At 40.2% G+C, this 59349-nt stretch overlaps 2 protein-coding genes across 3 annotated transcripts; one reads left to right on the top strand and one right to left on the bottom strand.

Moving 5' to 3' along the window:
* Nucleotides 1-574: 574 nt before the first annotated feature.
* LOC129043489 (uncharacterized) lies at nucleotides 575-6441 on the bottom strand. The gene is made up of 4 exons (XM_054500170.1): nucleotides 6363-6441; nucleotides 5980-6266; nucleotides 5602-5865; nucleotides 575-1627 (listed from the first exon to the last, which is right to left on the bottom strand). The coding sequence occupies exons 1-4, from the start codon at nucleotides 6439-6441 to the stop codon at nucleotides 1130-1132; spliced, it is 1128 nt and encodes a 375-aa protein (XP_054356145.1). The 3' UTR covers nucleotides 575-1129.
* On the top strand, nucleotides 4756-57952 carry UBQLN1 (ubiquilin 1). 2 transcript variants are annotated; one of them, XM_054501648.2, is made up of 11 exons: nucleotides 4756-6619; nucleotides 29696-29847; nucleotides 32773-32888; nucleotides 35801-36063; nucleotides 37256-37414; nucleotides 37894-38128; nucleotides 48585-48727; nucleotides 51498-51581; nucleotides 52788-52903; nucleotides 53865-54033; nucleotides 55963-57952. In XM_054501648.2, exons 1-11 carry the CDS (start codon nucleotides 6440-6442, stop codon nucleotides 56113-56115), a joined length of 1770 nt encoding a protein of 589 aa, XP_054357623.1. In that variant the 5' UTR covers nucleotides 4756-6439; the 3' UTR covers nucleotides 56116-57952. The 2 variants fall into 2 exon arrangements, with proteins under 2 accessions (XP_054357623.1, XP_054357624.1); XM_054501649.2 differs by lacking the exon at nucleotides 51498-51581.
* The last annotated feature ends 1397 nt before the right edge of the window (nucleotides 57953-59349 follow it).

Raw genomic sequence — 59349 nt, 5'->3', positions numbered from 1 at the left:
CAAAGACTCAGAAACAACTGGAACACTTCATTCCCTTTGATTTTGAAGTAGCCCTAGAGATATTTATGAAGTGTTCCAATTGTTCCTAGGCTATGGACCCAATTTGAGACTGGTGTTCTAGGAGAGTTTCTATTCCCCATTATGAACTCTTTCTCAAGACATCGTCCCTCTCAACATGCTTAAAATCATATCCATTCCTTAAGGGCTGGCTCAAAATCATTTCTTTCAAAAGCCTCTGACTTTTCCAGCTTCCCCTGCCCCAATGTTTTATTTCTTTGAACTTCTATTGTAAAGCAAATAAGTTCTAAGGCATGTATGTATACATCTATCTTTCTTTGAATTAATCAATCATCTATCTATGTCACTATACTATAAACTTCGGGAAAGACAAGGGAGTATAAAATATGATCTACTGCTCTAAAGGAGTTTCCTCTCTGGTGGAAAACAGGATGGTTCAATAATTCATTTCAACAATAAATGCTCTCATGCCAAGAAATCACACTGGGCATTGTGTGGTTATTAGCTTGGTGCAAAAGTAATTGTGGTTTTGGACTGTGAATTTTAAATCATTATAACTAGGCTCAAACATATTTTATTAATCAAAATAGGAACCATTACAATCAACACATTTTTGCCAACGAGAAATAAGTTTGTTTATTCCTGTAGCATAAAAATCCATGCTTCGGGATTCAACGAACTATCGGAAAGCATGTTCTGCATCCTGCTGGTTGTGGAAGCATTTTCCCTGCAAAAAGTTGTCAAGATGCTTGAAGAAGTGGTAGTCGGTTGGCGAAAGGTCAGGTGAATATGGAGGATGAGGCAAAACTTTGTAGCCCAATTCGTTCAACTTCCCAAGTGCTGGTTGTGCAATGTGCGGTTGGGCACTGTCGTGGGGAAGAATTGGGCCTTTTCTGTTGACCAATGCCAGCGGCAGGCGTTGCAGTTTTTGGCGCATCTCATCGATTTACTGAGCATACTTCTCAGATGTAAGGGTTTCGCCAGGATTCAGAAAGTTGTAGTGGATCAGACCAGCAGCAGACCACCAAACAGTGACCATGACCTTATTCTGGTGCAAGTTTGGCTTTGCGAAATGCTTTGGAGCTTCCTGGTCCAACCACTGAGCTGGTTGTCACCGGCTGTCATATAAAATCCACTTTTCGTGGCACATCACAATCCGATCGAGAAATGGTTCACTGTTGTTGCATAGAATAAGAGAAGATGACACTTCAGAATGACAATTTTTTTGTTTTTCGCTTAGTTCACGAGGCACCCACTTACCAAGCTTTTTCACCTTTCCAATTTGCTTCAAATGCCGAACGACTGTGGAATGGTCAATGTTGAGTTCTTCGGCAACTTCAGGTGTAGTTATAAGAGGATCAGCATCGATGATTGCTCTCAATCGGTCACTGTCAACTTCTGATGGCCGGCCACTATGCTCCTCATCTTCAAGGCTCTCTTCTCCTTTGCGAAACTTCTTGAACCACCACTGCACTGTGCGTTCATTAGCAGTTCCTGAGCCAAATGTGTTGTTGATGTTGTGAGTTGTCTCTGCTGCTTTATGACCCATTTTGAACTTGAATAAGAAAATTGCTCGAATTTGCTTTTTGTCTAACATCATTTCCATAGTCTAAAATAAATATAAAACAAACAGCAATGTCATTAGCAAAAAAAAATAAAAAAGAAACGCACATTAAAATGATGTATAACGTAACCACATTTATTTAAGAATTTATTCCAGTATCAAATAAATACATTTATTTAAGAATGTATTCCAGTATCAAATGACAAATTCCAACAGTGCAAAAACCACAATTACTTTTGTACCGACCAGCAGTTCCCCAACCTTTTTGGCACCAGGGACCGGTTTTGTGGAAGACAATTTTTCCATGGACTGGGGGTCAGGTGGAGATGGTTTTGGGATGAAACTCTTCCATCTCAGATCATCAGGCATTAGATTCTCTTAAGGAGCACACAACCTAGATCCCTCACATGCCCAGTTCACAATAGGGATCACGCTCCTATCAGAATCTAATGCCGCTGCTGCCGCTGATCTGATAGGAGATGGAGCTCAGGCAGTAATGCTTGCTTGCCTGTCACTCACCACCTCCTGCTGTGTAGCCCAGTTCCTAACAGGCCACAGACTGGTACTGGTCCATGGCCCAGGGGTTGGGGACCTCTGGTATAAATGATGATTAAGACTTGATCCCTCTTTTCAAGGCCTTTATCTAATAAACGAGATATGCACAGACGTATGATACAAGACAGAATGTGGTGACATCAAAAAGGTAATAAAGCTATATGGGAATACAGAGGATTTAAAGACTATTTCAAATCCAAAAAGGGTTATTAGGGAATGTCACATTTGAGTCTTGCAGGATGGGTAAAATGATGGGGTCAAAATAAGGGGGAAGAATTTCTACTTGCAGTTGAAGCTGGAAAGTGCAAGACATGCTTGGAGAGCTTAGCTGACCAGTTTGGTTGAGTATATGATATGAGTGAAGAGCAAGGTATTTGGTTTACAGAAGACCCTGGATACCATGCCACAAAGTTTAGACATTACTCTTAACACTTTGGTGACAGTGACTGGAAATTTTCAAGCAGGTGTCATAATCAAAGCTTTGTTCTAGGATAACATATGGCATCACTGGAAAATAAGAGTTGAGGATGGAGACTTTAGATTGAGGCAGAGGAATCTGTAGGAGGTTATTGCTGTAATCTAGGCCAGAGCTAATGAGGGTGTAAACTAGACTGGTAGCAGGAGAAAGTTTCAGATAATAGAAGCTGTGCTACAAGTGATGAATGGTCAAGTGAAATGTGCAGGTAATTATGACGGAAGGTCAGATTCTGTAAGTGTGGGTATTCAAGGAGTTTCAGAAAGCAGGTAGCAATAATGGGTACAAGGAGGTGGGTGTAATGACTTGAAGGAATGATCAGAAGTAAGAAAAGTGTAATGTACAAGTGCTTCTAGAGATGGTAATAAAGGTATCTGACTGGAATGGAGCATATATATTGGGAGCAACAGGAGTCAACACTAGGAGTTAGCTGTGGAAGGCCTAGTTAAGAAGCTCTGGGCTGGGTGCAGTGGCTCACACCTGTAATCCCAGCACTTTGGGAGGCTGAGGTGGGTGGATCACCTGAGGTCAGGAGTTTGAGACCAGCCTGGCCAACATGGTCAAACTCTGTTTCTACTAAAAATATAAAAATTAGCTGGGCCTGGTGGTGCATGCCTGGAATCCCAGATACTCAGGAGGCTGAGGCAGGAGAATTGTTTGAACCCAGGAGGCGGAGGTTGCAGTAGGCTGAGATCATGCCATTGCCCTTCAGCCTGGGTGACAGAAAAAAACTGTCTCCAAAAAAAAAAGAACCTTGGCTTTATTTTCTAGGCAGTGGGAAACTTATGATAGATTTTTCAGTAGCCTAGTAACATGATGAAGCCATGTTATTTATAGCACTTACATGACATATGTACTACCTCGTATTAAAGGTATGTTCCTGGATACAAGATTAGAGGATTAAAGTTTGTCAGAGGATACTCAGTAAATTCTTATTGAGTTGACTGAATCATTTTGTCAAAAAAGAATTATTCTATCATGTGAATAATAACCTTCTATCAATATACTTGAACTCTGAATAATGGATTTTCTCAAAATGGGACTTCTTCAGTTGGAGCTGGCTCATACTGGCTTGTGAGGGCTTACTGGTAAAATTTCACGTGTTTTGTGAGGCAGATGATCTCACGTTGGTAACCATTTGCAAGTATTTACATCAAGGAAATTGGCAAATGTCATAAATCAAAGTTTATTTTCAGGAGGAGTGGTTATTAGTCATTTACCAGGACATCACTGCCAGTCTCCCTCCTATCCCTCACCCCCACCATCCAACTATCACTTCAAGTTTTTTGACGGCAGAAACTGAGTCTCATTATTCTTGTATGCTCAATATAGTATTATACAGTATTAGGATACTGTGATAAAATATGCTCTTAAAATTTTCTCCAGACAGACCATTTAACAAACAAAAACCATTTGGAAGAAAATGCCACAAATAAACATCTAGACCTGGGGTTGGCAAACTATCTTCTGTAGGCCAAATCAGATCCTATGTCTGTTTTTGTTTTGCAAGTAGGGTTTTTAGTAAACACAGCTATGATTATTCATGTATGCATTGTCTATGGTTACTCTGTGATACAAGGGCATAGCTTAGTGTTTTAGACTGAGATCCTGTGGCTCACAAAGCCTAAAATATTAGGTTGATGCATAAATAACTGCGGTTTTTGGAAATTTTTTTTTTGGCACCAACCTAATATTTACTATTTAGTCCTCCCAGAAAGTTCACTAATTTCTGATTTACACCATAGTCCCCCTACCTCCGATTCTCATACAGGTCAGACTTATATCTAAAAAGTGCCATAACAATGGATAACTATACGGTAACTTCTTACAGGTAAATCTTATTACCTTATAGTGTCACACACATCAAACATTTTTAGACAATAATGTAGACACAGATAATTGCAAAGTCCATAAATGCAGGGAGACAGACAGACAGGGTATTTGTTGGAGAATCAAGGGAAAAACCGTATTTGTAAATGGTAGGGAGTGAAGTCTTCCTGGGGCATGTGATACAGGAGGAGGAGAAGTTAGGTGAAGGCAAGGGGAAAGTCATTCTAGGTAGAGGAAGGCAGCCTAGGCAAAGCATGCAGGTAAGACACAGCATGACAGGGAAAAACAGGTAATGAGGAGCTAATGAAGTTGAGGAGAAATTTTATTTAGACATATGGAAGAAATTCCAAATGATTGGTTGTCCAGTTGTGGCACTTTCTAGCTTTAGAAGCAGTGATTACCTCACACCTGGACATAACCAAGTAGTCATCCTTCATCAAGCAGAAGGCCTTGTTATTGAGCCACGCTGCCAGAAATTTAGGTGATATCAAATGATGTCTATACTGAAATCGATACCCTCAGAATTCTCTTAGACCCAGATTCCATAGAGTTCTGCTAAAAAGTCGTGTTTATGTAACAGTATTTATTCTCAGAACAGGGTTGGACGGCTTAGGAGCAGAAACGCAGAATGTATCTTTGCGGATTTGGGTCACAGTGGGCTGTCAGGACTTAAATTGTGCAACATTGATTAATAATGGGCTGGTATGTACATTCCTTGCAAGTCATCTTTAAAAGCAAATGACGTCATTTCAAATTAGGGTTCTCAGAGATAATTTCTCTCTGTATTACACTGAAAATAATTTTGGAACTATCCTTAATGCCACCTAAAGCCTGAAATTGACCAGTAACTTGATAGAATATAAAGTGAACACCTCAACTATATTAAATTGTCCCATTTGGGTGGATACTCCTCGGGCACCCTGTTCCGCCCTACACACAGATAATCTGGGGGCGCTCGCGCACAGCTGTCATCGTAGCAGCAGAGGCCACTGTCAATACAGGTCGCCTGACTGATCGTCTGACCAAACCGGGCTAACCCGAGGGCGGTAAATAAGCTCTGGCCATGAAGCAATGACTCCGCAGGACTGCGCAGGGCAGTCACGGGCGTTTACTCCATTTTCTGTTCGTTGTGCTGAGGCCCTTTCCGCCATTAACTTACCCCAACTCCCCCGCATAGGGCAATACGACCCCTCCAAATATCAAACGCTAAGCATATTAAAATAACAAAATACCTCGCCGCTATTTTATCACCAGACCCTCCTCCCAGCGGGGAACGCAGAGTAGACACGCAAGGGAGGGCAAGGCGATTGTGACAGCGCGGAGGGGTGAACACGGCCCAGCCGCGCATAAGGTAAGGTGGGGAGACTACCTGGACAGCGAGCGCGCAGGCGCATCCGCGGCCGCAGGGCCCACTGGTCCCTTTCTAGTAATTTCGCTAACCGTGACGTCATCTCGGTGCGCCGTTACAGCGCTTAACTGGAAGGTGCGATTTAGTTTTTGGTGAAAGGAGTGGGAAAAAAACCATGAACTGACCTACCCCGCCCCATTTTGCTTTTAGTCCTTCACACTGGCTTCGCCTGCACTTTGGGCAATGGAGCGGGAAAAGAAAAAGCACGTAGGCTGAGCTCAAAGCGGCGCCAGCAGGGGATGACTCGGCGACGCCGCTAAGCGCGTTACCCGGCGTGCTCCGCGCGGCGCCGGCGAAGGGACGTGGGGGAAGGGGCAGGGAGGAGGAAGCGGTGGCTGCTGCGGATGTCGGTGTGAGTGAGCGGCGCCTGAACACACGGCGGCTGCCGAGCGCCTGACCCGGGCCTGCGCCAGAGCCTGCACCGAGCTCCGGGGCCCCACACCCGCTAGGGTGGCCCTGCGCCCGTTGCTACTGAGGCGGCGTGCTCTGCATTCTTCGCTGTCCAGGCCTGCCGGCTCTGGTGTCTGCTGGCTCCTCCTTGCTCGCCTGCTCCCTCCTGCTTGCCTGAGTCACCGCCGCCGCCACAGCCATGGCCGAGAGTGGTGAAAGCGGCGGCCCTCCGGGCTCCCAGGATAGCGCCGCCGGAGCCGAAGGTGCTGGCGCCCCCGCGGCCGCTGCCTCCGCGGAGCCCAAAATCATGAAAGTCACCGTGAAGACCCCGAAGGAAAAGGAGGAATTCGCTGTGCCCGAGAATAGCTCCGTCCAGCAGGTGAGGCCGCCTGGGGCTCGGGCCGGGATGGGGGTGGCGGCAGGACCTCCGCCCGCCGCCCCAGGAGACCTTTTGGAAGGGCCTGGGAGAGGGGTCGTCCTCCCAAGTGCCCTCGGCCATTCTCCCGGGCGTCGTCCCAAATTAGATCACACCCAAGTTCGTGGGTTTGCGCCTTGGGACACCGCAATGGTTTGTGGCGTGGCGGCGCGGCCTGTTTGTGGGACGGGCCGATGCCGCTTTTCTCGGAGCCTGCCTTCTCTGGTATCCGCCGACCCTCAGCCTCCTCCCCCAGTTCCCCGCCCTCCGTCGCCTCCCCTCCAACTCCTCACAAAGGAAAGGGACCCACCGCCAGGCTCCGGGCGGGGTGGAGGCTGGGCGGGGGCGAGGGTTCGCTTTAGCTCAGGCTGCGGTTTTGTTTCATGAATTAAAAAAGGGTGGGTGGGATCCTTGTTTTACGTGCCTGCTTGTTAAAGTAGGTTTTGGGGTGAGGTGCACGTGTATATTTAGTTATGCATTTTAACTCCTGAAATCTTTCCCACCTTGCAACCTTTAAACAAAAATTATGACGTAGAAACTGTTTTTAGCTCCATCTTAAGTAATAATAGTACTAGGTTTAAGGAGAAAAGTGAATGACTTTCTTTCATTGATGACTTGCTCTTTCCCTTTTAGTATGTGTATCATCTCTTAGATGCCAATCATTGGGTAGGTTTTTGTTTGATTTTAGAGGGGCGATAGCGATGTTGGTATTAGCGGTTGCAATCAAGTAAAAGAAAATTGGAGTTAATGCAGAATATTACTTAAACTTGGTTCAGGAATACAAATCTTGCAGCTAATTAAGATTCTTGGTGGAATTTAACAAATAATTTTAGTGTATTGTTGAATACGTCGTATTTTCCATAATTACTGACAATCTCTGAAGATCGCAAACAACGTGAACAGTTTGTGACAGGAAACAACAATTCCTGAAATGTACTTATCAGTTTCCCCAGGGACAGTAGGTGATTGGGGTATTGGTTCAGTGAGTTCCAAAGGTAGTGTATTCTGTGAGGCAGTGAGGTGTGTAACATCAAATGAGAGAAACTTTTACCACTAACGGAATTATCACTTTTTTTTTTTGTCTCCCAGTGCTTGTAAAAATTTTCCTTACCATTTTTGTATTTTCAAGCATGCGGAAAGTTGAAAGAATTGGGCAGTGGATACACATATGTCCATCATCTACAATTAGCATTTTACGGTATTATAATCGATTATCAAGTTCATTTAATTTTGGGGAGCAATTCAGAGTAAGTTGCACGTATCAGTAGATGACACCAGTAAATGTCACTTCAGCATTGTGAACTTATTTGCCTAAGTTCAACTTCATTTTTTACGTTTTTTGACGTAATGTTGGCAGCAGTGAAATGCATATGGTTGCCATTCCGTGAGTTTTCACAAATGCTTACACCTGTGTAGTCCAAGCTCTTATCAAGATATAGAACATTATAACTGGCTAGAAAGTTTTTTCTTGCCTTTTCCCAGTCATTTCAGTCACTCGGCCTTTCCATCAACCACCCACTTTTTTTTTTTTATGCCATAAGTTACAGAGTTGCCTGTTTTAGAACTTAACATTAAGTGGGATCCCATAGAGTCTATAGTACTGTGTGTATTTTTCTGGGTAAGGCTTTTTTTTCCCCCACTCAGCATAATGTTTTTGAGTTTCGTCTTTGTTGCGTGTATCAGTAGTTCCTTTCTTTTTATTGGTGTGTAGTTTTGCACTGTATGTATATACCATAATCTATTCACTGTTGAAGGTCACCTGGGCTGTTTCCAGTTATTTACTAATGAACAGTCTTATACAAGTCTTTTTGTGGTCTTACTCTTTTATCTTTCATGGTTATATACTTAGACTTGGTTTGAGTAGGTCATAGGGCAATTGTATGTTTCAGTTTTGTGAGAAACTATGTTTTAAAAAATACTTCTGGGCCGGGCTCGGTGGCTCACACCTGTAATCCCAGCACTTTGTGAGGCCGAGGCGGGTGGATCACCTGAGATTCGAGACCAGCCTGGCCAACGTGGTGAAACCCCGTCTCTACTAAAAATACAAAAATTAGCTGGGCGTGGTGGCAGACGCTTGTAATCCCAGCTACTGGGGAGGCTGAGGCTGAGGCAGGAGAATCATCGCTTGAACCTGGGAGAGGGAGGTTACAGTGAGCCGAGATTGTGCCATTGCAGTCCAGCCTGGGCAACAAGAGCTAAACTCTGTCTCAAAAAAAAAAAAAAAAAAAAAAAAAAAAGTAGTGCTGGCTTCAGCAGCACATATACTGAAAAATGCATGTATCATTTTACCATCCCACCAACGAAGATGTATGGGAGTTCCTGTTGCTCCATATTCCTGCTAACATTTTGATATTGTCAGTCTCTGTAATTGTAGCTATTTTAGTGGGTGCCTAGCCATATTAAGTTTTAAAGCTCTTGGGTCTCTTTTCTAGGATTCCTAATTCATGCCTCCACCATCCTGGGTGCGTTCAGCATTTTACTGCAAAAGATTAGAAATAATCAGTATTTTATAAATAGAAAAATTCCTTTCAGTCAATATATGATGTTATAGCTGTGAGGATGTTTTTGCTTTTTGTGATGTTAAAATTAAAATTATAAATTCTGTGAACGCTTTTATTTTACTCTGCTGTAACCAAAGTGAGATTTTTTTTTTTTTTTTTTGAGATGGAGTCTCTGGCACCCCCCAAGCTGGAGTGCAGTGGTATGGTGTTGGCTCACTGCAACCTCTGCTTCCTGGGTTCAAGGATTCTCCCGCTCCAGCTTCCCTAGTAGCTGAGACTACAGGCACGTGCCACACCACACCCGGCTAATTTTTGTATTTGTAGTAGAGACAGGGTTTCACCATGTTGGCCAGGCTGGTCTCGAACTCCTGATCTCGTGATCCGCCTGCCTCGGCCTCCCAAAGTGCTAGGATTACAGGCGTGAACCACTGGGCACCCGGCCCAGTATGAATTGTTAATAGATAAAATTAAAGCTTTCTGAAGTAGCCTTTTCTGATGGCAGTTAATTTTTAAATTCTTGATCATTGTTTTATGTTGAAGCAGAAAATGTGATAAAAATTGACGCTTACCACCACACCAGAGAACCTGAAGACAAGTTGGGCTTGTATATGCAAGGGAAACAGATACAGGAAAATATGGAAGAAAAAGAAAAGCAGTTTTCAAATGACCTATTTGTAAAATCTACTTGAAGCACAAAAGATATGCCATTTTATAATTTAAAAACTTTAAAGGGTTTGATTGAAACTGTTTGTTACAAATGAAAATTTGTCATTAAAAAATACTTAATGACATTAAAATTCCACTGAAAATGTCCAGTTAGAAATTGGGAAATATTTAGTCTTTAAAATTTGTACGTAATTTTGGAGGGTCAGAGGGCAAGCTGAAGACCTCCAGAGGATAATATTGAAGGCTTATGCTCTGTATCAGGCAAATTCCGTTTTCTATAAGTTAAAATTTCTTTCAATAAGTATTTCTATGTAATGTAGATTCCTTAACACATTATACCAAAATGCTGTTTATATGAACATGCTGTAATAATTGATTAGATGAAATTATGTTAAACTTCTTGGGTAAATTGTAAGGTGGTAATTTATTTTCCTATTTTTCCATTGGTTTCTGGTCATGAGTACCAACAGGCAGAAACAGGTTGCCTTAATTTTTTACAGTGCTGTATACATTTGGTATTTAATAATGTTACTTGTTCAAGGTTACTAATAAAGCTTAAGCTTTTTTCCAATTTAGAGTGAAATTTATTATTCATGGAGCACTCAGAATCAACTGAGTAACATAAATTTTTACTTACAGGTAGCTAGAATAGGTAGTGAGACTATAAACTGCACTGTGTACATCCCAAGGTGCTGTCATTAATAGAGATTTTTGTAATACAGGTTGAGTATCCGTTATGGGAAATGCTTGGGACCAGAAGTGTTTGGGATTTTGGATTTTCTTTTTTTTTGGATTTTGGAATATTTGTATGTATATAATGAGATATCTTGGGGATGGCACCTAAATATAGACATGAAATTCAGTTATATTTCATGTACATTTTATGCACAGAGCCTAAAGGTAATTTTATACAATATTTTAAATAATTTTGCGAGTGAAACCTGTATACGTTGAACCATCAGAAAGCAAAGGTGTTACATATGGGATTTTTCCACATGTGGTGTCATGGTGTTAAAAAATTTCAGATTTTGGAGCATTTCAGATTTCATATTTTTGGATTGGGGATGCTCAACCTGTATGTAAGTAAATAGATACAAAAGCATAAATGTGTAGTGGCACAAAGTCCCTGTGTATGAGATTTTTTTTTTGGTTAATTATTCATCATCAGCTATTGAAAAGAGCTTTGAGGATTTCCAAGCATCCACGAGCAAGATAACATCTAGAAGAATGGAGAGTTATATATGTGAGACATTAGTGCAGATAATGGAGTGGAGTTTCTGTATAACTTCTAATTAGCTTATTTTGGGATTTCATAGACTGTTAGGTTATGTGTAAAATTTTGAAATATATTTACTTGAAATGTTCAGGCGGTATATACCCTGGTTTTAGAAAGTGCCTTCTGTCAGTGCAAACTTCTGGGAAAATATTAATATACTTAGACATAATTTAAACGTATTGAGTCAAATTGAGCCTTTCTTTGATAAGGGAAATTGCCTTAGGGTCATCATCACACACATCATTTAACATTATACTGTATAGTGTGGATCTAGAACTATACTGCCCGCTTTGATACCATCACCCTCATGTGGTTAAGTACTTAAAATGTGGTTGGACTGAAGTGAGATGTGTTAAGTGTAAAATTTACACCAGATTTTGAAAATTTGGTATGAACAAAATAAATATCTTAATACTTTTGGTATATTATGTGTTGAAATAGTGTTTTGCAGATCGTGAGTTAAGTAAAATATCAAAATTAATTTGACCTTTTATTAAAAACTTTTTTTAAGTATGGCTGCTTAAAATTTTTAAATTACTTGTGGCTTATATATATTTCTGCTGGACGACATCTTATCCAGCAAGTTGGATTGAATCAGTATAGTAAGATACCTGAGAAAAAAAATGTCTGAGATCGTTGTTTTCTTATTTGCTTTATTCTAATACTGGACAGCTGAAAAACTCGTTATTTAATGATTCTGATTAACAGAGATTGCTTAGCTTTTTTTAAGAAACAGCATAATTGAAGTATAATTTGCCTACCGTACAGTTCACAAGTCTATAATTGATGTAATACATTCACAGGGTCGTGTAGTCAATTTTAGAACGTTTAGAACCCTCAAAAAGAAACGCTGTACCCTTTAGCAGTTGCCCTTCGTTTCTCCCTGGGCCCCCCAGCCTTAGGCAACTACTGATCTATTTTTTGTGTATAGATTTGCTTGTTCTGGACGTTTGTTGTAAGTGGAAGCATGTGGTCTTTTGTGATTGGCTTTCACTTAGCATAATGTTTTCAAGGTTCATCCCTGTTGAAGCATGTGCCGGTACTTCCTTCCTTTTTATTGCCGAATAACATTCCATTGTGTTGCCAACAGCATTCCACATTTTATTTTTCTATCATGTGGTGGACATTGGGTTGTTCCTACTTTCTGGCTGTTATGACTAATGCCTCTGAACACTCATGTATAAGTTTTTGTGGGGACATATGTTTTCATTTTTCTTGGGTGTAGATCTTGGAGTGGAAATTGCTGGGTCAAAGCTCTATGTTGAACTTTATGAGGAGCTGCCAAATTATTTTCCAAGGTGTCTGTACCGTTTTACATTTCCACTAGCAATGCATGAGGATTCCAATAACCACATTCTCAGTAACACTTATTACTGTCTTTGTGATTATAGCCATCTTACTGGCTGTGAAATGGTATCTTACTGTGATTATTTTGCTTTTCATTTTCATTATTACTTTTGCTGGGGGCATTCTGAGGAAAACTGGAAAGACTGCTAGACAAATTTGCTTTTTATTATTTGAGCAGTAGTTCTCAGTGTGGTTTGGGGGGGTCCCCGTACCCTGTTAAGGGGACCATGAGATGAAACTATTTTCATAGTAATTCTGAGATGTTATTTTTATTTTTCAGTCTAATTTTCTCAAAACTGGGCAGTGCACTTGGCTAGAGTCTTTAAGGTGTGGGATATGACAATGAGAGGTGACACCGTGCTGGCAGTCCTCACAGCCCTCGCTCGCTCTCGGCGCCTCCTCTGCCTGGGCTACCATTTTGGTGGCACTTGAGGAGGCCTTCAGCCCACCGCTGCACTGTGGGAGCCCCTTTCTGGGCTGGCCAAGGCCGGAGCCCACTCCCTCAGCTTGCAGGGAGGTGTGGAGGGAGAGGCGCGAGCAGGAACCGGGGTTGTGTGCGGCGCTTGCGGGCCAGCTGGAGTTCCGGGTGGGCGTGAGCTTGGCGGGCCCTGCACTTGGAGCAGCCGGCCGGCCCTGCCGGCCCCGGGCAATGAGGGACTTAGCACCCGGGCCAGCAGCTGTGGAGGGTATAGTGGGCCCCCAGCAGTGCCAGCCCACCGGCGCTGCGCTGGATTTCTCGCCGGGCCTTAGCTGCCTTCCCGCGGGGCAGGCCTTGGGACTGCAGCCTGCCATGCCTAGCCTTCCCCCGCCTCCGTGGGTTCCTGTGCAGCCCAAGCCTCCCCGACGAGTGCCACCCCCTGCTCCATGGCGCCCAGTCCCATCGACCGCCCAAGGGCTGAGGAGTGCGAGCGCACGGCGCGGGACTGGCAGGCAGCTCCACCTGCAGCCCCGGTGCGGGATCCACTAGGTGAAGCCAGCTGGGCTCCTGAGTCTGGTGAGGACGTGGAGAGTCTTTATATATAGCTCAGGGATTGTAAACACACCAGTCGGCACTCTGTATCTAGCTCAAGGTTTGTAAACACGCCAATTAACACCCTGTGTTTAGCTCAGAGTTCATGAATGCACCAATCGACACTCTGTAGCTAGCTGCTCTGGTGGGGCCTTGGAGAACCTTTATGTCTAGCTCAGGGATTGTAAATACACCAATCGGCACTCTGTATCTAGCTCAAGGTTTGTAAACACACCAGTCAGCACCCTGTGTTTAGCTCAAGGTTTGTGAGTGCACCAATCGACACTCTGTAGCTAGCTGCTCTGGTGGGGCCTTGGAGAACCTTTACGTCTAGCTCAGGGATTGTAAATACATCAGTCGGCACTCTGTATCTAGCTCAAGGTTTGTAAACACACCAATCAGCACCCTGTGTTTAGCTCAAGGTTTGTGAGTGCACCAATCCATACTCTGTATCTAGCTGCTCTGGTGGGGCCTTAGGCAACCTGTGTGTTGAAACTCTGTATCTAACTAATCTGATGGGGACATGGAGAACCTTTGTATCTAGGTCAGGGATTGTAAACGCACCAATCAGTGCCCTGTCAAAACAGGCCACTTGGCTCTACCAATCAGCAGGATGTGGGTGGGGCCAGATAAGAGAATAAAAGCAGGCTGCCCGAGCCAGCAGTGGCAACTCGCTGGGGTCCCCTTCCACACTGTGGAAGTTTTGTTCTTTCGCTTTTTGCAATAAATCTTGCTACTGCTCACTCGGGTCCACACTGCTTTTATGAGCTGTAACACTCACCGCGAAGATCTGCAGCTTCACTCCTGAACCCAGCGAGACCACAAGCCCACCAGGAGGAACGAACAACTCCAGACGCGCTGCCTTAAGAGCTGTAACACTCACCACAAAGGTCTGCAACTTCACTCCTGAGCCAGCGAGAGTACGAACCCACCAGAAGGAAGAAACTCCGAACACATCCGAACATCAGAAGGAACAAACTGCAGACGCGCCACCTTAAGAGCTGTAACACTCACTGCGAGGGTCCGCGGCTTCATTCTTGAAGTCAGTGAGACCAAGAATCCACCAATTCCGGACACAACAACAGATATGAAAGTCCAGCTGTCTTCTATTATAAGACTAAAGTGATTTCCAAAAATTTAAAATAATGCCACTCTTATCACTGAGAAAATAGTTATTTTTCATAAGGATGTTATTTTTATTAATATATAATGTATTATTTTTAAATGAATTTATTTTTAAAGATTATTCAGTTTTAATTTCTTATATTATAAATATCAACAGCTATAACCTAAATAAGCAAAACTCTTTGGAGTTCTGAAGTTGTAAAATGGTGTCCTGAGAGCAAAAATTTCTATAGTGGCGTATTTAATAGATTACGTACTTAAAATATCGGGTAGTGGCTCCACTAAGTTACCATTACCTCTTGCCTAGAAACTGCAGTAGCCTACTGGTCAGTTGCCTGACTTTTCTATAACTCTCCCGCCAGCCATTCCAAGAGTGATCTCTGAAAAACGTTAATCAGAGCATGCCACCCTCTGTGTAAAGCTAGTGGCTCCCTATTGGTCTTAAAATATATAATGGAGTAGTGAGGCCCTGTGTAATATGGTTCCATGCCCTCTCCATTTTTTGCAGATGCCTTCTTTCTTTGCTTGCTTGGCTGACTGCATTGACCTTCTAGTTCCCTGACCTGTTAATACTTTTTTTTCCTGCCTGAGGACTTTTGTACAGTTTGTTCTTGCTACCTAGAATGCAAGAACAGTCTTTGCCCATTCCTTTTCCATCTTTAAATCTTAATGCAAAGGTCAGTTTCTCCAGGTAGTATCTATTTCTGATTGTCCAGACTGGATTGGGATCCCCTGTTGGATTTCTCACAGTAGCCTGTTTTTAATAATAATTCATCACAACTTAAAATTGTACATTTATGTGATTCTTTCTCTTTAGAGAGGAGCTGTGATTGTTCACCATTGTGTTACCAGAGCCTAGGGCTCAATAAATTATTTACAGATGAATCTAGTCCATTATGTACAATAATACATATTCAGTAATAACTACTTATTGTTAAACCTTTACTGAGTGTAGTATGTACATAATCTCGTAGCTCCCAGCCCTCTTGTGGAAGCTTCGTCTTAAGCTGTTCCCCCCAGGTCACCACTCTCCAGGCACAACTCTTCACTGCTTCATGATGTTCACTCTTGCTTCTCTGCCTGGAACATTACTTTTCTAGAACCACCTTTCTTAGCTGGAGATTCTCATCTGAACCACAGAGCACAGAAAGTGATATGAATAGCTATCCATTTCTTTCAAAGATGGTTCATAATGAATATAATTTTAGATGTATAGGAAAGAAGTTAATTCATTACATAGTGGTTCGCTGGTAAATGCTGGTTTATCAACCTGTTCTTCAGGAAAAACACTGATTTGTAGTGTTTGCTGGATTTCCATGATGTAAATATTCTCACTGTGGCAGATTTCAAGATACTTTTATTAAACAGGCTCACAAAATTTACGAAAATTTAAGAGCCATTGCTTATAATGGATGCCTTAGGGCAGGGGCCAGCAAACTGGTAGTTGAAATCTACTGTGCCCATTTGCTTATGTGTTATCTGTAGCTCCTTTCAGAATAGACCGTGTGGCTGGTAGAGCCAAAAATATTTACTGTCTAGCCCATAACAGAAAGTTTGCTTACCCTGGTATTAGGGCTTCCTGTTACTATATCTTGTTCATCAAAACACTTCTCATTGGAAATTTTTACCATGACTTATTTTTTATAGAAATACAAAGTGAGCTGGGCTCAGTGGTTCATGCTTGTAATCCGAACACTTTGTGGGGCCAAGGTGACAGGATTGCTTGAGCACCATAGCTCAGTGATCATGGCTCACTGCAGCCCCCACCTCATGGAGTTCGAGACCAGCCTGTCTACAAAAAAATAAAAATTTAGCTAGGTGTGGTGGCACACACCTGTAGTCCCAGCTAGTCCAGCAAGGTTGAGCCCAGGAGTTTGGAGGTTACAGTGAGCTATGATTGCACCGCTGTATTCCAGCTGTGGTGACAGAATGAGACTTGGTCTCTTAAAAACAAAAAACAGTATGAGTCACATATGTAATTTTCCTATTAGCCACTTTAATCAAAAGGAAGGACTGAAGTCAATTTTTCGATAGTGGTGACTCACACATAACAAAATTTATCATGTTAACCATTTTTAAGGGTTCACTTCAGTGACATTAAGTACATTCACGTTGTTGTACAATTGTTACCACCATCCCTTTCCAGAACTCATCTTGCAAAACTGAAACCCTGTACCGTTTAAACAGTAACTCCCCATTTTCCCCATTCCCCCACCTCTAGCAACCACCATTCTTCTTTCTGTCTCTGAATTTGACTACTCTAGGTATTTCATATAAGTGGAATAAGACAGTGTTTGGCCTTTTGTGATTAACTGATTTCCCTTAGTATGACGTCCACAAGGTTCATTTATGTTGTAGCATGTGTCAGAATTTACTTTTTTTTTTTTTTTTTTTTGAGACAGGTCTCACTTTGTCACCCAGGCTGGAGTGCAGTGGCACAATAATGGCTTGCTGCAGCCTCCACCTCCTGAAGTTCAAGTGATCCTCCTGCCTTAGCCCCCCAAGTAGCTGGGACTGCAAGCTCACGTCACCATGCTTGGCTACTTTGTATTTTTTTGTAGAGACAGGGTTTCACCATGTTGCCCAGGTTGGTCTCAAACTCCTGAGCTCAAGCGATCTGCCCCCTTGGTCTCCCAGAGTGCTAGGATTATACAGGTGTGAGCTACCGCACCCAGCCAGAATTTACTGTGTATGACTGAATAATATTCCATTATATGTATGTACCACATTTTAAAAACCCATTGATCTGTTGCTGGTCGCTTGGGTTGCTTCCACCTTTTGGCTATTGTAGTTTTAATATGCTTTATTTAACCCAGTATGTCTAAAATATTTTAAGGTGCAATTGATATAAAGACTATAAAATATCTTGCATTTTGAAATACTAAGTCTTTGAAATATATTTTGTAGTTTACACTTAGGCATATCTCAGTTTGAAGTAGCCACATTTCAAGTGCTTAATAGCCATATGTAGCTGGTGACTACTGAATTAGCACAGCTAATAAAGCTTTCAGGATGTGCTTCCACCTGCCTTTTCTCCTGTTTTCATTGCATTTCAGCCAATTTGTAGTGTCTCTTCCCCTACCCTCAAATATCACTGGCTCTTTCTTCCCCTTTTTGAACCTTTGCAAATGCTGCTAATGACAATGACATAATGGCCAATATTTATTGCAGGCATGATTTGTAAGGCATGATGCATTATATTTTTTTACAATGTCACACAACTTTATGCTGAAAGCACTATTATTATCCTTTTTTTAAAAAATGAAGATGCTGGCCAGGCATGGTGGCTCATGCCGCTAATCCCAGCACTGTGGGAGGCTGAGGCGGGTGGATCACATGAGGTCAGGAGTTTTGAGACCAGCCTGACCAACATGGAGAAACCCCGTCTCTAATAAAAATACAAGATTAGCCAGGTGTGGTGGTGCATGCCTGTAATCCCAGCTACTTGGAAGGCTGAGGCAGGAGAATCGCTTGAACCTGGGAGGCAGAGGTTGCAGTGAGCCGAGATTGTGCCATCGCACTCCAGCCTGTGGGATAAGAGTGAGACTTCGTCTCAAAAAAAAAAAAAAAAAAAGGTACAAAAAATAGCCAGGTGTGGTGGTGCACGCCTGTAGTCCCAGCTACTCGGGAAGCTGAGGTGGGAGAATAGCTTGAATCTGCGAGGCAGAGGTTGCAGTGAGCTGAGATCTTGCCACTGCAGTCCAGCCTGGGCGACAGAGGGAAACTTTTTTTTTTTTTTTTGAGACAGTGTCTTGCACTGTCACCCCGGCTGGAGTGCAGTAGTGCAATCTCAGCTCACTGCAACCTCCGCCTCGTGGGTTCATGCAATTCTCTTGCCTCAGCCTCCTGAGTAGCTGGGATTACAGGTGCACACCACCACACCCGGCTAATTTTTTGTATTTTTAGTAGAGACGGGGTTTCATTATGTTGGCCAGACTGGTCTCGAACTCCTGACCTCATGATTCGTCCGCCTTTGCCTCCCAAAGTGCTGGAATTACAGGCGTGAGCCACCACACCTGGCCTAACTCAGTCTTAAAAAAAAAAAAAAAAAATACTGAGACTCATATTAATGTGATCAAATTCATACACATATTAAGTAGTAGACTCTAGATTCACTGAGTACAAACTTGGGAGGCCTCACCGATCCACTGCCCCAAACTGCCTTGACTTTCCTTTGACTGGCTTTTCAGTCTTTAAAAGTTGATTGAAGAGCTAGGTGTGGTGGTGCAAGCCTGTAGTCCCAGCTACTTGGGAGGCTGAGGTGGGAGAATTACTCGAGCCCAAGAGTTCCACGCCAGCCTGGGCAACATAGCAATACTCTGTATCTTTTTTTAAAAAGTTTATTTAAATGTTAGTTCATCAGTGGGTAATTGGACTCATCAGTCTATATCAGATCATTGATTATAATCTCTGATACCATTTTGTGATTATATGGATTGTCTCCTTCACCCACTCCCCCCTGCCCCCGAGTACTGTAAGAACTTCAGGGGCAGGGACTGTTTTGCTTACTTTCTAATCCCATGTTGCCTAGCATTGTGTCCTGGGCACACACTGAGTAGACAAGTATTTATTGAATGACCAAATAGTGTTTTAAATATTTATCTGCAATATTTTGTACCTAGTTGGGATTTTTTTTTTTTTTTTTTCCTTTTTTAGACAGAGTCTTGTTCTATCACCCAACCTGAAGTGCAGTAGTGCGATCACAGCTCACTGCCACCTTGACCTCTTGGGCTCAAGCGATTCTCCCACTTCACCTTCTGGAGAAGCTGGGACTGCAGGCATGCACCACCGTGCCCAGCTATTTTTTGTACTTGTTTTTGTTTTTTATTTTTTTGTTTGTTTTTATAGAGACAGGATTTTGCCGTGTTGTCCAGACAGGCTGGTCTTAGGAATATTTTAACAATGTGATTTTGAAAAAATGTGTTTATTCTTAATCAACTTAATGTCTGATGGCATTATTACAGTTACTTTCCTGTACCAGCAGCTGCTACTACAAAAAAGGTAAGAGAGGTGATAGATATATTAGCTTGATTTAATCACTCCATATTGTTTACATATATCAAAACATCATGCTGTACTTCATAAGTGTATACAATCATGATGGCAGGTGGATTATGAGGTCCAGAGTTCGATACCATCCTGGCCAACATGGTGAAACCCTGTCTCTACTAAGAATACAAAAACTAGCTGGGCGTGGTGGTGTGCACCTGTAGTCCCAGCTACTCGAGAGGCTGAGGCAGGAGAATCGCTTGAACCCGGGAGGTGGAGGTTGCAGTGAGCTGAGATCGTGAGACTGCACTCTGTCCTGGCAACAGAGTGAGACTCCGACTCAAAAAAAAAAAAATTAATTTGAAAAGTGAAGTTAAACTATACAAATACCATTAAATTGAGATTAGGAGCTTTTTTTAGAGACTGAAGTTGATATTTAAATCTGCTGTTTGCAGAGACTATTGGATTAGCATACTTCACAGATTCCATTTATTATAGGCATGAAAATATATGTGTATTTGCAAAATATTGTTGCTAGACCTGAACTCTGGCTTTTCCAGGTAAATTTATACAACTATGAGTTAGTTTGATGTCCTATAGATATGGCAACAGTCTTGCCTGGTTTACTGGTTAAGCAGCTGCTATATAGATGTCTAAAACTTGGGGGTAATTTTTTTTTTTTTTTTTTTTTTACTCTTTAAAGCTCTCTCCAGTTTTCTTAAAGGATATAACTTTTACACTTAAAAAATACCTTATACATATTTTTATTTTAAAATTAAGAAATTCAAATGATGTTGAAAAGTATAAAAAAGGGGACTGGGCACGGTGCCTCATGCCTGTAAGCCCAGCACTTCAGGAGGCTGAGGCGGGCAGATCACAAGGTCAGGAGTTCAAGACCAGCCTGGCATATAGTGAAACCCTACCTCTACTAAAAAAGTAAAAAAATTAGCCAGTGTGGTGGGGCGCACCTGTAGTCCCAGCCACTTGGGAGGCTGAGGCAGGAGAATCACTTGAACCCGGGAGGTGGAGGTTGCAGTGAGCCAAGATGGCGCCACCGTACTCCAGCCTGGGTGACAGAATGAGACTTAGTCTCAAAAAAAAAAAAGGTGGGGGGGCCCATTCAGGATAAAAGGTAAAGTTAACTTTTTTTTTTTTTTTTTTGGTGATTCTGTCCAGAAAGGTATTTATATGTTCATGTATAATTTTTGACTTTTGTTAAGCAAATGGGGTCAACCACCCACAGTTTTCTTTATCTTACTCTTTCTACTTGTATTACCTTGGTAGTCTTTCCATGTAGAACTAACTCGTTAGACTATTACTTATTATTTTTATGATTTATTGTTTTGGTTTGCTTATTAATATTTTGAGAAAGGAGAGCATGAACCTTAGAATTGGAGAAATCTGATGATGGGTAAGGAGCTTTAATCATCTCAGCCTCACTGGCTACATTTTTAATGTGTCATGTAATACCTGCTTCAGTAGATTGTTTGGAGGATTTTGTGACATCGTATGCATAAAGTACCTGACTCAGAGTTTATATGATTTAATTATATTGGTTTCTTTCCCCACAGCCTTTTGTTCACTGGTGAATTGAGTTTTAAGTTTTTGCAATAGAAGGAAGTATATCTATCCTAGCATGTGAATAGTGAAACATTTAGTTTGTTATTCTTGTCAGATTTAAATCAGAGAATCTAAAAAATAAATTTTCTAAACGATACACTAACATTTGTGGCTGTGTACAGTTTTATGAGAGAGTGCCCCTTCTTCATATGTGTTACATATTCAGTGTAGTTGTTTCTCGTACTTGGCATCCTTGTATTAAAGGGTTATGCAGTGTTTTAAATAAGACTACTAACTTTAAGGTTAAACAACAGACTCTTGGAGAATGATAACTGACAGAACCATGTATATGGATGATTTATGGACATTTTTTCAAATATTTTTAGCAATATTGAGTAAGGAGCTAATTCAAAAATAGACTCTTGAAGGATCTCTGCCTTAAAATACTGAAATAGCAAAGATTTGAATACAGTATTCAGATAACTATTTAGAGAATCCTTGCTAAATGCTGTTAATATGTGATTCTGCGGGAAATGAAATTGTGTATGTTTTATCTTCAGAGCTGAAGTAAATTTTACTTTTGGATAGGTTGATTCCCAACCCTCTGGATGTTTAATAGGTGAGATAGAGAATGGTTGTTTAAAAGCAAGTTTGGATGTTTGGATTTTGGACTGTTTGTAAAGGGTGACAATGTTGCTTTTAAAGTCAAATTAACTCCATTTTCAGAGTGTTTACAGTTTAGAGTTTATCCTTGCATAATTAGATTAGCAATATTTGAATGTCTTAGTGAGTGAATTGTGCCCGGGAAATTTCCATATGTCTCTTAATTCTCCCATCAGCCCTGCAGAATAAATATCTCTATTCCTGATGAAGAAACCAAGGCTCAGAGACAGGTAACATCCTCCAGGTCACACAACTAGCATGTAGCAAAACCAAGATTTGAATTCAGGCCTACATGTTTCAAAAATATTCTTTCCTAGCCTTGATTCTCCTCTCTTTCCTCCATATGTGTGTCTTATTTTCTTCTCGAAAACAATCGAGAACAGGGAGTAAGCAAAGTCAGCCCTCAGCAGCTCAGATTGGCACCATAAAAGTTGATACAATAAATCTTGACACATTTTCATTTCAGGACAGCATTTCACATTCTTTGCGCGCTCTATTTGATATGGTTTTCTAACTTGTCTTAATTATTTGCTGCTTCTTCCTCAGATTAAAAATAGAAAATTTAGGGGAGAAAGAAGGTATGCTTTCAAGACAAGAACTTGACAGTCTGGTTAAAAAAAAATAAGAAAAAGAAAAAGGCAGATACAGGATACCTTGAGAGTCTGGAACAGTTATCACTATATTGCAGAACAGCAGTTGATATTCACACCAGTAACTCAGCATTATCAAAAGTTAAAATTACATTCAGTAGAATGGAAAACAATTTTGGTGCTCACACAGCGGTAACCTTCAGTTAGCTGGAGAATCCACTCATGTGCAACACCTGGCTTTTGGATGATGTTGAAAAAAATGAGGGGTTACTGAAAGTTGTTTTGTCTGTGCTGGGTTCATTTTGAAATCATTAAATTGCTTATTCAAGGTGCATTAGAATTTTGATTCTTATGGTTGTTGAGAAAGAGTTTAATAATTCTCAGCTTTCAGTTCTCTGGCCTGTAGTTATTGTAGGTTATCAGTGCAAGACCAGAGTTGGATGTACATTTGTAGGAAATATGGATACTTTGAGGCCCATTCTATCATGTATCTTTCATTTTGGGTTAATAGTGACCACATAGGCTTAAGGATAAAAATAAGTTAATCTAGGTAATCTTTTTAATGGAAATTACAAAAATTCTTCCTTTATGGTTCTGGCTGTTCCCTAGATGAAAATATTTATTAATTATTATTATTATTATTATTATTATTATTTTTAAAATGGAGTTTCGCTCTTGTTGCCCAGGCTGGAGTGCAATGGCGTGATCTCAGCTCACCACAACCTTCACCTCCCGGGTTCAAGCGATTCTCCTGCCCCAGCCTCCCAAGTAGCTGGGATTACAGGCATGTGCCACCATGCCCAGGATAATTTTGTATTTTTAGTAGAGACGGGGTTTCTCCATGTTGGTCAGGCTGGTCTCAAACTGCCAACCTCAGGTGATCCGCCTGCCTCGGCCTACCAAAGTGCTGGGATTACAGATATGAGCCACTGCGCCTGGCCGAAAATATTTTGTATAATTGTAATAAGTTTTATTTTTCTGCAGAGGAATAATGTCAGTGAGCTACCTCTGTCTAAACAGCTTTGGGATTTTCTAAGATGGCTAATTAAGTTTTTCTATATCAATACTATTTAGCTTCTGATTTTTGCTGTTGTATGATAAAAGTGTAGATTAAACAGACAAAGAAGTTACGTTCAAATGTTAGAAAATTTCTAGAAATTTTGAAGACAGTGTAATCTGAAAACTTTCTCTTTATTCTGTAGGAAGCAGAATAGAAGTAAAAGATATTTGAAGTATGTGCAGAATTTTTAGCTGTAGGACAAATTCCATTTAGATAAAAACACTACATTATTTAACTTGATTTAATTTTCTAAAATATGGTTTATTCGGAAAAGTGTACTGTATCTGGCACGGTACAATTAAACTTAAGATTCATTTACCTTTGTTTCAAATAGAATGGCAGACAGCTGAACTTACAAAGTTGCCTATCTCTTGGTTTTTGCTTGCTTGTTCCAAGTTTTGTATATTTTTTTACTCAGAACAAATCAATTTAACAGTAGCCTTCTACTTGGAAGTGGTTCTAATATCTAAATTAGGTGACATTGGTGGTTTGAAATTTAAAATAAGAACTGAATTATAAATGGTAGTCATATGCAGTTGTCTGTAGTTCCCTAGAACTGTACTGTATGCTATCACCATTTTTAACATGTTTTCCAACTTTTAGCATGAAGTGCCATAAATTCATACTTCAAGTCTCATGAGGTTGGAGGATCCCAGTATCTATGACATTAATTGTCAACAGCTCTGTAATTTTGTGAATGAACGTGATTTCTCGCATGTTTGTCAGGACTTTGGTTTGGTTTCTTGAGGTTTTGTTGTAAGGAGTGAATGTGAAAATGTGTGTGTGGTGCTGGGTACAGCATAGCTGTATAATAATGATTAATGGAGGTAATTTTCGAATGTGTACTGTAGTGTCCTACTCTACTGCATCTAGGACATTGTAGAGAAGCCCTTAGTTTGTCCAGAAAGCCCTGATTATCCTTCAGGTACTGATACTGACAACTCATGGTTAGGAGACTCCTGTTTTTAAATGTTATCAGAGGTTCAACTGAGCTATATTCATTGCTGTTCTATTAGATTTTGAGATTACAGCTGTTTTGGATATCAGGTTTTGTCTCTGCCACATACGATGTTAATGGATCATCTTTTAGCCTTCGGTGATTATCTCTGTTGTCATTTTCATGTCTCATATCCAGTCTGGTCTGCTACCTAAAACTAAGTTCTCTTCATTCCATTTCCTTTCAGTTGACCTGCCCAAGATGAGGCATATATATATGTATTATATGTGTGTATATATATATATATATATATAATTTTTTTTTTTTATTTTTATTTTTTTGAGACGAGTCCCTCTCTGTCACCCAGGCTGGAGTGCAGTGGCGTGATTTTGGCTCACTGCAACCTCTGCCTCCTGGGTTCAAGTGATTCTCGTGCCTTAGCCTCCCGAGTAGCTGGGATTACAGGTGTGTGCCACGACGCCTGGCTAATTTTTATATTTTTAGCAGAGACGGGGTTTCGCCATGTTGGCCAGGCTAGTCTCGAATTCCTGACCTCAGGTGATCCACCCGCCTTGGCCTCCCAGAGTGTTGGAATTACAAGCTTGAGCCACTGCGCCTGCTCCCAGTGAGGCATATTTTAGCTTTGGGGAAGGGAATAATTTGGAATTGAAATACTCAGGAGAGCTGGCTGTGTTTCGACTTCGTGATGTTTCTGTTCTTTCTTTTTTTTGAGACAGGGTCTGGTTCTGTTGACCAAGCTGTTGACCAAGCTGGAGTGCAGTGGCACGATCATAGCTCACTGCAGCCTGCAACTCCAGGGCTCAAGCAGTCCTCCCATGTTGGCCTCCCAAAGTGCTGAGGTTACAGTCATGAACCACCACGCCCAGCCCCTGCTGCAGCTTAAAAGTTCACAGTCAACTTTTAAAACTATTTTTATTAAAGTACAGTATAGAAGAATACATGTGTCATAAATGTACAGGTTCGTGTTTTAGCCTAAAGGTCGAGAAAGTAGAACATGATACCAACTCCCAAGAAGTCACTTGCAAACTTAAGGTAACCACTATTCTCACTTTGGACACCATGGATTTTGTCCCCAACCCTTAAAAAAACAAACTCATATAAATGAAATCATACAATTTATATTAATTTGTGATTGGCTTTTTCGCTCTGTGTTGAGGTATCTGTGATGATATGTGGCAGTAGTTCATTTGTGGTCATTGGGGGTAATCTATTAAATGACTGTACTATAGTTTATTTTACAGTTGAGGGACATTTGGTTTGTTTGCAGTTTTTGGCTAATACAAGTAATACTGGTTCGAATGGTGATTGTATTTTTTGTGGACATGTAATTTGTTAAATAGTGGAATTGTTGGGTCACAGGGTAAGCATATGTTCAACTTCTGTTGCAAAATGTTATTCCAAAATGTACTGATTTATACTTGTACCCACAGTGTGTGTGGTTTCCAGTTGCTCTGCATCCTCTGTAACACTCTTTAACAGTCTTTAACTGAACCATTCAGTGCATTTGTCACTGGTTTTAATTTAAAGTTACCTGTGGTATTTGCCATTTAAATGAAAAGGATTTCATTTTTCTGAAATTCCTGTTTCAATTTCTTGGCCATTTTTCAATTGGGTTGTGTTTCTTGGTGATTTGTAGACATTATGAAATCTGGATTTGAGCTGTGCTGGTTGTGTTGCAAATTGTCTCTTTAAGCGCTTATCTTTTTACTCTGCTAATGGTAGTCCAGTATATGGTGCCCCTTTAAAACAGTGGTTAGGTCTTTTTGTATCCCACTTAGGTCATCTTTTCCAATTGATCAACACTTGATTTCTTGTTATCTTTTTGGTAGTTTAATTGCATGTGGTCACAGAGTACAACTTGGTCAGATTTTAATTTTTTGAAATGTGTTGACTTTCTTTATGGCCCAGCATATGTAGTCTAATTTAGTAAAGGCACTTAAAAAGAATGCTTATTCTGTAGTTGTTGGGTTTGGTGGTCTATGTATGCCCAGTTAGGTCATATGTTAATTGTTCGTATCTTTTCTATTTTTACTAATTCATTTTTGCCCATTTAGTCTGTCAATTTCTGAGATAAATGTATCACATTGTATATAATAGCCAAAAGGCAGAAACAACCCAAATGCTCATCACCTGATGAGTGGATAAGCAAAATAGGTGGTATATCCATACAATGGAATACTATTTGGCCATAGAAAGGGATGAAGTATTGACACATGCTGTGACATGGGTGAATCTTGAAAACATGCCAAGTATAAGAAGCTAGTCACAAAGACCATATGTTATAATATTGCATTTATGTGAAATACTCGTATGGAAACAGAAAGTAGAAATTACTGGTTTCTTATGGTTGGAAGTGATGAGCCATAGGTGGGTGATAGCTGTAGGGTATAGATTTTTTTTGAGGTAATGAAAATGTTCTAAAATTGATTGTAACACATATCTGTGAATACTCCAGAAACCATTGAATCGTATACTTTAAATGAGTGAATTACGTGGTCTGAGTTATGTCTCCATAAAGCTTAAAAAATGCTATTTTTTTTGTAGATATTTGAAAGAATGTAAGAATAGATGCATGTCTTTTTTTGTTTTTTTTTTTTTGAGATGGAGTTTTGCTCTCATTGCCCAGGCTGGAGTGCAATGGCGCAATCTCGGCTCACTGCAACCTCTGCCTCCCAGGTTCAAGCGATTCTCCTGCCTCAGCCTCCTGAGTAGCTGGGATTACAGACATGCACCACCATGCCTAGCTAAGTTTTGTATTTTTAGTAGAGACGGGGTTTCACCATGTTGACCAGGATGTTCCCTATCTTCTGACCTTGTGATCCGCCCGCCTCGGCCTCCCAGAGTGCTGGGATTACAGGCGTGAGCCACCGCGCCCTGCCAGATGCATGTGTTTAATCTAGCATCTTACCTTCAAATCCTAAAATACGATAAAATGCTATATAACTGTATGTTCAATAATTAAGTCATTTATTTCAGAATAATGAGGGATATCAAAGATTTTGGGAAGGATTTCTGAGTTTAAGGTTAAGAAACACAAATCTAGTTTTACCCTCTCATTTTGCATATGAAAAATAGTTAATCTGGATAGGTTTGTCTTTGAAGTCAAATCTAGGTTTGAATCCTAACTACCAGTTTATTAGCTGTGTCAGTGTGGGGGGAAGAGAGACATCTGTAACCTCTTTTTCTGTGTCTGAAATAGGATTAAAAACTCTCTTCCTCACAAAATTGTTGAGTATTAAGAGAAGTGACATAGTAGTAGCTACCATTTATTGACTACTGCCTATATACCTGATGTTTGCATTTATATACATTCTCGTTTAATTCTTACAAACCATGTGTTCTGCCCTTCATTATATTACTATTTTGGATAGGTACTAAAGGGAAAAATGAGATGTCTAATAATGGGAGGATAGTTAAATTATGACCTGTTTCTAGATATAGAATATCATGCAAATGGTGTTCTATGAAGATTTTCTGTTACTTGGAAATTGCTTATCTTAGATAAAAGGATTATGTATCATAGGATTTCAAATAAAGGAAAGAAAATGCAGATGGAAAAGCTTCAAAATATTTACTGAAGTATAGTTTTATGTTATCTTTATGCTTTTTTTGGTATTTTTCAAAATGTTAGCAGTGTGTATGGGAGTTGACAAAGGTAAAACAGATTTTTTAAAAACCAGTTGTTTACATTGGCTGTTGTAACTTGATTATGGAAAATTTTATTCATACACAAATGTAGAGTGTTAGGAACTTTCATGCACCTATCTCTGATTTTCAACAATGATATATAGCTTGTCATGTTTTTTATATATGCCTTCCCTTCTTTGTCCCCACAAGATTTTTTAAATCTCAGACATTCTGTCATTTAATGTCTTTCCATTTATTGTGACAACCAGAAAAATGCCCTATATATTTCCAAAACACCTTCTTGGCAGCAGTTTCCTCATCTATTGAGATCCACTGCTGTGGGACAGTGAGGTAGAGTGGTTTGAAGATGTGATTCTTTTCTGAATTTGGACTGATTTCTTGAGCCAGTCTTTTAATGTAGATTCCTGGGCCCACTCTGAAGCTTTCCTGTTTGGACAGTCTGGTAAAGCCTAAGCATACTGGTGATTTTGGTAAAGATATGAGAATAGTATAAGTTAAGTTTTTCTTTATAGCATAATGCTCTTTTCTTTTGTCTGGTTTTATGTGTCTGGTCCCTGGAAAGCCTTTCTTCAGGTTTTATCAGCTACTTTCTTTAGTAGTCTTTCTTTAGTTTTCACTTATGGAAAGCCTTCCCTGACTTCCCTTTATGTTTCCTTTGGACTTCATGGTTTTACTTGACTGTCATTGGACTGTTCACCTTCAGGGAAAGAGTTGTGTCTTTTATCTTTGATTTTCCATAGTACTGCTTGTTAATAAATATTGAATAAAGTAAGTGGGAAGGATGGTCAGTATAATACAGATTAAGTATACTTTATCCAAAAACTTTTTTTTTTTTTTTAAACAGACAGACTTGGGACCAGAAGTGTCTCAGATTTCAGATTTTGGTTTTTTTTTTTTTTGATTTTGGGATATTTGCCTTATATACTTACTGGTTCAGCATTGCTAATTTGAAAATCCAAAGTTTGAAATGCTCCAATGAGCATTTCCTTTTAGTGTCATGGATACTCAAAAGTTTTGGATGTTGGTGCATTTCAGATTTGGGGTATTTGCATTAGAGATACTCCACCCCTAGGCCAAGAATATGAGATTGGCTGTGTATACTGTATTCAACTAGAAAGAAAGGAACAGGACTGAAGATAGAAGTCTGAGGAATGGATTATTTTGGACGTGGTAAGAGCTAATTGTGGCTCAAACTAAATTTGGTCTCATTGACATAAAAAGAATAATGATATTGGGAAGCAATGCATTGTTAGGCCTTAGCAGGGATCGAATATAGGATATGTGCACCTATAGTAGGACCTTTGTGTTAGAGATGAAGGTAATAATTTCTTACTAAGATCAAGATACTGACATAAAAAGGATGCATCTCTGTATTGTTTGAATTGCGTATTTTTTGTTTTGTTTTGTTTTTAGAGGTGGGATATCACTCTGTCACCCAGGCTGGAGTGCAGTGGTGTGATAATAGCTCACTGCAGCCTCGAACTCCTGGACTCAAGCAGTCCTCCTGCCTCAGCCTCCTGGAACATTGGGATTACGGTGTTTGAATTGTAGCGTCTGTAGTAGGGGCCTCTATGAGGTACCTGTAGAAACTAGACTGTATGGTGCTGTGCAAACAACTGTAATACATACTTATTTTATTTTTATTTAGTTTAAGGAAGAAATCTCTAAACGTTTTAAATCACATACTGACCAACTTGTGTTGATATTTGCTGGAAAAATTTTGAAAGATCAAGATACCTTGAGTCAGCATGGAATTCATGATGGACTTACTGTTCACCTTGTCATTAAAACACAAAACAGGTATGGTTTTGGAAGATGTACAGCTTTAAAATCGTGGATAAATGTTCATACTTCTAAAAGAAACTAGTGTTGGCTGTAAATTACTTTCCCTGTCATTAATATTTAAATAGTTAAAATTCTTTCCTTGCTGTCGATAACAGTTTTAAAAAGTGTGATTCCACGTTAATGCTTACACGATTGTCAGATAACCATTTCATATTTTACAAGGTTCATTGGTATTTAGTTATTATATCTAAATTATTTGCATTAGAACAAGCAAGTTTTTAGCTTTTCTTTTAGTAAGGAAATTTTTAGACAAAGATCATGAGTAACTTATCTCCTTAGCAAACCACAAATTGATAATTATATTTCATTAAGTCTAAGGAACTTTTTTTTTTTTTTAAAGAGACAGAGTCATGCCATGTTGCCCAGGCTGGGCTCAGGTGATGCTTCCATGTCAGCCTGGGACTGTAGGTGCGTGCCACAGTGTCCAGCTGGCACCACCAATTTTAAAGAGATGCCTTTGTGTATCACTAAGAAAGAATACTGCTAACTGGATTGATGTTTTCTTGTCACTTAAAATGTTTATTTTATACTTAGTGAAAGAGCTCCTTTAAACTTACATGGGTATGGAATTTTATCATATCACTCTTGCATAACATACAAAGACTTAGTTGTCAGTGTCTGTATTTTTTCATACAGTATCAAACTGTTCTGTCAGGAGTGTTGGTGGTGTAGCATTGCTTAAAAGAGCTCTCCAGTATTTTCTCCAGGATTTTGTTCCAAGCCATTAACACTCATTCTGTAAGTTTTTATGCTGGTATTCACCAACAGCAAATACTTGCTTTACTCATTCAAAATATTCCTTCTATTTTGGTGCTATTCTGAATACATGATAACTTCTGTCAGTGCCAATTAATAGTGTAATTATTTTGAAGACACTTAATGTGGTAATTAAGCCCGTTATGTATGATGCAACAGTGTACCCAGGCATTCAGTTGAAGTCATGTAGACTACATGTGCAGGCATGTAGTTGATGCCTGGCTGTCAGCAATTGTAAGACAGATCCTGATTTCAGAGATGTTAAAATGGAAAAATGTGTGCCTTAGCTAAATTCAGGGAAAGAAGCAATGAGTGGGATTCAAAACTCTTATCTGGTATCATCTGGAAGGGTTTTTTTATTTCCTTACTTTTTTTTTTTTTTTTTTTTGAAACGGAATTTCACTCTTGTCACCCAGGCTGGAGTGCAACGGTGCGATCTCAGCTCACTGCAACGTCTGCCTCCGGGTTCAAGCGATTCTCCCGCCTCAGCCTCCCAAGTAGCTGGAATTACAGGCATGCGCCACCACGCCCAGCTAATTTTGTATTTTTAATAGAGACGGGGTTTCCTCATGTTGGCCAGGCTGGTCACGAACTCCTGAACTCAGGTGATCTGCCAGCCTTGGCCTCCCAAAGTGCTGGGATTACAGGCGTGAGCCACCTTGCCTGGCTTATTTCCTTTTAGGGATAATACTAAGTAATAAGCCAGGCGTGGTGGCTCATGCCTGAAATCTGAGCACTTTGGGAGGGTGAGGTGGGCAGATCACCTGAGGTCAGGAGTTCCAGAGCAGCGTGGTCAACATGGTGAAACCCTGTCTCTACTAAAAATACAAAAAATAGCCCAGCACAGTGGTGTGCACCTGTAGTCCCAGCTACTCGGGAGGCTGAGGCAGGAGAATCGCTTGAACCTGGGAGGCGGAGGTTACAGTGAGCCGAGATCATGGCACTGCACCTCCAGCCTTGGTGACGGAGCAAGACTGTCTTTAAAAAATAAATAAATAAATAAAGTAATAATTACTAATCATATTGATTTGTTGGCTTTCTTTTGATGAAGTCTCTCACTTTTTATTGTTTCAAGAATTTCAAGGGCCAGAGTAAAACTGGTTCATAACCCTCAAGAACTAGAAGGGGATAGATTAAAAAGTTGTGGGTTTTTTGTTTGTTTTTCAAGAGTCTCGCTCTGTCACCCAGGCTGGAGTGCAGTGGCGCAATCTTGGCTCACTACAACCTCTGCCTCCTGGGTTCAAGCAATCCTCCTGCCTCAGCCTCCTGAGTAGCTGGGATTACAGGCATGTGCCACCATGCCCGGCTAATTTTTGTATTTTTAGTAGAGGCAGGGATTTACCATGTTGGCCAGACTGGTCTTGAACTCCTGACCTCAGGTGATCGCCTGCCTCGGCCTCGCAAAGTGCTGGGATTACAGGCGTGAGCCACCGCACCTGGCCAAGATAAAAAAGTTTTTTATATAATCAAGCTTTGTGGGTGTAACTGGTCATTGGCTTCCCTCTTATGAGATAACCTACCTCCCTCTCTTACATAAGCAATATGATTGAAACTAATGAAATATTTGTGTACATTATACTCAAAGAGGAGGGGCAATTGCAGCATATTTTGTATTTTGTAGGGTTTTATTTTATTTTGTATTTTTTGTTCCCAATGCTTAGTTTTCTCAGGCTTTTTACTAAATGATAATTTGATTTGGTCTGAGAGTTTACCCTTTATTTCTAGATGTCAGGATTTCAGTGGTTTTTTTTTTTTTTTTTTTTTTTTTTTTCTGAGACAGAGTCTCGCTGTGTTGCCCAGGCTGGACGGAGTGCAGTGGCACGATCTCGCTCACTTGCAAGCTCCACCTCCCGGATTTACGCCACTCTCCCCGGCCCTCAGCCTCCCGAGTAGTTGGGACTACAGGCACTCGCCATCACGCCCAGCTAATTTTTTGTATGTTTAGTAGAGACGAGGTTTCACTGTGTTAGCCAGGATGGTCTTATCTCTTGACCTCGTGATTGGCCAGCCTCGGCCTCCCAAAGTGCTGGGATTACAGGCGTGAGCTACTGCGCCTGGCCTTCAGTGGTTCTTTTAAAAATAATCAGCTCTACTGCTTACTCTGTGATTGATTATTTTCCCTAGGCCTCAGGACCATTCAGCTCAGCAAACAAATACAGCTGGAAGCAATGTTACTACATCATCAACTCCTAATAGTAACTCCACATCTGGTTCTGCTACTAGCAACCCTTTTGGTTTAGGTAAGTGTCTTTAGTCATTCCAGTAGGGATGGGAAAAAATACTCCTTTCCCTTCCTGGGTAGTTTCAGATAAAATGAGAAAATAAAACATTATGTCACTTTAACAACAAAAATTAAAAAAAATAACATATATTCCTATAATTGTAGATATTAAGGAAGTAGTTAGGGATATGGATATTCTTACATATCAGTTGGCGCCTTTCTTTTTAATAATGAAAGAGACGTAGTTTGTGTATACCTGATCTGACTACCACATAATTTAGCATGAGTAAGATTAGCTGGTTATTAATCGTAAGCCAGCGTCCCTGAATAATAATTTTTTCATTTGTAAAAGGAAGGGATCAGACCGCATTAGTTATTTTGTAACTGTCCTGAACACATGGAAAGGGGGTCTGGGAAGCCAGCCTAGCCTAAAACTGCTTTTGTTTTTCTTATATTAGTTTTTTTGTTTGTTTGTTTTTTTTAAGAGAGGCAGGATCTTGCTCAGTCACTGAGGCTAGAGTGCAATGATGCCATCCATAGCTCACTGCAGCCTCAAACTCCTGGCTTACGGTGTCCTGCTGGCATCCCAAAATGCTGGGGTTACAGATGAGAGCCACTGTGCCTGGCCTATATTAGATTTATATATTGAGGTTCTGTGGAATTTTTTTTTTTTTTTTTTTTTTGAGGCAGAGTCTTGCTCTGTCACCCAGGCTGGAGTGCAGTGGCGCGATCTTGGCTCACTGCAACCTCCGCCTCCCGGGTTCAAGCGATTCTCCTGCCTCAGCCTCCCGAGTAGCTGGGATTATAGGAGTGTGCCACCACGCCTGGCTAATTTTTTTGTATTTTTAGTAGAGACTGGGTTTCACCATGTTAGCCAGGATGGTCTAGATCTCCTGAATTTGTGATCTGCCAAAGTGCTGTTATCCATTTTCTTTTGATAATAGCGAAACTCAGTGGCTTATTACAACAAAGCTTCATTTCTTGCTACATTTTTCTGCATGCTATTTGCTTTTTACCAGTTCGTAAGGTGCCCATCCATATAATCCCTCAGAGACTTAAGCTAATGAAAGTCATTTTTCATTCTGCTGTATTATAGCTCTACCCTTTGGAACATGGCAGAAGAGACAGCTACAGGGTTTTAAGTTGAACCTGCTATACTTTGGCCAGAAGTGGCACATATCATTTCTTGTAGTCCTTTGGCATTTCACATAGTCCTGTCCAAGTGCAAAAGAAATAATAAGGCTGCAAAATGAAATGTTTGGTGAGCACTGCTATCTGCTACTGTAGTTAGTCATACTGAATTTTTTGTGGTTTCAAGAATGCATTAATACGTTTATCTTTGTGCTTTTTGTATATGGTGTTCATTGTGCCTAGTATTCAGTCCCCCTCCTAACCTTCACGTTTCCTTGCCAAAGTATTTATGCTCCAGACTCATTAAGTGTTATCTCTTCTTCTGAAAGTAGCCATTCCACTTGGGTTATATTACCGTAATATCCTGTGAATATTCTTTACTGAAGTACTTAACATCTGTATAGACATTTATTTTCTTGTCTGTCTTTCCCACTAGATTGAGTTCTGAGAATGTCTTTCTTGTTGCCTTATTCTCAATACATATGTAACAGAGTCTCTGGCATATATAAAAAGTGCTCAGTAAGTGAGAAATGAATGCATTTGGTTGGTTATGTAATTTTACAAAGTCAACACTTTGTGATAAGCACTTGGTCATCCTGTTGCTCTGTTAGGTTTCTCCTTGATTTAAGTCCTCCAAAGAGAAATCTATTTCCAGGTATTCCCTGGCTTTCTGTCTCCTTGACTGGCAGTATCAGCCCTCTTGTACCCAGTGTTTATAGGTGAATTCTGCTTCCTGTTAATAAAACTTAAACTAGCCTTTTGGAAAGATTATTAGAAGTATAGTCTGGTGTGTGTATTTATTATTTCTTCCTTTAGCTGGCGTAATCTGGAATATTTTTTCTGACACCAGCCAATTGTCCAATACGAGCTCTGTGTCCAAGATTCAGCTTCATTTCTGATACTACCTACCTACAGTTAGTATCCGATCTCACAAGTTAGCAGACTCAGTCCTGCAAGACTGCCCCTACTTCAGATACCGGTCACAAATTCTAGGCCACCTGTACTTCTGACTGACCAGCTGTAAATTGGGGGTTCCCCTGACCACCTCCTCAGGTTCAATAATTGCTAGAATGGCACCTAGACCTCAAGGAAACACTTATGTTTACCTGTTTATTATAAAGGATACAACTCAGAAACAGACAAATGCTTGGAAGATAATTATTAGGGTACAAGGTATGGGTATGTGGGGGATGGAAGTTGGGCTCAAAGGTTCCATCCAGGTCTCCTCAGCCCACAACCCTCCTAACACTCAGATGAGCTTTTCATTTTGAGTTTTCTTAATCTTATTGTTGAAGAATTTGCATAGAGCTCTATCTCCACCTCCCTACCCTTACTTTCTTGGCGGGTGGGGCTGAAAGTTTTAGCCCTTTAATCACTTTGTCTTTCTGGTGACCAGCTCCTTTCTGAGGCTATCCAGGGGCCTAAGTCACTTCATTAGCATAATGATCAAAAGGGCTTGTAATGAATAATAAAAGATACTCCTGTCACTTAGAAAATTCCAAAGTTTTAGTAACTCAGGATCAAGGAGAAAGACCAAATATATTTATGTATTATACTACACACATGAAAATATATTTTGTTGATTTTATTACTTAAATTTAATAACCAAAGTGTAAATTTTTGGCTAATTTCAATGATAGGAATTAAATATTAGTAATAGGTATTCGATTTGTTTTTAAATGATTTCTTGTAATAGACGATTGGGTCAACTAATACTTTTTTGCATCTTCATATTTTATGTCATGTTAATGATAAATTTTCTGACTTTGATTTGTATGTTTTTGCCCTTTATCCTCTTAGGTGGCCTTGGGGGACTTGCAGGTCTGAGTAGCTTGGGTTTGAATACTACCAACTTCTCTGAACTACAGAGTCAGATGCAGCGACAACTTTTGTCTAACCCTGAAATGATGGTCCAGATCATGGAAAATCCCTTTGTTCAGAGCATGCTCTCAAATCCTGACCTGATGAGACAATTAATTATGGCCAATCCACAAATGCAGCAGTTGATACAGAGAAATCCAGAAATTAGTCATATGTTGAATAATCCAGATATAATGAGACAAGTATGTGGAAAGTTCTTTCAGTTCGTTTAGCTAAAAAATGATATATTTGTTATTTAATTTTCTATGGTTAACGAGATTGTCCTATATGTATGGTTAAGCTAAAGAGAGAAATCCCAATCTTGGTTTAAGAAAACTCAACAAAGCACTAATTTGGCTATTTGAACTCTGAATTTTCTGTTAAATTGAAGGATCTTTGTAAATAGTTTATTTTGAAGGCTTAAGAATCAAAAAGTCCAATGCTGGAGATGGGAAATTCACTCATAACAAAGTGCTTCCTTCTTTATGTTATTTGAATACTAAGTTGCTTTTTTGAGGTGAAATACACCAGGGATTATTTAAAATAATCTCCTGCCTTATATATTGAATACAAAATTGCCACAACTTTAAAGCTTTAATTGGTTTTTATTTGTGATTCTAGAATCAGACAACACCTCATTTTATAAAATAGAGTGTTCTCATGAGCTGAGCAGAAGAGGTTGGCTTTATAGGCATAAAAGGGCTGAAGAAAGCAAAAACGAACAAAAAGCAGATGGATCTTTTCAAAGTTACTTTCCTAATAGGGTTAAAATGGAGGGAACTCTTTCTTGTTACAGTGACTCACGTTGACTGCAGCTTACTGTGGTTTTGAGGGAGAAACTGGCCCTTTTCATAGTTCACTTTGATTACATGGCACTTGGCACAAGTGGCTCTATTTTGGTTTGGTGTGGTCTGCTGGGGCATAGTGCAGGAGGCTGGTCCAAAACAGTGGCCTCCTGGCCGGGCGCGGTGGCTCACGCCTGTAATCCCAGCACTTTGGGAAGCTGAGGCAAGCGGATCACGAGGTCAGGAGATAAAGACCATCCTGGCTAACACGGTGAAACCCTGTCTCTACTAAAAAATACAAAAAAAATTAGCCGGGCGTGGTGGTGGGCACCTGTAGTCCCAGCTACTTGGGGGGCTGAGGCAGGATAATGGGTGTGAACCCGGGAGGCGGAGCTTGCAGTGAACCAAGATCATGCCACTGCACTCCAGGCTGGGTGACAAAGCAAAGACTTCGTCTCAAAAAAATTAAAAAAAAAACAAAACAAAACAAAACAGTGGCCTCCCATAAACTTTGGTTTAATGGCAGTTAATAAAGTAATTAATGTAATTCATGTGTATTTCAATGCCTTTTTTTTCTCTTTTTTTATTTTTTCGGAAATCTTTTTCTTAGACGTTGGAACTTGCCAGGAATCCAGCAATGATGCAGGAGATGATGAGGAACCAGGACCGAGCCTTGAGCAACCTAGAAAGCATCCCAGGGGGATATAATGCTTTAAGGCGCATGTACACAGATATTCAGGAACCAATGCTGAGTGCTGCACAAGAGCAGGTGATCCACTGGCTCCAAGGTTCAGGCCAAGGAGTAACTTCTGTTTTAACACAAATATGTGTATGATTGAGGCTAGCTTTTATATGAGGAATGTGGTTTTCAATTTTTAAAAAGTTCAGTGGCCGGGTGCAGTGGCTCACGCCTGTAATCCCAGCACTTTGGGAGGCTGAGGCGGGTGGACCCCAAGGTCAGATGATCGAGACCATCCTGGCCAACATGGTGAAACCCTGTCTCTACTAAAAATACAAAAAATTAGCTGGGCATGGTGGTGGGCGCCTGTAGTCCCAGCTACTCGGGAGGCTGAGGCAGGAGAATGGTGTGAACCCAGGAGGCGGAGCTTGCAGTGAGCCGAGATCAAGCCACTGCACTCCAGCCTGGGTGACAGAGCGAGACTCCGTCTCAAAAAAAAAAAAAAAAAGTTTCCTATCTTATTTAAAACAAAAGCTTATTTTTTGTGATTTTTATGTCTTTTATTACAGTTTGGTGGTAATCCATTTGCTTCCTTGGTGAGCAATACATCCTCTGGTGAAGGTAGTCAACCTTCCCGTACAGAAAATAGAGATCCACTACCCAATCCATGGGCTCCACAGACTTCCCAGAGTTCATCAGCTTCCAGCGGCACTGCCAGCACTGTGGGTGGCACTACTGGTAGTACTGCCAGTGGCACTTCTGGGCAGAGTACTACTGCGCCAAATTTGGTGCCTGGAGTAGGAGGTATGCTTTTAACAACTCAGGCTTTTTTCTTTGTTGTCCTCATTTACATAATTAAAACATTGTTTATACTCTTATTCTTTGTGCTTTTGTGTGTATGTATGGTGAGTATCTTTTATAAACTGTCTTTTTCATGTTGGTTTTGTTTTGTTCCGTTTTGTTTTTTTGAGATAGAGCTTTGCTCTTGTTTCCCAGGCTGGAGTACAATGGCACAATCTCAGCTCACCGCAACCTCCACCTCCTGGGTTCAAGTGATTCTTCTGCCTCAGCCTCCCGAGTAGCTGGGATTACAGGCGCCTGCCACCATGCCCGGCTAATTTTGTATTTTTAGTAGAGACAGGGTTTCTCCATGTTGGTCAGGCTGGTCTTGAACTCCTGACCTCAGGCGATCCGCCTGCCTCGGCCTCCCAAATTGCTGGGATTATAGGTGTGAGCCACTGCACCTGGTCACATTTTGTTTTTTAAAGGAAGCTTTAAATGTAGAGAGAACACTTATTTACCTGTGTAGTTGTTACTAGAGCACATGTTTGCTGTCTTTAGCCTGGTTTTGTATTTTAGATCAGTAGATTGTCAGGCACCCGTCTTGAGATCAAGGCTATACTGGCTGCATCAGAGCACCTGCCAGGTTTATTAAAAATCAGATTCCCAGATCTTACCCTCAGACTTCGTGGAGCCAAATCTTTCATAGTGGGGTTAAGATCTGTGTTTGTGTAAAGCAGATTCTTGTGTGTGAACATGTTAGAAATTTACTTTTGTCCACTTTTCTGTAGACTGGACTCAGTAAATAGATGTCTTCCTTTCAGCTATTCAGATACTACATGCGGATGTTTTGTCCATGAATTAGGTCCAAGATCATTAGCCATAGTGACAATTTTAGTCCTAATACTTGGCATATAAGTAGGAAGAAATGGAGACATGGGAGCACTTCTCTAAGATGAGACAGACTGGGTATGTTTTAAAAGATGCCTGTACTTTGGCAGAGGAAGTGGAAAGATGAGGTGCTGGATGAAGAATTTTTAAAAATTCATTGCTGAAAGAAGAACCAGAATGAGAAGAGTAATTAATGATCACAGTTGATATATATTCTTTTATAGAATACAGTGGATATCTTGATATTTATGTTTATAATATAGGTTTTGTAAAAACTGAAGTAATACCATTTTTAAATCAGTAAAAAATATTCTCTTCTATATTCTACTTAATCCTTACTTGATACTAACAATCTTTTGAGAGGGTTGCATTGTTCTTACTTTAAAAGGTATAGAGCGGGCAAAGATTTAATCATATTTCCTGACTGGTTAAGCTGTTGTTTTCTTTCCCTTTACCATGGTTGTCTACAGTAATAACTTTTGTCTAAAAAACCAAAAACCAAAAATCAGTTTTGCAGCCTTTTACTCAGATACTTAATGGTTTGATACTTTAACATTTCGTGTTAATATTTCCATCCAGGGAAAACAAGAAATAGCAAGAACGAACTTACTCTGCTGGCCTATCAGATTGTCAGCATATTTGTACAGTATTATGATTCTTACTCAACTGTGACATTTGATGCATACATATATGGACACATACACGTGTGAAGATGAAATGCTTGACTCCTCTGGTCCTGTAAGCACCTACTCTAGAATGTAAGGAAGTGTTAGAGTAGGAGTTGACAGATTTTTCATGTGAAGGGTCAGATAATACTTCAGGTATTGCTGGCCAAGAGGCAAAATGGAGAATGTATTACATCAAGAGACAAAACAAATTCCCACAAATTTTTTAATTGAAAAAATACAAAATTTGGTAATACTTAGTTACAGTATTTTCCTTGCATCTACTGATAAGAGGAATGGGACTTCTTTGGGGGAATAACATTTTGCATAATTGGGGTTCAGTGTTCTGTTTACCAAAATTGCAAAGTTCATCTGTTAATACTGATATGTAGTGAGACTTGACTGACTTTATTCAAAATACGTACTCCTTCCAAAAGCATTTGATTTTAATAGCATATTTATCAGTGTGGAAGGCATTTATAGAATTCCATTAGATAATGTTGTTTTTAACATGCCATTACATTCAGATTAATCACTTCAAAGTGAAAGTTAGGTACTAGCTCCTCAATTGCACAGTTAAGTGAACTTTGAAATGTCAGTTGCCTTTGCATTTGCATTGAGGTCTGAAAAATGTTGCTGGTAGTATGAGCTCAAAAGTAAATCTGCAAATTTGTGAGAATGGAGATCTTGCTTCTTGTAATTTTTTTTTTTTTTTTTTGACGGCATAGGAAGTCTGTAAAGCACCTTGACATTGCTTATGATTCAAACAATTTTAGTTGTCAAAATGACTTTAGTATGATCACACATAAATGCTGTTTTGCTTTGTAGTTTTAGGTTGAATTCATGCATAAGCATTACCAAGTCTTAACAAAAATGAATTCATATAGTAATTCAATGTTTGGTTGTTGGAGGGTTGGCAGGGTAGTGTTTCTCATTTACTAAAATTTTAATCTTTGGCACGAGCTAATAAAATAATGCAGTGAAACTTTACCTCTGCTAAGCCACCATCAACCTTCTGTGTGGTTAGGCATGTCAGAATATTGAGCTATTGTTAATACAAATTCATGAAGTTGACTGGTTAAGTTTACAGGAGTGAACGGTGCTCCTCATTGATACTCCTGGTTCAGTATCCCGGCCGCCACCCCGTCTGGGAGGAAGTGAGGAGCACCTCTGCCCGGCTGCCCCGTCTGGGAGATGAGGAGCACCTCTGCCCGGCTGCCCCGTCTGGGAGGTGAGGAGCGCCTCTGCCTGGCCGCCACCCCGTCTGGGAGGAAGTGAGGAGCGCCTCTGGCCGGCTGCCCCATCTGGGAAGTGAGGAGTGCCTCTGCCCGGCTGCCACCCTGTATGGGAAGTGAGGAGCGCCTCTGCCTGGCCACCCCGTCTGGGAGGTGAGGAGCGCCTCTGCCCGGCCGCCCCGTCTGAGAGGTGAGGAGCGCCTCTGCCCGGCCGCCCCGTCTGGGAGGTGAGGAGCGCCTCTGCCTGGCCGCCACCCCGTCTGGGAGGTGAGGAGCGCCTCTGCCCGGCCGCCACCCCGTCTTGGAGGAAGTGAGGAGCATCTCTGCCCGGCCGCCCCGTCTGGGAAGTGAGGCGTGCCTCTGCCGGGCCACCCCGTCTGGGAAGTGAGGAGTGCCTCTGCCTGGCCGCCACCCAGTCTGGGAGGAAGTGAGGAGCGCCTCTGGCCGGCTGCCCCATCTGGGAAGTGAGGAGCGCCTCTGCCCAGCCGCCACCCCGACTGGGAAGTGAGGAGCGCCTCTGCCTGGCCACCCCGTCTGGGAGGTGAGGAGCGCCTCTGCCCGGCCGCCCAGTCTGGGAAGTGAGGAGCGCCTCTGCCTGGCTGCCACCCTGTCTGGGAAGTGAGGAGCGCCTCTGCCCGGCCGCCCCTCTGGGAAGTGAGGAGCGCCTCTGCCCGGCCACCCCATATGGGAAGTGAGGAGCGCCTCTGCCTGGCCACCCCGTCTGGGAGGTGAGGAGCGCCTCTGCCCGGCCGCCCCGTCTGGGAAGTGAGGAGCGCCTCTGCCTGGCTGCCACCCCGTCTGGGAGGAAGTGAGGAGCGTCTCTGCCCGGCCGCCCCGTCTGGGAAGTGAGGAACGCCTCTGCCCGGCCGCCCCGTCTGGGAAGTGAGGAGCGCCTCTGCCCGGTCGCCCCCTCTGGGAAGTGAGGAGCGCCTCTGCCCGGCCGCCCCGTCTGGGAGGTGAGGAGCACCTCTACCTGGCTGCCACCCCGTCTGTGAGGAAGTGAGGAGCACCTCTGCCCGGCCGCCCCGTCTGGGAGATGAGGAGCGTCTCTGCCCGGCCGCCCCGTCTGAGAAGTGAGGAGCGCCTCTGCCCGGCCGCCCCGTCTGGGAGGTGAGGAGCGCCTCTGCCCGGCCGCCCCGTCTGGGAGGTGAGGAGCTCCTCTGCCCGGCCGCCCCGTCTGGGAGGTGAGGAGCGCCTCTGCCCGGCCGTCCTGTCTGGGAGGTGAGGAGCGCCTCTGCCGGGCCGCCCTGTCTGGGAGGTGTACCCAACAGCTCCGAAGAGACAGCGACCATCGGGAGCGGGCCATGAGGACGATGGCGGTTTTGTTGAAAAGAAGTGGGGGAAGTGTGGGGAAAGGAAGGAGAGATCAGATTGTTGCTGTGTCTGTGTAGAAAGAGGTGGGCATAGGAGACTCCATTTTGTTCTGACTAGGAGAAATTCTTCTGCCTTGGGATGCTGTTGATCTATGGCCTTTCCCCCAGCCCCGTGCTCTCTGAAACATGTGCTTTGTCAACTCAGGGTTAAATGGATTAAGGGCGGTGCAAGATGTGCTTTGTTAAACAGATGCTTGAAGGCAGCATGCTCTTTAAGAGTCATCACCACTCCCTAATCTCAAGTACCCAGGGGCACAGACACTGCAGAAGGCTGCAGGGACCTCTGCCTAGGAAAACCAGAGACCTTTGTTCATGTGTTTATCTGCTGACCTTCTCTCCACTATTATCCTATGACCCTGCCATATCCCCCTCTCCGAGAAACACCCAAGAATGATCAATAAATACTTCATAAATAAAATAAATAAATAAATAAATAAATAAATAAATAAAATAAAATAATGCAATGAAACTTTACCTCTGCTAAGCCACCATCAACCTTCTGTGTGGTTAGGCATGTCAGAATATTGAGCTATTGTTAATACAAATTCATGAAGTTGACTGGTTAAGTTTACAGGAGTGAACAGTGCTCCTCATTGATACTCCTGGTTCAGTAACATGATAGATCCAAATATTTTCCAGAGTACCTACTGATGAATAAGACAGTGAATAACTACAGTCTTTAAATACCTTACATTTTTATATGGTTTGAAAATATGTCCAACTAAGTCCTTTTAATTCTGCACGTTTTTGCTGCTATGAGATGTAGCACATCTTAGCAGATTCTACTTCAAGTTGTACCAAATTCTTATTTCTCAACTTCTTAAAAAATGGTCTTACCCTGGTTGTTCCATTCAGACTATTTATAGAGGGTAATTTCCGGTCACTTCAAACTTGCCATTGACTCCTCATACAATTGAGCAGTATCAGTAACATCTGTCAGCTTATCAGGAACTTAGAAAAAGCACTCAGAATCATTTGCATTGTTTTTAAATTGAGTATTCATACCCTTAACTCTGAGAAAAACTGTTCTTCCTGAGAGCCGAGTAGACTTCAGCGAGTTTATTTTCTCTGGACACATTTGGTTACTGCAATCAAGATTTAATTAACTGTTAAATTAGTCATCACTAGTACTTGGCTTTCTTTGGCTAACAAGCCACTTGGAAACTTAACTTTGGTTGCAGTCTTATTTTCATTTTTATTTTTTGTGAAAAAGTGGCTATGATGAGATATTTCATTCTAAAGTTTGTATTTCTTCTGACCATTGCTTTTCTGTGAGTGGGCAGTATTGTGATGAGTGATTGGTCCGGCAGTGCTTATATATGTTGTATTCTTTTAGTGTCATTGCGTAAGAAACACAAGTTTTGCCATCTCATTTAATAAAATATATTCCACTGTGCCTTAAAAACCTGACATTTGTAACTCCCCTTCTTCCTTTTTTCTTGTTCTGGCATGATTGGTATATACTGGTTATTTTTTTTTTTTAATGCTGCAGTGATTTTGTGCTGCATGAGTATAACTGATTCACTGTGTTTTGTAGTAGTATACTGAACAACAGTATGAAGGAGGCCAGGTGTGGCATGGTGGCTCCATACTTGTTATCCCAGGACTTTGGGAGGCCAAGGTGGGTGGATTGCTTGAGCCCAGGAGTTTGAGAGCAGCCTAGCCAACATGGTGAAACCTCATCTGTACAAAGAAGACAAAAAGTAGCCAGGCATGGTGTGCAGCTGTAGTACAGCTACTTGGGAGGCTGAGGTGGGAGGATTACCTGCGCTTAGGGATGTTGAGGCTGCAGTGAGCTGTGATGGCATCACTGCACTCCAGCCTGGGAGACAGAGCGAGATCCTGTCTCAAAACAAATAACAGTATGAAGGAGTGACAGTACCATAGACAGTTTCTGTTGCAAGTACTCACTGCTTTTGTAAAAGTGCAAAACACCCATAGACAATAAGTGAGAATGACTGTTCCAGTAAAATGGTATTCATGGACATTGAAATTTGAATTTCAGATAGTTTTCACATTTCACAAAATATTTATCTTGGATTTTTTTTCCCTTAACTATTTAAAAATAAAAACATAAAAGCAGGTTGTTTTTTTTTTTTTTTTTTTTTAAAGACCGAGTCTCGACCTGTCACCCAGGCTGGGGTGCAGTAGCATGATCACGGCTCACTGCAACCTCCACCTCCCAGGCTCTAGCGATTCTCGTGCCTCAGCCTCCTGAGTAGCTGGGATTACAGGCACCCACCACCACATCTGGCTAATTTCTTTGTATTTTTTTCTTAGTAGAGACAGTGTTTCACCATGTTGGCCAGGCTGGTCTCCAACTCCCGACCTAGGGTGATCTGTCTGCCTTGGCCTCCCAAAGTGCTGGGATTACAGGTTTGAGTCACTGCGCCCGACCAAAAATTGTTTTGGTTTGTTTTGTTTGAGACAGAGTCGTTGCCCAGGCTGGAGTGCAGTGGTATGATCTTGAGTCAACTGCAGCCTTCTTCTCCTGGGTTCAAACGATTCTCCCTTCTCAGCCTCCCCAGTAGCTGGGATTACAGGTGTGTACCACCACACCCAGCTGATTTTTGTATCTTTAGTGGAGACGGGGTTTCGCCATGTTGGCCAGGCTGCTTGAATTCCTGACCTCAAATGATCCACCCGCCTCAGCCTCCCAAAGTGCTGGAATTACAGGTGTGAACCACCATGTCTGGCCTTGAAACGTAAAAGCAATTTTTAACTCATTGGCTTAGCAGAAACATGTTGTAGGCCAGATTTGTCCTGCAGGCTGTAATTTGCCAACCTATCTTAGAATACAGATATACCTCATTTTGTTGTGCTTCACAGATAGTGTGATTTTCACAGTTTGAAGGTTTGCAGTGACCCTGCATTGAGCAAGTCTGTTAGTACCATTTTTCCAACAGCATGTGCCCACTTCATGTCTCTGTGTCACATTTTGATAATTCTCACAGTATTTCAGGCTTTTTCATTATTCTGTTTTGGTGATTCTGTAATCAGTGATCTTTGATGTTACTTTAGTAATTGTTTTGGGGTACCAGGAACCACCTTGTACCTGGAGAACTTAAATCAGTAAATGTATGTGTTCTGACTGTTCAACTGACTGGCTGTTCCACTTGTCTCTCTTCTTCTTGGGTCTCCCTGTTGTCTGAGACAGAACATTGAAATTGGGTCGGTTAGTAACTCTACAGTGGCCTCTAAGTATTCAAGTATAAAAAAAAGACTCCTGCATCTCTTACTTTAAATCAAAAGCTAGAAATAATCTTGTTTAGTGAGGGAGGCATATCAGAAGCTAAGATAGGCCAAAAGCTAGGCCTCTTGCACCAAACAGCCAAGTCGTGAATGCGAAGGAAAAGCTCTTGAAGAAAATTATAAGTGCTACTCCAGTGAAGACATGAATGACAAGAAAGCGAAACACCTTTATTGCTGATGAAAATTGTAGTGATCTGGATAGACGATCACACCAGCCACACCATTCCCTTAAGCCAAAGCCTAATCCAGAGCAAGGCCCTAACTCTCTTTAATTCTATGAAAGCTGAGAGGTAAGGAATCTGCAGAAGAAAAGTTGGAAAGTAGCTGAGGTTGACTGGCTTAGGTTTAAGGAAAGAAGCCAACTCCATAACATAAAAGTACAAGGTGAGGTAGCAGGTGCTGTTGTAGAAGCTGCAGCAAGTTATCCAGAAGATCTCCTAAGATCATCGAGGAACGTGGCCACATGAAACAACCAGTTTTTAATGTAGGTGAAAAACAGCCTTCTATTGGAAGAAGATATCATCTAGAATTTTCATTTCTAGAGAAAAGTCAATTCTTAGCTTCAGTGCTTCAAAGGAAAGGATGACTGTTGGGGCTAATGTGTCTGGTGACTGAGTTGAAGCCAGTGCTCATTTATTATTCCAGTAATCCTAGGGCCTTAAAAATTATGCTAGATCTATTCTGCCTATGCTCTGTAAATAGGAAAAAAAAAAAAAAAAAGAAAAAAAAAGCCTGGATGACAGCACATCTGTTTACAGCATGGTTTACTTAATATTTTAAGTCTACTGGTGAGACGTTGCTAAGGGAAAGATTCCTTTCAAAATATTAGTGCTCATTGACAGTGCATGTAGTCACCCAAGAGCTTTGATGGAGATGTGCAAGGAGATTAATGTTGTTTTTGCGCCTGTTAACTAACACATCATTCATTTTGCATGCAGCCCACGGATCAAGGAGCACTTTCAACTTACAAGTCTTATTTAAGAAATACATTTAATAAGACTACAGCTGCCTTAGATAGTGAGTCCTCTAATGGATTTGGGCAAAGTAAATTGAAAACCTTCTGGAAAGGATTCATTCACCATTCTCAGTGTCATTAAGAACATTCCTAATTCATGGAGACGATGTCAAAATATCAACATGAACAGGAGTTTGGAAGAAGTTTATTCTATGCCTCATGGATGCCTTTGAGGGGTTCAAGACTTCTGTGGAGGAGGGGACTGTAGAAGTAGTGGAAATAGCAAGAGAACTAGAATGTAAAGTGGAGCCTGCCAGGTGTGTTGGCTCATACCTGTAATCACGGCACTTTGGAAGGTTCGGGCAGGAGGATCCCTTGAGCCTAGGAATTGCAGGCAGCAGTGAGCTATGTGCTTGCCACTCCCCTCACTCCAGCCTGGGTGATGAAAGCGAGACTCCATCTCAATTTAAAAAGAAAAAGGTGGAGCATGAACACTGACTGCATTGCTACAATGCCGTGAAAAACCTTGAACAGATGAGGAGTTGCTTTTTGTAGATGAGCAAAGAGTAGTTTCTTGAGATAGAGTCTGCTGTAAGTGAAGATGCTGTGAACATTGTTGAAATGACAACAAATTCAGAATGTTTTATAAACTTAGTTGATAAAGCAGTGGCAGGGTTTGAGAGAACTGGCTCCAATTTTGAAAGTTCTACTGTGGTAAATGCTGTCAAACAGCATAGAGTGCAACAAAGTTTTCCTGATGTGGCAAACTTCATTGTTGTCTTATTTTAAGAAATTGCCACAGCCACCCCAACCTTTAGCGACCACCAGCTGACTCACTGTTAGCAGCTTTCGGCAATAAAGTATTTTTATATTTATGTGCAGAGTTTTATTTAGACCGAAGGCTGTGGCATACTTAATAGACTACAGTATCATGCAAACAACTTTTGTATGCCCTGGGAAACCAAAAAATGTGTGTGACTTGCTTTATTGCACAGCAGTCTGGAACCAAACCCACAGTATATCCAAGGTTGGACTCTAGGATGTGAAAAAAAACTAAGTTAAAATTTACAACATGAGAAAACAGGAAAAACAAGAACTATTAAAAACAGAATTATAATAAACTAGAAAGATAAGTGAGAAGAGTCAGATGTCTTAAGCCTGATATAACTGGATGGAATAGCAGAAAGGAGATGAAAAACCTAATGAGTTGACTTGGCATAGTAAGTTTGAGAATATATATGAGTTTGAGTGTATCTAGTTGGCAGTTGAAAATATAAGTGTAAGTAAAGCAAATTAACTTAGTTTTCAAAGAAAATTTGGCTAAATATACAGTTGTCATCACATATGGAATTCACATAAATTCAGCTGTAGCCCTTGGCAATAAAAGGAAAAACAATAATCATAACAAGTGCTTTGTACATTAATTTTCTTACAACCACCTTATGAAGTAGATACTGCTTTCTCCATTTTACAGATGGGGAACCTGAAGTATGAAGACGCTAGATAGCTTGCCCAGGATCACATGGGTTAGGTTAGATTTGAACCCAGGTAATCAGGCTCCTGATACTGCTTGGAGTCACTGTGCTCTATGGTTTCAAATGTTAAATGTGCCTACTGTTTTACTCAGTGAATGGCAGTAGACAGTGAAAATGGGTGGAGGCATTACATCTTTTGTTGCCTTGGGCATGAAGGCTTCCTTTTTTCATAAGGGTGGGCAATATTAAGTGCCGAATATGATTCTAATTAATTCTTTGCAGTCTTGGAGGAAAAGTTGGCTCAGTCCTTTTCACTGTATGGAATTTTTCAGCAGTAATTTTGACCATATGTAATTTTTGCCTTAAGTTGACTTCAGAAGCTACTTCTTCATTAGACAAGATTTTACTGTAAATGCAGAATGTTTAAACTCATAAGTCCTCTTCCTGGTATATGTTGGGCATGTACTTTTAGAGATGTTTTAGTTTTAAAGTTCTTTCATAGTTCAGTTGATACATAATATGTATAATCATTTGTACTTGGTGAAATTAAACACAGTGCATATTATATTTTAAAGCTTTAACTTTTGTTTAAGTATTTTTCCTTAATACGTCTTTTTTTAAAACAAACTTTCAGCTAGTATGTTCAACACACCAGGAATGCAGAGCTTGTTGCAACAAATAACTGAAAACCCACAACTTATGCAAAACATGTTGTCTGCCCCCTACATGAGAAGCATGATGCAGTCACTAAGCCAGAATCCTGACCTTGCTGCACAGGTGAGTTGGTAATTGTATTGAAAAAGACTGTGCAGTGTGAATTAAAATAACCTAATCTAGTAATTGTGATTTTGGCACATTTGTGTTGTGTATGATATCTTAATACACTAGAAAAATAAGTAAATGTGTCTTCAATTTTTTGACCGTTTGTTTCTTTGCAGTAAATTAATACTTCATATGTAATTAAAACAACTTTATCTCTGCCATTCATTGACTAGAAAGAAGTGCAGGTTTAGTTTGTTTCTACATATGTTGAGTTAGGAGACAAGTACAAAGTTCTGGAATGCCCACTCTTTTGAAGATAAACTACTTAATGAAATGTAAATCTTGAAAGCAATTAAGAGCAGTGTTAATACATCTGAAATACTTTTATTTAGTAGATCACTCAGATTATAATAGTCATGCTCAAAATGGCAGTTGTAAAATAGCATGAAGTCATTTATTAAAGACGGGGATTTGTCAGAACAATGTTCTCGTTCTTTCAACTATTGATTCCCCTGCTGAAGATCATATACTGGTCCCTTATTAATGTATTCCTTTTTCTAATTTGTTTCTAAAGAGACCACAACTAAGAAAATTGGGGATCTTAATGCTGGCTGAACACTCAGGATCACTTGGGAAGCTTTATAGACAGTACCGATGGTTGGGCCCCATCCTTAGAGATTTTGAGATAATTGCATCTGATAACCCTTTCTCCCTCAAGTTGCCTAGATACTGTCTACGTTCCATACCATAGGGCTTGAAAAACCACGGAGAATGTGAAATAAACCTTGATCATCTGTAGTTTATATTTGCTGTTTGTTAAAAACGGCTTCTGTAGTGTGTCAGGAATTTGGAGGAAGACTTTATAGTTAATCTCATCCCTTAAATTTTAAAAGCTTTAAGTCAAATGAATGGTTTTTATTTTCTAAATTCTAAAACTATATTGATTGAAGTATCTTTGATGTATAATTCTCAGTAATAATTTATGCCCTCACCAAATCTGTGGAATTGGAAATAACAAATTTTAAGAATTTTTGTGTCTATGATTCTGTATATTGGAGGTACATTTTATGGAAGATTGATTTATGCATATGAAACTTATCAGACTGAGTTGTTAGTATTAAATGCCTCAATTTACCGTAATAAGCCATTTTAAGTGTGTATTTGGCTAATACTGATTGAGCATCTTGCTTTTAAAATTTGACTTTAACAAGCACATGCTTAGCAATTTTGAAATAATCTTACTTTAGTAAAGTGACTGAGCCACTCACATACTATTTTTTTACTCTAAAACAAAATGTTGGTAATACTAGATTGGCATGTCTTTTATTACAGATAATTTAGAAACTATTAACAATGTTCTTGTTATCTGCAGATTAAAATGTGTGGTTTTTCTATTCTTTTGATTTTTAAATATTTAGAAAGACTCTTGAGTGTAAAAACTTGTGGTATAAGCACTCAGGTAAGTTATAAGAAATACCTTGTAATCAAATAAGATGATTATCTGTGAAAGGATACGTTTAAGATGACATGCTTTTTTAAGATTAAATGAAGTGAATTCCAAAAGATATGTGTGATAACCTCGTTAATATGTTAATGATAAAGAAGTATTTGGAACCAATAAAGAAGCAGGTTTGTTGACCTTAAGCCGGTATTAGTTTACTTACTGTGAACTTACTGGTCACTTTGAAATAAATACTGTATGTTCCTGTAAGGTTGTCTGACATCTGCTTTGGTTATTGTATTGAAATTAACTAAAAGATCACTTTGCAAGAATTGGGGCGAATTTTCTCTACCAGCATTTACATTGCTCTTAAATACGGTTAACTACTTGAGGGTGAGGATCATTTCCTCCCCAGACTTTGGATAGATAAATAGGCTATCAGTAAATCCTTGTTAGTTGACTTTTTACTCCGTCTGGGGAAAATGATATAAAATGTGTCTTTTGAAGCTACGAGAATTTATTAGCTCTGGTTATGCTCATTGTGTATTTTAATCTTATTTTCAGGTATATGACATCATACTAATAATGATCCTGATTTTTAAATTCTTAACGTTTATTTGAAGTTTAGGAGCTGCCACTTTTCTCATCTCTGGCGGTAGTGAGGTGAAATCCAGATGCTAATCTTGGTGTTCTCAAATGGATTTACATCTTTTAGGTCTTAAATCATTTTAATACTTTTCCCAGAGGACTGCTGGTGCTAGGCCTGACTGATTTTCACCTAGCAGCTCCATTTCTCTGGCAAGTTGGTTGCTGTTTTGCGGTGTTATTTTTTTGGACCTAATATTAGCTGTTTTGTAGTAGGCAGGTAGATGTAGTGGTCCTTTTCAGATCTAGATTTTCTCTGTGCCTGCCACTTGTGTGTTGAGGTTTCTAAGCAAGCCATGTTACATAGTTCATGTATTGATGTTTATGTTTCTTCTGTCAGTGTAGTAGAAAATATATCTTCATGAATGCCAGTTACTCCCGTTTTTCTTTCAATGGCATATATTCACGTTTGTTCAAGGAAAAGCCTAAGAAAATGATTGCTTTTATTTTTTAGGATATTGCATGTCATTATCATAACCACCATTCTCATTGAGAGAGAATATGCCTCATTTTTTTGTTTTTGTTCTTCTGGAGATCCCTCTTGTGGACAGTATCTTCCCTTTTCCTTTTTTTATTTATGTTCTACCTTCCTCCCTTTTAAGTGCCAGTTGAGGCACTTGGAGGAAGATAGAATAAAACAAGGTACATTACTTGTTTCAGATATTTCCAGTTAAAATTGTTTGAACACTTGCCCCATAGATGATGCTGAATAATCCCCTATTTGCTGGAAATCCTCAGCTTCAAGAACAAATGAGACAACAGCTCCCAACTTTCCTCCAACAAGTGAGTAAGACAAGATGTTAGCTATCTTGGGTAATGATTTGCTTAAAAAAATTTGATGATAAACATTTTCCTTGCTCTTCTCTGGCTGATAGCAAAACATAGAATAGAGACCAATAATGCTGTCAATTCGTAGAGAATTCAGCTTGATCTTCACTGAGTCCCATTTCACTGCTGACCTTTTGCTTATGTTTCTTAAACATAAATTCTGAGGAAAGAACATTTTGTTTTTGCTTTTGAGGACCTAGGATTTTGAATGCTTTGTTAATACCATAAACCATTTCCTTTCATTGTACTAACTTTGAAGTGCTTCCTTGTGTCATGTTACGCTTTATGGTTTAACTAATTTTGAGTAACAGGAAAGAGCTACCCTATTCTATTTTATAGGTTGTTTTCTTCCAAATTAGTAGAATGCTTTTTTTTTTTCCCCCAAGGGGTAGATCTCTTTTCCTCAAACTCGGGATTAGTAAGATTAAAATAGTCAGTGTTGTTATATAAGGAAGTAAGGAAGGTTATATTATAAACAAGTACTTGAGATTGCCATGGTATTTTGTTGTTTAAAACAACAAAAGAGAAGTCAGTCTTGGTGTTTTGAAACTGGTAGTTTTAGGGCTTCATATATTATGCAAATGACTCTCAGACCTGTAAACCATTTTCCAAGGTTGGTGTCCTTGATCTATTGTAATGATGCAAGCCTATCTTTGGTTAGTCAGGTGGTGTATATTTGGAAGTAGTAAAGCTAAACTCAGGATACATGTATTAACGTCAAATTTGGAACTGTTGTTTTAGAGTGTACCTTACTGGTAAAATTGTTACATCAGTAACGGATAACACTTGGTTAGGTGGAATATGTGGCTTTTTACCATATCCATGTCGTAAGAATTGTGCCTTTGGAGGTTGTGTCTTAGAAATAATACTTTATCTTCTGTTGGAGAAGGGGAATAGTTGTGGCTTCCAAAGTAGCTCCTGATTTTCTTCCATTATGAAAATGGCTTTCATGATGGACTTAGGAGGAGGTCAAGTAATGATTTGCACACTAGGTTTGCTGTCAAAGAGGAGATACTTGTGTTTATTTTGAGAAAGAAATTATGGATTACCAGTGTCCTAAGGTTTTAGATTTTCTCCAGAAGCATAACAAAGAAAAGATTTAAAAATTTACCTTCACTGATTTTAATTCCTTTGTAACCACTAGTTTTCTTTCTTCCTTAGATGCAGAATCCTGATACACTATCAGCAATGTCAAACCCTAGAGCAATGCAGGCCTTGTTACAGATTCAGCAGGGTTTACAGACATTAGCAACGGAAGCCCCGGGCCTCATCCCAGGGTAGGCTTATTTGGGGAAGATAATGAAAGTGTATAATGGTTACTTTCTCTGAGAATTTCAGATTTAGTATTTTTTTTTGTGGGATACAGGGCCTCGCCCTTCGCCTAGGCTGTGAGTGTGGTGGCGCAGTCGTGGCTCACTGCAGCCTCGACCTCTTGGGCTCAAGGGATTCTCTCACCTCAGCCTCCCAAGTAGCTGGGACTACAGGTGTGCACCACCACACCCAGCTAATTTATATATATATTTTGTTGTTGTTATTGTTTTTAGAGATGGAGTTTTGCCATCTGGTCTCAAACTTCTGGGCTCAAGCGATTTGGCCTCCCAAAGTGGGATCAGAGGCATGAGACATAGCACCTGGTTCTCCCCCCACCGTTTTTATTTATTTACTTACTTACTTATTTATTTATTTATTAAGAGATGGGTTTTTGCTCTTTTACCCTGGCTGAACTTGAACTTCTAAGCTCAGGTGATCCTCTCACCTCAGCCTCCCCAGTAGCTGGGACACAGTGCCTGGCTATGATTGTTTTTAAGTCAGGGTTTTCAAAGTTAAAAATGATTATTATTATTTTTTAAATTCCTTTTAGAGGTAGTCTCACTCCATCGACCAGACTGGAGTGCAGTGGTGCAATCTCAGCTCACTTTAGCCTCTACCTCCTGGGCTAAAGCAATCCTCTTACCTCAGCCTGCCAAGTAACTGATACTACAGGTGTGCATCAGCACACCCAGCTAATTTTGTTTTTATTTTTTGTAAAGATGAAGTCTCAACAGTGTTGCCTAGGCTGATCTCAAATTCCTGGGCTGCTGGTATCATCAGTTTCCCAAAATGAGCCACTGCACCAGGCCAAAAGGGCTTATTTTAAGAAGATGGCTTAGTTTATATTATATTAAAATGTAACTGATTTACGGACTGGTTTCTGGTTTTGCAGGACCTTAGGATATTTCCTATTTGTGCTTTCTCTAGGTTTACTCCTGGCTTGGGGGCATTAGGAAGCACTGGAGGCTCTTCGGGAACTAATGGATCTAACGCCACACCTAGTGAAAACACAAGTCCCACAGCAGGAACCACTGAACCTGGACATCAGCAGTTTATTCAGCAGATGTTGCAGGCTCTTGCTGGAGTAAATCCTCAGGTATCAGTTCTTTTCCATTCAAGTTTTGTATTCCTTAATGTTGGAAATTTAGAAATTTCCAAAAAGAAGGAAAAAGGAGAAAAAAGGAAAGCAGTAGTTCTTAGGTGTTTAGATTAATGAAAAATACAGTCTTAAGGATATTGAGTAAGAAAACAGGCATTACAAAAATTGTTGACTTTAGTGCTGAGATGCTAAAGGAAACATTGTTACGGTTGTAGAGAAGACATGCTACAACCTAAAGTCTTATTTTTTAGAAATTGCCTTTAAAAATGCATTTTTTTTGTTCCTATTTGAAAATCATTTGAAATAGATTTTGCTTTAAAAAAGTTCTTAGGGAGGAATGGAAACTTGATTATCCCAAGTACCTCCAGGGCAACTGTATTCTAGTCTGTCTTTTGACTGGAAAAAAGTCCTAACTACCTTACTCCACCCATGACATCACCTCCTGCGGTAGTTTGTGTTACATATATATATATATCTTGTAAATATGGCTAAAGAATATGGACCCCCTAATAATGTGCTTGCATCTACAAACATACATTGGCTTTACTAATAATGTGCCATTATATAAAGATGATCGCCAGTTTAAACCTGTTTGATTAGGTTGTCCCCAAACTTCTTAATGTCTCAAGGTCTGTTAGGTGCTTTCTGTTTTCTTTTCTGGGTTTCTTTTTTCTTTCCCTTTCTCCTTTCCCCTTTCCTTTTCCTCCTTCTTCTTCCCCTTTCCCTTTCCTCTTCCCCTTCCCCCTTTCCCCTTTTTCCCCTTTCCCCTCTTTGCCTTTCCTTTTTTTTGTTCTTTCCCTTTCCCTTTCCCTTTTGACAAAGTGCCCGGGCTGGGTGCAATCACAGCTCACTGCAACCTGCACCTCCTGGGCTCCAGCAGTCCTCCCACCTTAGCCTCCGGAGTAGCTGGGATTACAGGCGCAGACCACCACACCTGGCTAATTTTTGTATTTTTTGTAGAGCTGGGGTTTCACCATGTTGCCCAGGTTGGTCTCAAACTCCTGAGCTCAAGCGATCTCACCCGCCTTGGCCTCCCAAAGTGCTGAGATTACAGGCGTGAGCCACTGTGCCTGGCCTGCTTTCTGTTTTCAAGCCTTACTAAGTATAATAAATAGGGTAGGGTTCTGTCTCATACATATCTGTATTCCCGATAAGCTAGCGTAGCATAGTTTCTGGCTCGTGGTAGGTACTCAGTAAATATTCATGGAATAAATAAGAAAGAAGGATTTGGAGTATTAGAATTAATTGTTACATAAGTTAACTTACAAGCCTCCAAATTATCAAGTAGGCCTAGGATTGATTGGTCATTTATATGGGGATTTTTTTTTTTTTAACTTCATTTCTGAAGAAAAGATTTGATGCTGCTGAATTGTTAGAATTAAGAGTATAATTTTGGGCCTGAAACTGAAGCTCTTTTCTAAGAATTGACTGTCCAGTGCAAAAGTTAAACTCACATTCATTCGAAGAATCATTGAAGCTTTAGAATTTTATACATGAGGGTACCAGCTTTTATAGTTACTCAGTTGGTCAGTAGCTACACAAATCATCTAATTCTGAACTACTTTTGTGTGTGTGTGTGTGTGTGTGTGTGTGTGTGTGTGTGTATATATATATACAGGTTTTTCTGCATGTACGTGATCCTCTAAAATAATGGTTGATGTTTATTAAGCTTTTTTCCCCCTCCCCCAAAGTAGAGTCGTGATCTATTTGACATGATTATTTAGGTATAAACTAGACTATTTAAAATAAAGTGCTAATGGACTTTTAAATATGTTAGATAAGTTTCAAGAGGTGGGCAGTGTTTTTAAAGCTCAGTAGATCAGCATATGTTATAAAAAAGCAATTAAAAAATTTTAAAAGTCAGTCATGTGTGGCAGGGACTGGCTTCCTTTAGAGTTGGATTAATTTTTTTTTTTTCTTTAATAGCTACAGAATCCAGAAGTCAGATTTCAGCAACAACTGGAACAACTCAGTGCAATGGGATTTTTGAACCGTGAAGCAAACTTGCAAGCTCTAATAGCAACAGGAGGTGATATCAATGCAGCTATTGAAAGGTTACTGGGCTCCCAGCCATCATAGCAGCATTTCTGTATCTTGAAAAAATGTAATTTATTTTTGATAACGGCTCTTAAACTTTAAAATACCTGCTTTATTTCATTTTGACTCTTGGAATTCTGTGCTGTTAAAAACAAGCCCAATATGATGCATTTTAAGGTGGAGTACAGTAAGATGTGTGGGTTTTTCTGTATTTTTCTTTTCTGGAACAGTGGGAATCAGTGCTTTTCATTTAAGGCTACTGCATGCATCACTTCTGCATTTATTGTAATTTTTTAAAAACATCACCTTTTATAGTTGGGTGACCAGATTTTGTCCTGCATCTGTCCAATTTATTTGCTTTTTAAACATTAGCCTATGGTAGTAATTTATGTAGAATAAAAGCATTAAAAAGAAGCAAATCATTTGCACTCTATAATTTGTGGTACAGTATTGCTTATTGTGACTTTGGCATGCATTTTTGCAAACAAAATGCTGTAAGATTTATACTACTGATAATTTTGTTTTATTTGTATACAATATAGAGTATGCACATTTGGGACTGCATTTCTGGAAGCATACTGCAATAGGCTATCTGAGCAAAACACCTGTAACTAAAAAAGTGAAGATAAGAAAATACTCTTAAAGCTGAGTATTTCCTAATTGTATAGAATCTTACAGCATCTTTGACAACATCTCCCAGCAAAAGTGCCGGTTAGTCAGGTTTGTTGAAAATATAGTAGAAAAGCTGATTCTGGTTATCTCTTTAAGGACAACTAATTGTACAGACACATAATGTAACATTGTCTCAACATTCATTCACAGATTGACTGTAAATTACCTTAATCTTTGTGCAGACTGAAGGAACACTGTAGTATACCCCAAAGTGCATTTGCCTAGGACTTCTCAGCTTCTCCCATAGGTAGTTTAACAGGCATTAAAATTTGTAATTGAAATGTTGCTTTCACTGAAAAAGTGTCTTGATGTTTCAGTTATTTTTAATCGCCATAAAAAAATAAAACTATCTTTTGGGTTTATCTGTTTTCTCATGCACAGGCAATACACAAATTTAAAATGAGTTGTGAGCCAATTGTTTCTGAAGTGTTTTGGTAGTTCTATTAAGAAATAGTTAAATATTGTGCTTTTCAGAGCCTCAGAGAAAGGGGGACGGGGTGGGGGTGGGGGGGGGCAGCGGAATCTGTCCTGGATGGGGCCAGCTTAAATAATACTGGCAACCAAGAATCTGTTAGGATTTCTGTGCATATAGTGTAGTAAAGAAGTATCATTCAGGGGTGAAAAACAAAGAGCCGTTTTAATGATGTTGAGTACATTTGGCTGTTTTATAGCCTTTTTCTTCCCTCCCCAAAGAATTCTGTTTGCCTAACTCCCAAACTGTTGGGGTGGTACATTCCTTTAGGACCAATTAAAACATAATTGAGGGTCAGTGATACATTTGCCTGACTCTGGTTCAGTATTCTCTTAGGTGATTATATTCTCTCATGTACAGTTACAGGAAATTAAAATGTTAAAGTAACCTAAAATGAATTCAGACCAATAAAATCAAGGGAAATACAAGTTGATTGCATTACTTCTGTACGTTGCTTGCTATTAAAAAGGTTAAGAGGCCAGGTTAGCCACCAGTCCATGCACTGTTCTGACACTTTCCCCAGGAGGAAAACAAGTACAAAGGTTACGGTGGAGGCATGAGTAGAGGAGATTGCTAAGAAGGGTATTCATGTGTCTTTGCTCTTTCTGCTTTATGCCTCAGTTTGGTTTAAAAACTTCTGTACTGGCAAATGGTGGTATTCAGTGTGGGATAGTGTCATAACTAATTTGACAATTAATCACAAAATAACAATAAATCTCTAGCTTTTACACTTGATTTGTCTTGCCTCTTTTGTAGAAAGAAAAGAAGTCTTTAACTTTTGCTAACCATGTGTTTTAAAGGCTATTGGAGTTGATTTACCCCAGATTTTGTCACATTTTACATTCTTTATTTTTCAGGTTTTCCAATTAAAATGTCACAGTCTTTTGTGGTGTGATAAAAAGGTAGCACACTGGGAAGGTAGGTGACTTGAGCTCCACTTTTGATCTTGGTACTTGACTAGTTATGTGACAGTGAGGCGTCATGATTTCTTTATTATACATGTGGTGGTGAGGCTTATAGGTGCGCTGGACTGGGTGATAAGCTCTGAAGTACCTTTAAGCTACTGCAGTAGTATGGTTTTTGTTTTTAATATGTTTACCTTTAGGTCTAAGTCTAAAGATAAATATCTACATCTTAAGGGGTTCAAAATACTTAAAATTCTTATCAGCACTAAAAGGATGTTTAAAATACTGTAGGCTTAAATTGCTCTCATATTGAGTGATAATATTTAGTACAAATTGAATAAAGAATGGGGTAGTGAAAATAGCATTTCAGGATTTTATTTCCCAGTTACAATCTTTGCAATATCCTAAACAAAGTCTAGCAAATATTGAAAAATCATATAAATGACACCTGGCCTCTGTGTGTATTTAGAATCTTGAGTTTCAGACGGTTTAAATATAATAATGAAAAGAGTCTTTTATTCTTACTGTGTAAATTTAATAGGCATATATCACAACAAAATAAAACAATGGATAACAATATGCTAGTGACAAAAGTGAAGCTAAGCCGTGTGTGCAATGACATACACATGATTAACAAAAAAAAAAAGACTGTGTGATTAATATAGGGAAATACTGCATATTGTACTTCTTCTCGTAGAGATTAATATTAAACATATTACAGTCAACAGAAGGTCTTACATGAAAGAAGTCTATTTAAAGTTTTATCAGCTTTTTTCAGTCTCACTAGACCATCTCTTAACTATTCTTTAAGGTGATGCTGTATACAATGAACACACTTCCTATACTTCGTGTATCTGCCCTTCTCTGGTGTTGCACATAGTATTTATCTACTTTGGCTCCTGTAAAGCCTACCATTCTTTCTGGGCTCAGTCCTAAACTTTGCTGATCCAGCGTTTGGTAAACTCTTAACTGTTCATACTTAGTCTTTACTGTCAATTGCTGCATTTTGCTCCTCCCATTCACCTTGTAGCATTTTGTTTTGTTTTTATTTTTCTGCTCTAAAATTGTCTTGGCAATTACCTAAGTAACATCAGTTGTTCCTCTTCAACTTCTCTGTATCTTTTCTCATAGGCAACTATTATGTCAGAAAGTCAAATTACTGAACATCTACTGAGTGCCAGGTTCTTTTCCAATTGCTCAGAGTATAGCAGCAAATAAAACAAGATT

The sequence above is a fragment of the Pongo pygmaeus genome, chromosome 13, assembly GCF_028885625.2.
Source record: "Pongo pygmaeus isolate AG05252 chromosome 13, NHGRI_mPonPyg2-v2.0_pri, whole genome shotgun sequence".
Classification (NCBI taxonomy): Eukaryota; Metazoa; Chordata; class Mammalia; order Primates; family Hominidae; genus Pongo; species Pongo pygmaeus.
The sequence above is the reverse complement of the archived record's forward strand: the minus strand, read 5'-3'. Positions and strand labels throughout refer to the sequence as shown.

Coding starts and splice junctions, on each gene's coding strand:
- UBQLN1 (XM_054501648.2), top strand. CDS start 6,440: ATGGCCGAGAGTGGTGAAAGCGGCGGCCCTCCGGGCTCCCAGGATAGC. Junction 48,728..51,497: donor ATCCTGACCTTGCTGCACAG/GTGAGTTGGTAA, acceptor CTTGCCCCATAG/ATGATGCTGAATAATCCCCT. Junction 51,582..52,787: donor TCCCAACTTTCCTCCAACAA/GTGAGTAAGACA, acceptor TTTCTTCCTTAG/ATGCAGAATCCTGATACACT.
- LOC129043489 (XM_054500170.1), bottom strand. CDS start 6,441: ATGGCTGTGGCGGCGGCGGTGACTCAGGCAAGCAGGAGGGAGCAGGCG. Junction 6,267..6,362: donor GCCAGCAGACACCAGAGCCG/GCAGGCCTGGAC, acceptor AGCTCGGTGCAG/GCTCTGGCGCAGGCCCGGGT. Junction 1,628..5,601: donor CCCTATGCGGGGGAGTTGGG/GTAAGTTAATGG, acceptor TATTTATTTTAG/ACTATGGAAATGATGTTAGA.